Below are 72,089 nucleotides of genomic sequence, written 5' to 3'. Positions count from 1 at the left end.
CCATACTGCCGACAGTAAAAAAAATAACGAGGTACATACCTTCCTTCGCTCCCCCGGTGCCTCCGGTAACCCACTCCTGTCTCTGCCGCGATCCTCTTCCTGGTTGCCAGTGGTCGGTGAGTCATACTGCACTCAGCCAATCAACGGCCACAGCGAAGTCCCAGTCGGCGATAGGCTGAGCGGCAGTGTGACGTTTATCGGCCCCGGCGACAGAATCTGGCGCACAACCCCACAAAACATGTCATTTTGCAATACTAAATAAGGGCCAGTATGGGGAATCACAGATATGATAGACATTCTACCTAGAAGACTAAATGTATTCTATGTAGATATAACTGGAATAGAACTGTACTGCCAGCAATATGAGCCGTCTACCAGGTTTTCTCGAAGATATAAATGATGATTCAAGGGTGTATAATGTATAGAATATATCAATCCTATGGTACATTGACATATATATATATATATATATATATATATATATATATATATATATAATAATTTCTTCCAAAAACAGCACCACCCCTGTACTCAGGTTGTGTGTGGTATTACAACATGGCTCCATCACTTCAATGGCATTGAGCTGCAATACCACACACAACCTGAGGACAGGTGTGGTGTAGTTTGTGGAAGAATTCAGCTATGTCTTGCTAACCCTAGATAACCCCTTTAGGAACAAAATGTGTAATGTTTCTCCTTGAGAATAGCGGCATAAAGTGTAGAAATGTAAAGGCTATTCCCAATCCACTAGGAAGAAAAGATATGCAGAACATCTCTCATACCCCTTGTTCCAAAAAATCAGTGTTTAACACCAACTAGAAGTCTTGGACACTGACTGGGAATGTATGGTGAGCCAGAGATCTCTCCAGAAGGAGAGAATACCTAATTGCAAACAGCTGTTTTTGTTTTTTGCCCCTAATTAGTTTAAGAGTAGGATCACACGTAACAGGGGTGCCCCGCGATCAGACATCTTATCCCCTATCCAAAGCATAAGATGTCTTTAGGCGGAATACCCCTTTAACTGCTATAAGGATTTATTTAAAAAATCAACCAGTACAGAACTTCTGAACCTATATACAACAAGAACACTTGAAGACTCGGCCAGGCCAAATGCGGATGTGTATAGAGGGATCGGGAGACAAGCATTCGGCAGACACCTATTGAAGCTGTATGGCCACCTTTACATTAAATACACCATTCTGTTTACCAACTTCCAACATCGGCCATCTTGAAAAGCACATTTTCTCCTAACCTTTCGCTAGGATATGCAATTATTGTAGAGATTAAATACGATATAACTCATGTCACATAGTTATGAAAGTGCTGCAGATTACTATAATAATCTCTTCAAATGACTCAGTATTTGTGGGTTAAAAGAGGATAGCAGATGTTACCAGGAGGACGGCTCAGGCACCCGACGTCATGCAATAAATTCAGGCCGTGCACTTTGATAGAACGCTTTAAATAGCTGTAATTTGGGGTATTTTATGGCATCATTTGTTCTAGAAATTATAGGCAATTATAGCCCCAATCTATGCTGCACGCTGAAGAATTCCCCCGGTCACTTCCCTTTAATCTTACAGTGTCATATTTTCACTTATGTTGCTGCCAATGTCATAGAAATGGGAGATAATTCACGTCCCTGCGGTTACATGTGATTAATAGACTATGGATGTTTTCCCTGATCTCACTTCAGGATGGCCCCTGGGGAGGTCAGTAGAGGATAGTGACGTTACTTGGAGGCCGTTTCTGTGACATCATATGTTATAACAAGGGAAACAAACAGGGACAACCTCACCGAAACCCTGAAAACTGACCTACAGGGGTTTGCCCTATGGGTGTCAAGAGAGACTTCACCCTCATCTACACGACTCTTTGGCCTTTGGCTTTTCTATTCTTTCTTTACAGGGGTTTTCCCCCTATCAATTTTTCTGATATGTCCTTAGGATTGTCTATACATGTTCAGTCCATGGTTTCCTGAACACAGAGAAAAAAGGACTAAAGATTTGGCTTCAGTGCCGTCCCTCACCATTATAGCTTATGGGAGTTTTGGAAAGAGCTGAGTATACTAAACCAGCTGTTTCTATAAGGTTTCTTTCACACTGCCAATAGTATATGGCAGTGTGATGGCCGTCGGGGGAGCCCATGGGAATGGCCCAGGGAAATGATTGCTTGTGCAGTCTTTTTCTTCCGCTAGTTTCGCCAGAAGGACCCCATATTAGTAAATGGGATCCATCGGGACCTCATTATTGCCCATTGTGCACGTGGGACATTAAAGGGGTCCTCCACTGCCCCAGCGTTCAGAAGATTTAGTTCCAAAAGCAGGGTGCGGGCTGCGAGGTCGTTATATCATGACCACGCCCCCCTGTGACATCATGCCACGCCCCCTCAATGCAAGTCTAAGACTTGCATTGATGGGGCGTGGCCGTCACCTCATGACCCCGCAGCCAGCTTTCGGAACTAAATGTTCCGAATGCTGGGGCAATGGAGTACCCATTTAAAGGCTGAAAAAACAAAGAGAAACAAAAAACAGCCAGTTAGGGATGGGCCACAACCGAAGTGTGAAACTAGCCTAACTCCCAAAGTTTATAATACCTATATATTTTAGCCATGTCTTTAGTTCTTTCCTGCAGGCGCCAATTTCAACATGGGGTGTGTGACTTGTAATTAATGAAGACTTTAGTGGGAGGGCACCTGCCATGCAAACATTTATGGCATACCCTATGCCATCCTTGGTATCCATGGAAAATCCCATGTTACATAATTTGATTGTGAGCCCCATTGAGCAGAGGTGTAGCAATGTAGCAGAACCTTAAAGGGGTTCTCCGGTGCTTACACATCTTATCCCCTATTTTTTTCTTCACTATATACTGGGCTTAGTATTGAACATGTCTCATAGCACATTTTCCTGGTCATTGGTTTCCCACATGATCCCTTCCTATGTGTTTTGCCATGGAAATCCCAAATTATGTCCAATGCCATGGCAATTTAGATTGTTGTTGACTTATCCTAACCACTAAAATGTGCCAATACTAGCATCACATTGTGATCAGAAAATGTTTGTAAATTTATAGATTCTTGTGTCTTTACTTTTAATATGTCTCTCCTCTTTTTTGAGTTAAATGTGACTTCCAACCATCGTTAGAAAATGAATATGGCTCCGAAGGAACAAAAGGTGTTAGACCTCTGGTATAGGCCATTTAGAGAACTTTTCGCCTATTTTTTTGGTCAAAATGTGTTGAACAGTATTATAGTTTGCAGGTGATGGTAACTTAGACGAAATATATGATGAGTTCATGACCTTGCTGACAATCTCTTAGGTCTCTGTCATGAATTTCCACAAAGCCTTGGTATATTAAAAGCAGGAATGAAAACAACCCAAGGAAAATAATCATTGCAAATGAGTACAACATTTGTTTCTGTATGAGACACATCCTCTGATCAGATATCACTCCAGCCTCCTGTCTGGGGTCCATGTTATACTAGGAGCTATGACGTCCATTCATGTAGGTTCGGCTAAAAAAAGTTTCACGGTGACCTGAATTTCTAGCTTTATTTTTGAAGTACCAAAAAAAAAAAATTGTTTTAATGTAAGGAGAAGAGTTTATATAGAGCTGACAAAGTGTATTTATACACATCAGTCCCCGTCCCCAAAGGGACATAATCTCGCTCTACTATCTCAGACAAACAAACATACATATACATTATAGGGTCAGTGTCATAGAAATATTATTAACCTAACCCATGTTTTTGGAATAAAGGAGGAAACACATTCAGTCTTCATATGTCAACACGATAAAATCCAAAGCCAGAAGTGCAAATGCCATTTGTACAAACAGTCCTGCCTGTCTGCGGACTGTTATTAATAGGGTTGTCTGGCTCTCTTTATACTTTCATGAGAGTCCCTGACAAGAAGATGTTCACAGATCTCCTGGGATCCCCAGCGATCAGCTGTAATCTATGAAGAAATCAAGTTTGAATTTTCCCTGCAGCGCCATCACAGGAGAAATGAAGTATTACACAGTTCTCATTGAAATCATTAAAGGGGTAATCCGCCTCTAGACATCTTATCCCCTATCCAAAGGATGGGGGATAAGATGTCTGATCGCCGGGGTCCAGCCGCTGGGGAACCCCGCGATCTCAGCCGGGGCACCCCAGACATCCAGTGCACGGAGCAAACTTCGCTCCGTGCTGGATGACTGGAGATGCGGAGGCTTGTGACGTCACGGCCACACCCCGCTCGTGACATCACGGCCATGCCCCCTCAATGCAAGTCTATGGAAGGGGCGTGTCGCCGTCACGCCCCTTCCATAGACTTGCATTGAGGGGGCATGGCCGTGATGTCACGAGCGGGGTGCGGCCGTGACGTCACAAGCCTCCGTTGCTGCACCCGACTCTCTAAATCAACGACGGGTGCAGCAGGGAGATCAAACATCTTATCCCCTATCCTTTGGATAGGGGATAAGATGTCTAGGAGTGGAGTACCCTTTAATTCTCTGTATAAGGCCTGGAAGTGTTGGGTCCTCCAGAGCTAAAAACGATCTTTACAGCTTAGCTGAAGTTAAGTGATGGAGGTCCTGCATATTGGGTAGACCTACAATACTGACTAGACCCTGTAACATTTTACATCAATGGGAACTGTACGGCAGTAATCCGGCGTGGCCTCTACACAATGTATGGAACTGGGATTTCCGGATCCATACACTACGTTTACTTTCGGACTGCACCGAATTAACAACAAGGGCTGAGTTGGCCAGATCCATTTTCACGCTGTGAATTGTGTCTCCGAGCGGAAGATGTCAAAATGACATGTCGATGTATCCATGCTTGTACAGGCATGGGCCCCATTCATTTCAATGGCCCGAATGTAGTCGGCTAGTGACTACATTTAGGTCATTTACCCAACGTATCTGAGTTTTGCCTCGTGATGATAGATGCTGCAGGCCACGTATCTCAGTCTGAGCCAAAACTTTTACACGCTCGGCAAATGACCCGAACGTAGTCGCTAGCTGACTATGCTCAAGCCATTAAAATGAATGTGGCCGTGCATATCCGAGCATGGACACGTTGGCATGTCATTTTGACAGATTCCCCACGTCTCCACAAATGTGACACGAACAAGGCCTTATTAATGAGGTCAATAACATGCCACACTTAATGCCCCTTGCTTGTATAGTCAGTATAATTTATTCTGGTTTATGATTACATTAGCCATATATAACATGTATAGGAATTTTTGTGGGGGTAATAGACATCATATTATCATTGGCTTCATGCATGTTTAGAATGCTGCCAGTTGATGCTGATCCAGTCTTAACAGGGCAGATTTAGGAATGCGTAGTGTTCTGGACTCATAAAGCCGGTAGCATAGTGTTTCCCTAATGACCTGCAGCCATCTGGTAACCGTACCTCTGCTGTATGTTAATCCAAACATATTTCAGCTATTCACTGAACTGCAGGATTTGGGTTACAATGAGCCCTTTCTCTGCATAGTTCACATTGTATGTAATGTACACCGCTCACTGTACTGCTCCACTAGCATTTTCATGGTGCCATCTCTTGTAAAGAAAACAACCAAAGGAGTGCTCCGTAAGAGGAGATGTTCTCAAAGCCATTGGGGAGAAGCAACAGAAGAACATTATTTATGGGGGTATAAAAGACTCAAGATTAAAGAGGAAGAGAGGAAGTTCTGTGAGTGTGTGATCTCTGGAAACATAGGATTACAATACATATTCAGTGTCCATTCCATATACATTATTTTACGGATCATTAAATGCACAGAAGGAACCACAAGGGTTTTTTCTTTGTTCTCAATTTACATGCCAAGCTCTTGGTAATCTCTCCAAGACTGGGTTGCCTCCAGTAAAGATAATACATTACCTTAACATTAGTTAAAAAAAAAATATATATAAAAAATTAAAAAAATAAAAATAAAAAATAAAATAAATAAATAAATAAATATATATATATATATATATATACATACTGTGGTCCCTCAAGTTACAATATTAATTGGTTCTGGGACGACCATTGTATGTTGAAACCATATATACTGTGGTCCCTCAAGTTACAATATTAATTGGTTCTGGGACGACCATTGTATGTTGAAACCATTGTATGTTGAGACCATAACTCTATGGAAACCTGGTAATTGGTTCTGAAGCCTCCAAAATGTCATCCAAAAAATAGGAAAAAGTGAGAATTAAAGAAAAATAAGTAGATAACTAAAGCAAATTCTTACATATAAAAGTAAGAAAGATCTGCTGGGAGCTGTAAATCACTGTCTATGTCAGTGTTTTCCAAGCAAGGAGCCTCCAGCTATTGCAAAACTACAACTCCCAGCATGCCCGGACAGCCAAAGGCTGTCCGGGCATGCTGGGAGTTGTAGTTTTGCAACAGCTGGGGGCACCCTGCTTGGGAAACACTGGTCTATGTAGAGGACGGGAGCTTCTTCAGGGTCCTCTACAGTACAGGCAATGTCCTAAAAAATTAATAGAGTCACCCTTAGCTGGTGCATACGCTTCAGTAATACAGGTGTTTTAACAGTAAATTGCCCATTCTGATTGGTCAGTTCTTCCGGCCATTGACAAGTTTCACAGATCTGGACTGTCCGTACATTGAATGTTGAGTCTGGTTTCAACTTACAATGGTCCAGAAAAGACCACTGTATGTTGAAACTATTGTATGTTGATGCCGTTGTAAGTTGAGGGATATATATATATAATTCCAGAAACAGGGCAGCACTTGAAAAAGTTGCTGGGGGGTGCAGGCTGTAGTTGGACTCGGTCACAGTCCCAAAGATATCCACATGAAGAAAATAGCAGCACTCCAGGTTCATGTAAAAAAAAAGTGTAAGACTTTATTCACCACACATCAGAGCGACGTTTCGTCCGTCTCACACGGCCATTGTCAGGCAGTAAGTGTTACAAAGTGTTAGGTATAAATAGTGTGTACAATTCAGTCATAATTAATTACATGGTTATATAAAATTCATAAATATACAGTGTACAAGTGATTAAGATTACACTCTGAAGGTTCATACAGACTCAAATGCACATTCTTATGGAACCTACGACATGTAAATCTAAAAAATTATTGTGCGAAACATAGTACATACAGACTGTACAATTATCAATTTTCCAGGAATCAGGTGTATGTGCTAAAAAGTAATACCTTAAAGGAGTAGTCCAGTGGTGAACCCAGTGAGGAACAACTTATCCCTATCCTAAGGATAGGGGATAAGTTTGAGATCGCGGGGGGTCTGACCGCTGGGGCCCCCTGCGATCTCCTGTACGGAGCCCCGACAGCCCGCGGGAAGGGGGCGTGTCGACCTCCGCACGAAGCGGCGGCCGACACGCCCCCTCAATACAACTCTATGGCAGAGCCGAAGCGCTGCCTTCGGCAATCTCCGGCTCTGCCATAGAGATTTATTGAGGGGGTGTGTCGGCCGCCGCTTCGTGCGAAGGTCGACACCCGCTATCTGTCCGGAGAGGCTGGCCCCCGTACAGAGAGATCGCAGGGGGCCCCAGCGGTCAGACCCCGCGGTCTCAAACTTATCCCCTATCCTTAGGATAGGGGATACGTTTTTCACCACTGGACTACCCCTTTAATGAGCTCAGGTGGGGGATGCCGCCACACACGCTGTCACACATTGCCACGTGGAATGCCACTCAGCGCTGCCAAATCCATAACGTATATATCACTTCCGGCGCTTCAGAGGAAGTGACATCAGATGTAAACATAGCATCGTGTTGGAGATTCCTTGTGCATGCGCATTCCACAGCAATTCATCCACGGGCGCCATCTTTAGGAAGGGCAAAGCCCTCCTGTCATCAGGTGTCTGTACATACTTATAATTAACATACCACAGTGTTAGTTGTGTTACTTCTGTCAATGCAATGTGAACGGTGGGGACATGTCCGCCCACTGTGGGATGTGCTCACAACACACTTCTGCGGAAACCCTGGTGTGGCCATCACAGGTGTAATCAGAATACAATCATTAGTGTCCACAGCTACAGTGTGTGCCATTGGTCTAGAAACCTGTCAATCTATGTGACATCATATCGTCATGGCAACTTGTGTATACAATAAAGATATAGGGAGAGATTTATCAAAACCTGTGCAGAGGAAGAGTGGTGCAGTTGCCCATAGCAACCAATCAGATTGCTTCTTTCATTTTCCACAGGCCTCTAAAGAGGCCTGTGGAAAATGAAAGAAGCAATCTGATTGGTTGCTATGGGCAACTGCACCACTCTTCCTCTGCACAGGTTTTGATAAATCTCCCCCATAGTGAATATATGGTGTTTACTGTGATTTAAAACCAAATAAACATAATGTGGGCTTAGGTACCTTCATCCTCAGTCTCTATGTTGCTCTGATCGCGATGCAACATGTCATAGTGCCGATTGTTCTATGCATGCTTGCGTTTGTAAACAAACCTACTGCACACGCGTCATCAGCGTGTCAGTATGGTTACCCACCGTGCTCCAATCGCGTGCCAGTCACATACAGCACATCACATAAGTCGCGCTATCTACGTCATGCCCATATCCAAATTAGGTGTCTCGGGCTCCATGCGCCTGCGCCAACCCGCAGCGCACGCGCGCCACCCTGAACCAGGATGACGCGAGTGCATCGGCGAATAATGAATAATTACTGATTAGGATGCTGAGAGGAATAATGAAAAAAAGGAAAAAGAAAAATGAAAAAGATGAGAAAAAAAAACACAAAAAAGAAGAAAAAAATAGAGAAAAAAATTATGAAAAGAAAAGAAGAAAAGAAAAAAGGAAAAAATAAATAAAAAATAAATAAATAAAAAGTTAAAAAATCACAGCCGTTTCGTCTATATATATATATATATATATATATATATATATATATATATATTCCATCTATATATTTTGGGAATAAAGAAAACCAGCTTTTATTGATCCAAGATCTACTTGTGCGGTGATTTCTGGACTCTTTTATTACTATTCCTGGCTGCCTGGGTAGTCACATGCACGGAGGTCGGTCCCCTGTGCGGTCTCGCCATACAGTGTATATATATATCCATTTTAACTCCCTTCTCTTCAGGTGACCGACTCGGTCCCCACCCTTTTTCAGGGGGGGACAACATGATGATCACTAAAATGTTTTGCATCCGGGAGACCTTGTTTTTTCTTTCCAATGTTATAGCGATGATGGTTTATGTGGGTCTTGAAATCCCATGTTGTCTCCCCCACATACACATATATATCTATATATATATGTAAATAGCAAAAGATAGCCGCAGCGCTCCAAAAATTGCGAAAAAAGGTGGCTTTATTCCATATGCAAAAACAAGAGCAACATTTCGGCTGCCTCTGCAGCCTTTTTCAAGCAGCTATCTTTTGCTATTTATCTGGATTTGGGCCTGTGACCTGGGCTACTAGTTGCCTGCACCCAGCTATTTTTTTTTCCTGATTCCCTTGGCTGTGCTGCTCTTCCATTAATATATATATATATATATATATATATATATATATATATATATAATTAATATTTTTATTATTATTTTTTTTATTAGATCAGAAAACATAATTGACTTCTATAAGAGAATGTTGTGGGCATGCTCTGTGCCCCTGGCACAAATCACCATAAAACGAGGGGGAGGAGTAAATATGTCCTCATCACCTGTTGTAAGTGGTGGAAACTTATATTATCTGCCTCCTGTATTATTATGTTTTATCTTAAAGGGGTACTGTTCCCTTAGACATCTTATCCCCTATTCTAAGGATAGGGGATAACATGTCCGATTGCGGGGGACCCGCCGCTGAGGACCCCAGCAATCTCCCTGCTGCACCCGTCGTTCGTTTAGAGTGTTGGGTGCAGCGCCAGAGGCTCATGATGTCACGGCCACACCCATCTCGTGATGTCATGGCCACATCGTCACGCCCCCTCCCATAGATTTGCATTGAGGGTGTGTGGCCGTGACGTCACGAGCAGGGCGTGGCTGTGATGTCACGATCCTCTGCCCTATATTGCCAGTCATCCACCACGGAGCTCCATGCACAGGATGTCTGGAGTGCCGCAGCTGAGATCGCGGGGGTTCCCAGCGATCAGACATGCTTTGGATAGGGGATAAGATGTCTAGGGGCGGAGTACTTCTTTAATCCTGTTCTTAGATAATAATGTGATAACTGATGATCTTGCTCCCTAGTATACACAGAAGAGGCTTAAAAGCAATATGTTGTCAGAAAAAGATGTATTGTTTACATTGCATTTTAATGTTATACATGTTTTTTTTTTTTTTTTATCTATATAATTAACTATCCCTCAAATCTTGTCATTTTTATTTTCACCACTAAGCCAAAAACTTAGCTAAATCTTCTTGTTCAGCCTATGATGATAAGAAGAAGAGTGCCGGAAAGTGATTTCTACAGCATGACAGTGAAAGGTGACACCAGTAGATAAAAAAAGGAAATAGATGAAACTCACAGCTCAGCTGTCCCCTCCCTTTGGAATGACCTCTGCAAAGGTCACAGAGTATGCCCAGTAATGTTTCCCATGTATTCATTCATGTAAATACTGTAGGACATTTCATGTCTTTTGTTGCCTATGTGTATGTGTCTGCTGTAAAGCATTAGTCTGTATAAATGCTGTTAAAGGAGAAAAGCAGTGGAAAACTTTTAACTTCCCCTGTGCCCAGGCTGCAAAAAAAATAAAACTTTAAATCACCTCCCTATGTTCCCCCCAGTTGCGCTGATATCGGTGTCCTGTTCCTCCGGCGCTGCTTGGGTCCCTGCTTCTTAGACTCAGAACGTCACACTGCAGTCAGCGTATCGCCGGCCGGTGATGACCTAAGTGCACTGTCACGTAAGGAGCTCGGGCCCCGCCTTCTCCCTGCTGCCTTCTTCCGCTGCATTTCTCCTTTAAAACAGCGTAGGTAAGATGGCAGTCCCCATAATAATGTGCCTAAAAAATAAAATTACAATAAAAAAATAGATTAGAAATCAGAGCAGGTTTCAGTATATGGTTCTAATGAACAAAAAGTGTAGGCGATAACTTCCCCTAAAGGGGTACTTCATTGTAAACATCTTATCCCCTATCCAAATCATAGGGGATAACATGTTAGATTGCAGGGGTCCCGTCACTGGGGACCCTCGCAATCTCTGGGCCGGCAGTGGCACATCCAGAACAAGGAAGCTTGCAGCTTCCACGTTTGTGATGTCATGTAGTACATAGCCATCACGCCTTCTCCAATAGACATGAATGGAGGGGTCGTGGCGACCGGCATCGCCAGTCACCGGGCACGAAGCGGAGTTCGCTCCGGGCACCAAATGAAAGGGGTGCCGCAGCGGGGATCTAACATCTTATCCCCCTATCGTTTGGATGTTTACAGCGGGGTACCCCTTTAAAAGGGGATTTTTATCTCATAAAGTGACAACATATCACTAGCAGCATAAGTCATCTTGTTATGACTGACAGAAGACTGATTACCAATCATCCTTAGAATGAGTGCATACAGCTGTTCTGCAGTTACCTGTATAGTGGTTGAGTATGTGCCACTGTGCAGGAAAGACTGTTAAAGGTGGTAGTGCCAAATAAGTGCTGTATCCCCTTCATTCCCAGACCCCCACCGATCAACAAGTGATAATGTATATATATATATATATATATATATATATATATATATATATATATATATATAGATGGAAATGCCCTTAAAAATTACAATAACATCGTATTGTGAGGGCTCAGAAATCTACAAATCTACATGATTTGTTATTCAACATAGATGGTAAAAACAAAAATTTTAAAAGTATTTGTATGTTTAATATAAAAACTATAGTTTTTTTTTGTCCAGCACTTTTTTTTTTTGCACGGATTAGGTCTTCGTTTCTTGTTTTTGCTAATAGGTTTCGCATAGGACATACAGTATAAAGAAGAAAAAAATAACACGTTACAAATGTTTGAATAATAGTACCTTAAATTAAAGCTTTTATTGGACATCATAAAAAATACACCAATAATTAAATATGTGTGAAACAGATTGCCTGGGACCATATGATTGGTCATCTGGGACCAAACAGTTAGACAACCCCCTTAAAGGGGTACTCCGGCGGTTAGACACTACGGCGTGATCTTGCATGCAGCACCCCAGTGGCGGGACCCTGCGATCAGGCATCTTATCCCATATCCTGTGGATAGGGGATAAGATGTCTAAGCGCTGGAGTACCTCTTTAAAGGGGGTACTAATGGTCGCCAAGCCCCCTCCCATAGACATGCATTTAGGGGCCGTGACATCACAATCCTCCAGCCCCTGCATTGCCAGTCATCAGGCACTGAGCAAAGCTCTCTCCATGCACCAGATGACAGGGGGTGCTGCAGGAGAGATCAGACATCGGCATCAGATGTCTAGTGGCAGAGTACCCCTTTAATCAATCTGTTAAAAGAGGGAAAAATGGACACAAGAGCAATGTGTAATACGATTCAAACATTCAGTGATAACTCTCAGTGCACTACCTACGCGTTTCGTCTAGTAGGTATGACTTCATCAGGGGACGATCAGCAGTGTGCATGGGAGGCCAGCAATAAGCATGGCCCCCTAACAATGCAGAAGCACATGGGAACAGGATCCCGATGGAGCTTACAGATTCAGTAATGGTCTGGCTCCTTCTGGATAGCGATTAAATTGTATCTCAATGCTGGTTCTGGAGATGTATACCCGGCTGGAGCAGACTATATAATCGAGGTCTAACACATAAAGGTGTCAATTGGCTCATATCACTTCTTTGTGATCTTATCTTTGACAACTCACTTATTGTTTTTACACACTGCTGATCCTCCCCTGATGACATCATACCTACGGTATGGCAGAAACACGTTCTGTGTAAGAGTCCGGTGTGAGATATTACTGACTTTTGATATTGAATGAGAAATTGCTCTTGTGTCTGTTCTTTCCCCTTTTAATAGTGTTGAGCACGAATATTCGTACTGCGAATTTTTATTGCGAATATTGGCACTTCGCGATTTTGCAAATATTTAAAATATAGTGCTATATATTCGTAATGATGAATATTCATTTTTTTTGTTTCTTTTTATCACATGCAAATTTTTATACAAATTTTCCATGCAATTTTTTTTTACATGTGAATTTTCCATGCGAATATGCGAATTTCCCGAACATTCACAAAATATCACAAATTCGAATATGGCCCCTGCTGCTCGTCACTACCTTTTAACAGATGATCAGCAAGGGTTCATAGTGTTGGCCCCCCATCGATCAGATATTGATGGCCTATCCCAGTGTTTCCCAACAATTGTGCCTCCATTTGTTGCAAAACTACAACATCTAGCATGCCCAGACAGACGTAGGCTGTCCCGGCATGTTGGGAATTGTAGTTTTGCAACAGCTAGAGGCATACTGGTTAGGAAACATTGACCAATCCTCAGTATAGACTATCAATCACAATGTCCCAGAAAACCTTTTTTTTTTTTTTTTTTTTTTACTCAACAGCACAGCTGCAGGACAAAAGCGGTATTACACTCATCACCATTAGCATTTCCTCAATCCTAGATACAGCCCCGTAAATACATTTTTTGTTGAATGAACATTAAAGAAGTTATCAGTATTTAAAGAAGTTATCAGTATTTAAAAACTCATCCTCTAGGGATATCCGCAGTACAGGTCTCTGGGGTCCAACCGGTAAAGACCCCCCCCCCCCCCCCCCCACTCCCCCTGTACTGTGCCCTGCTCTCCTCATGAATGGAGGCGTTTCGACCAAAGCACGAAGCAGTGCCCAACAGGCCTCCTCCATGCATCTCTAATGGAGAGCCAGAGATACAGCATAGGGGTATCTCTGGCCCTGCCATTGAGATGTATAGAGGGGACATGTTGGTTGCAGCTTCATGCCGTGGTCGACACACGTCATCCATGCAAAGAGCCCGGGTGCCGGGCAGGAGATCGCAGTGGGTCCCAGCCATCGGACCCCCGTGATCTGACACTTATCCTGCAGATAGGGGATACATTTTTAGATATTGGGCTATTTTTTTATTCTGCCGGCCACTATCACACAAAACCCGCGTGTCCTCACTTATCCTTTTCCCAGGATAATTATGGTTTGGGCTTTAAGAATTGGGTGTTAATGCCCTGTAATTACCAGCGACTAATGGTTTATTTGGATCAACGCATTTTATTTACTCTTAACCTTCCAGCCGTCTCACAAAAGGAAATTGCCTTTGCCCTGATAAAGAGCCCCTCTGTTATAAAGCAAGCCTTGTAGTGCGGTTACTCGTAAATCTCATTCAACAAACAGAATGTTTCCTGAACGACACAAAAATTCAGCTTATCCACATGATAAGAATACCGTTCGTGTTGTGCCGGCGTTTGAATGGAGGTGCTAATTGGTGAGGGATTACCACCTATATTATAAAACCCGAAGGCGTTCATTAAAGCGCCCGGTCGGAGCACCTAGGTTGTTGCCATAATTATAAGATAGTTTCACCTAAAGTAGGAAATTGCCGATTTACAGAATATCACATAATAACATAATAACTGGCTAAGAGGCCTCGGGAACATTTTCTAGTAAACTGTGGTTTTTTTACGTTTTCCATTAAGTGGATCCGCCATCCCAGATTTACATCTGGTCTTTAAAAATAGTAAATACTGATTTACCTAAGGGGGAATTCTAATTTACTATTTCTGTCCTTCTTCCACAGCTACAGACACAAAAATACTGTTGGTATATTTGAGTTTTATTTATTTTTCTAAAAAATAATTATTTAAAAAAAAAAAAAAAATATATATATATATATATATATATATATATATATATAAATATATATAAAAAAAAAATATATATATATAAATGTATGTATATATGTATATATATATATATATATATATATATATATATATATATATATATATCTATAAAGCATCCACAAAGCTGTACACTTAAAGGGGTACTCCAGTGGAATTTATTTATTTTTTTAAATCAACTGGTGCCAGAAAATTCTACAGATTTGTAAATGACATCTATTTACGGTAATACTAAATTGTGAATTTCTATTGTAAGCCCCAGTGGGGACAGGGACCATTTTAAAGGGGTACTCCGATGGAAAACAATCATTTTTTTTTTTTTTTTTATCAACTGGTGCCAGAAAGTTAAGCAGATTTGTAAATGACTTCTATTAAAAAATCTTACCCCTTCCAGTACTTATCAGCTGCTGTATGCTGCACAGGAAGTTCTTTTCTTTATGAATTTCTTTTCAGTCTGACCACAGTGCTCTCTGCTGACACCTCTGTCCATGTCAGGAACTGTCAAGAACAGGAGATGTTTTCTATGGGGATTTGCTCCTGCTCTGGACAGTCCCAGACATGGACAGAGGTGTCAGCAGAGAGCACTGTGGTCAGACTGAAAAGAAATTGGTCCCTGTCCCCACTGGAGGTTACAATAGAAATTCACAAATTAGTATGTTTCTGGAGTGTAGGAGAAAACCCACACAAACATATAGGGGGACATGTATCATTATTTGTGTATGGTAGAAGCAGTTTACCCCTTTTGCCGACTTCTAAATCATGCGCAGATGCGCTAAATTTATCAATCAAGCGCAATGAGTTTCATAAATTGCGGGCAAATATAGTAATCTAATCTCCTCATTAGAGATGAGCGAACTTACAGTAAATTCGATTCGTCACAAACTTCTCGGCTCGGCAGTTGATGACTTTTCCTGCATAAATTAGTTCAGCTTTCAGGTGCTCCCGTGGGCTGGAAAAGGTGGATACAGTCCTAGGAGACTCTTTCCTAGGACTGTATCCACCTTTTCCAGCCCACCGGAGCGCCGGAAAGCTGAACTAATTTATGCAGGAAAAGTCTGCAACCACTGAGCTGTGAAGTTCGTGACGAATCAAATTTACTGTAAGTTCGCTCATCTCTACTCCTCATACCTCCACTCTTTGAAAAATGAAATTGATGATTTAGAGCAGTGGTCCTCAACTTTCGGACCTCCAGATGTTGCAAAACTACAACTCCCAGTATGCCGGGGCATGCTGGGAGTTGTAGTTTTGCAACATCTGGAGGTCCGCAGGTTGAAGACCACTGATTTAGAGCATCTTGCTATGTGCAGTCCAAGATGGCTTATATTTGCGTTAAAAATATGGTCATTGTGCAAGATTTCAGCGGGTAAATGGAATGTACGCAGTTAAAGGGGTACTCCGCACCCCTAGACATCTTATCCCCTATCCAAAGGATAGGGGATAAGATTTCAGATCGCGGGGGTCCCGCTGCTGGATCTCGGCTGCAGCACCCCCCTGTACGGCTTCCACCTCACACCGGCAACGCTGGAGGCTTCGGATCCCGACCACAATGGCAGAAGAGCGTGACGGACCTCCCATAGACTTGCATTGAGGGGGCGGGGCGTGACGTCACACGGGGCGGAGTCGTGACGTCACGCTCTTCCGCCATTCTAGTTGAGATCTGAAGCCTTCAGCGTTGCCGGTGTGAGGTCGATACTAAGGTACACTGAAACACACACATCTGGAGGAAATGCTCCACCAGAATGTACGCAAAAAAAAGACGCAAAAAAAAAAACAGCTTGCGCAAAATTTTAAACACAAAACAGGGGTAAAACCTTTGATACATGTCCCCCATAGAGAACATACAAACTCATTGCAGATGTTGTCCTTTCTGGGATTTGAACCTAGGACTACAGCACTGCAAGGTTATAGTGCCAACCACTCAGCCACCATGCTGGCTGCTGCCTTTATGTTTAAAGGGGTACTCTGCCCCTAGACATCTTATCCTTAACCAAAGGATAGGGGATAAGATGTCAGATCGCCGGGGTCCCGCTGCTGGGGACCCCCGGCATCTACCATGCGGCACCCACCTTTAGCGGCTTCCGGAATCGCTGGAGGTCCTCAGGCTTAGTCCATCTCGACTAAGGGTACGGAAGATCGTGATGTCACGACTCCGCCCCCGTGTGACGTCACACTCCGCCCCTCAATGCAAGTCTATGGGAGGGGGCGTGACAGTGACGTCGCGATCTTCCGTACCCGTGGTCGAGATGGACTCCAGCGGTTCCGGAAGCCACTAAAGGTGGGTGCCGCATGGTAGATCCCGGGGGTCCCCAGCAGCGGGACCCCGGCGATCTGACATCTTATCTCCTATCCTTTTGGATAGGGGATAAGATGTCTAGGGGCGGAGTACCCCTTTAAAATTTAAAAAAAAGTGTAGTTGTCGGGGCAGCAGTTTGCTCTTCAGAAGTGCAACTGTTGTAAACCTAGAATGCTGTTTAGGAGATATAGAGGCGCCATTCATGGACACAAAGTGGTAGGATAGGTCTGTGGACAAAACAATGGGGGAAATATATCAATGTGTGTTCAGCTACACATGATTTGAAAACTAACAGGCTCGAGTTAGGTGTACGTGCGCCTAATTTATCAAAAGTCCGCAAGGGTGTGATAAATTTGGCGCACGTGCGTGGAGTTTTTGCTTCTGTGATGTTGTGCAGAGGTTTTGAAGTGAATAGATTGCTGGTATAGGTTTGCCACATTTGAAACCCTCTAGGAACATAGCGGGAGATTTATCAAAACCTGTGTAGAGTTAATATGGGGCAGTTGCCCATGGCAACCAATTAGATTACTTCTTTCATTTTTAAAGGGACCTGTGAAAGATAAAAGAAGCGATCTGATTGGGTGTTATGGGCAACTGCCCCACTTTTCCTCTACACAGGTTTTGATAAATCTCCCCCATAATTCCTACAAAAGTTGCACATGGTCATTTCACAACCGCTGCAAAGTCAAAGGGCAAAATTATTCAAGTAAGCAACTTTGGCAAAATCATTTCAGGACGAAAAGTTTCACAAAAAGCTGCAAAACCATCGATTCACCAAATTTGTGCCTTTTTTTTTTACACACCAAAAGACGAGTAAATTGCTTGATAAATTCCCCCCAATAGGTTTTCCTTCCACCTCACCTTTATGTTTCCAGATAATATCGCTATAGAGTGATTCATAGAATGTAAACAGAATAATACAATGCACTACCCCCTATAATAGTGTCATACAGTGCCTACATAGTTATGGCAGGATACATATGGGGAGGCCCCTGGGCAAAACAATGGGTGGGGGTCTCCTTCTACCTTGTCATAAAGCTTCAAAATAATAATGTCATACATTGTGCCAGGGGGCGCCCCAAAGCATAGATACGGCACAGGTTCCGGATCCCCAGGCTCATGAGTGCTGCTTTAGCTGTATGTGCACGTGCGCATATGTGGCCAGACACACTGTGGCCATGCTTTACTGCAGAGGAGATTACTCCGACTCAATATTTTTTTTTTTTTTTTTTTTTTCATCCTGGCATCTTTGGGGGCTTGTTACTTACCTGGATACCTACCTACATAGCTACCTACCTGACTACCAGCCTTGCTACATAGCAACCTACCTAGATACCTGGCTACCTACCTACATAACAACCTCAACCTACCTGGCTACCAACCTACCTACATAACTCGCTATCTAACTAACTGGCTACCTTGCTACCTTCATAGCTACCTACCTGACTACTACATACCTACCTACTTATGTATCTAGCTTTATACCTACCTATGTACTTACCTACCTATCTACATAGATACTTATGTAGCTAACTGGCTACCTACCTGCACAACTAACTACTTATCTATCTAGATACTTGGCTACCTACCTTCTTAGCTAGCTAGCAAGCTAACTATATAGTTACCTACCTAGATACCTACCTATCTATCTGGCTTTCTATTTACCCAAATAGCTAACTAAGTAGCTAGCAACAGAAGAATGCAGCAGCACACTGCCAGCACAAGGATATAGGTGCAACATGAATATGCAGTTAAAACATGGAGAGCTATACAGCTATGGTGTAATAGATGCAAATGTGAAACTATGAAATAGTGAGGCACTTAGCTCGCAAATTTGTCTCCGCCGGAGGTCAAATAGCTTGGACCGTCCCACCGCGATAAGGTGGCCTCCTGGGACGGACCCTACACTGTGAATATGCCTCTGTGTGAACAGTTCAGTAAGCATGGCAGGATCTGGAACATCCAAGACACCTTATATACACACCTGATAGAGGTGGGTGGGGTGCAAGGCCAACATGGAGGTAGCCACTCCCCCGTATGTGCAATACAGACAAAGAATAAGTCAGCCAGCACTTTAGTTGATACCAAACTATTGTATGGACTAACTAAGTAGCTACCTACCTACACAGGTACCTAACTAGCTATCTATCTACCTACCTACCTACCTGCTTATTTACCTACCTACTTATGAACCTGGATATCTAGCTACTTACCTGGCTACCTGCATACCTACTTATCAACCAAGCTACTTGGCCACCTACTTAACTAGCTACATACCTACTTACCTTGAAAGCTACCTACCTGTCCACCTACCTACCAACATGTTGACCTACTTATGTGGGAATCTATTTACCTACCTAAAGATGTATTTACTTACCTGCCTATGGGAGATGGGACTAACTAATAAAGGAACCAACTGGTGTGGAACATACCTACCTGCCTACTGTGGAGGAGATATACCTATTTAATGGGGGACCTTCAGTTTGGGGGCCTATAGATGGGCCCAATTACCCAACAGTCCTCTGCTGTTTTGGTGGCATGTGTAAAATGATCAATGTGTTTAGGATTACTCATAGTCATCACTGATTCTCATTTTATTCAGCACATTTTTTCCCGAGAACAAGTTCCGGCATCTTTGAAGATCAAAGAACAGAACGCAGCAGAGGCCATATGTTAAACTTGCTCAAACTTTATTAGAATAACATAATAGTGAATAATGTTGAGTGGGAGAAGAACAATTACTGTAATTTAATTGACCAGCCCATAACCCTGGTAATAAAACTTCACTAAACTTTATTACTAGGGAGCTGTCTTATTCTTATTCTCCATAAAGAGTTTGTAAGGAGTTCTAACTATAGGAACCAATTCGATGTTATTCTTTAGGATATAATGAAAACATCTAATGTTCTGATCGGAATGAATAGTTGACAGTTTCCCTTGTTAGGCTGGGTCCACACTACGTTTTGTCCCATACGGGAGCGCATACGGCAGGAGGGAGCTAAAACCTCGCGCTCCCGTATGTGACCGTATGCGCTCCCGTATGTCATTCACTTCAATGAGCTGACCGGAGTGAAACGTTCGGTCCGGTCGGCTCATTTTTGCGCCGTATGCGCTTTTACAACCGGACCTAAAACCGTGGTCAACCACGGTTTTAGGTCCGGTTGTAAAAGCGCATACGGCGCAAAAATGAGCCGACCGGACCGAACGTTTCACTCCGGTCAGCTCATTGAAGTGAATGACATACGGGAGCGCATACGGTCACATACGGGAGTGCGAGCTTTTAGCTCCCTCCTGCCGTATGCGCTCCCGTATGGGACAAAACGTAGTGTGGACCCAGCCTAAGTCAATGATTCTCCATATCGCTCACTGTCTGTATGCATTTGTCACATTGATCTCTGTATTGATGACAAGTGAACATTGTAGTATTTGTTTTATGGTCTATTAATGTAATGCAATGTATACTACTAAATGCCCATATCTAGCTGGTGGCAGTGATAGTTTTAAAAACCGCACTGCAACCGCATACGTTTTTTAACATGGACGTCAATGGGAAACGCACATGTATACAGTACCATACGGGTATCCGTATACAGTTTTTACTTTGCACATATGCATTTGCATCCTAAAATCCCCACCAAACACCCCTCCCATTACAAATGGACATTTTCCAATAACGTTTTTTTTTTTTTTTTTATAAAAACGGATGGAACCGTATGCACTTTTAAAAACAGTATACGGTTTAAAAATGCATACGGTTTACTTTTTCCCATACAGTTCCATCTGGTCTTTTTGCCATACGGCTGGGTTCACATCATGTTTTTGCCATACTGTTTTCAATCCGTTTTTCTAAAGAAAACCGTATGGCAAAAAAACGGATGGAACAGTATGGAAAAAAGTAAACCGTATGCGTTTTTAAACAGTATACTGTTTTTAAAAGTGCATACAGTTCCGTCAGTTTTTATAGAAAAAAAAACATACGTTTTTAACAATTTTGTCCATTTTTAATGGGAGGGGTCTTGAGTGGGGAATTTAGGATTCAAATGCGCATGTGCAAAGTAAAAACGTATACGTTTTTCCCGTATGGAACCGTATACATGTGCGTTTCCCATTGACGTCCATGTTAAAAAAAAACGTATGCAGTTGCAGTACGGTTTTTAAACCGGAGTCAAACCGTGGTTGACCACGATTTTGTCTCAGGTTTAAAAACCGTACTGCAACCGTATATGTTTTTTTTTAACATGGACGTCAATGGGAAACGCACATGTATATGGTTCCATACGGGAAAAACGTATACGTTTGTACTTTGCACGTGCGCATTTGAATCCTAAAGTCCCCACCCAAGACCCCTCCCATTAAAAATGGACAACATTTTCAAAAACGTATGTTTTTTTTCTATAAAAACTGACGGAACTGTATGCACTTTTAAAAACAGTATACAGTTTAAAAATGCATATGGTTTACTTTTTTCCATACTGTTCCATCTGTTTTTTTGCCATACGGTTTTCTTTAGAAAAAAGGCTGGGTTCACATCACGTTTTTGCCATACTGTTTTCAATCCGTTTTTCTAAAGAAAACCGTATAGCAAAAAGGGATGGAACTGTATGGGAAAAAGTAAACCATATGGATTTTTAAACTGTATACTGTTTTTAAAAGTGTATATGTCCGAGCATGCTGGGAGTTGTAGTTTTGCAACATCTGGAGATCTGCAGGTTTATAGACCACTGGTATAGGACCTACCCAGGTCATGTGGTATATCATAATGGTTGTATAGATGTTTAGGACCTTCCAGGGTCATGTGTTAATGTCATGTGATGTACCCAGAGTCAACTAGGCCAAAGCCAAAGAACCAGCAGCCACTTAAACCGTGAGTTATAAAGCTCAACCTTCAAATCCTGTATGACTACTATTCTACTCAAATCTTATAATTAGTAGCACAGTGGCCTGCTTAAAGCTCATTACTACCAGTCCCAGCAAAGCCTGTGAGGAACCTGCATCCCGGTTACCTCGAAAGACACTGTATACTTGTAAAGACTGTTGCATAAAAGTTCAAGTAAAAGTTTCCAGTTATCTCATAAATCTGCTGTGGACATTCCGTTCATTATCCCTGCCGTTTGTGGGCAGGTTGGCGGCTGGACCTTCAATACTAAGCAAACCCCACCCTGGCGTCACGACATTTAAGAGTTAATACCACCAGACCCTTCATTTACCATTGCAACACCCCAGACACCACAGTATCATCAGGTCACATCACAAATGTTTTTTATGTATAAGTATATAATAAAGTAATGCCATGTATACATTTATATACTAAAGAGGTATACTTTAAATTGTCCACATAAAACATCACTAAGAGTGACTGGTTGTATTTCAATGAGAAGATCTAGGCGGTCCAGGTGCCAGGTCAGCCATTAGCATATATACTGTAGATATCTGTATACATATTGGCCCTCATTTACTATTCTAAACCCGACCTCTTTTGTCGGGTTTTTTTGGCGCATCTTTGTCTGCGCCATGTCGCAGACATCGTGCGCCAGTCTGCAACACTATGCGACATTTTTTCCCGACGGACCCGATGTGGATTCTCCCAAATCCGAAAAAGGGGCGTAACCCGACATTTCTGAGCTTTCCCACGTATTTATTAAGGTTTCCAACCCGAATTTGTTGAATTGTTGTGGATTTTTTCCCGACAGCTCAGAGGAGTTGGAAACCAAAACCAACAAAACCCACGTGCGACAAACAGGATGCGACATAATAATAAATACCAGGGGAAAAAAGCCGTCGGGTAAGAAAGCAACATAGACTTACAACCCGATTTTCTTAGTAAATGAGGGCCAATATCTATTAGTGTTATTATTATTGATGCATTACTATGATCTCTGTTATTTCTATTATGCTATTTCTTCTGCTAGGATAACAACATACATGACATTGTTCTTGGTATTGTTTTAAGCGACATTTTACCGTCAGGTAACAGACCGCAGCAGCACTTGGATTCAGTCCTAATAACATCTGCGGATGAGGGACTTTACTGCCCCCTTCTGGAAGACAATAGATGTGCATTCTGAACGCAACAAAATGTATAATGGCAAATAAATAACGGAAACATGGGGGGGGGGGAGGCAATACACATTTTTATTAATTTATCACATTTGTGATGACCTGCATGGACTGATTGGGAGGAGTTTTTTTTTTTCTCTTTCTACTTCATTTTCTGCATTGCTGATTTTTATAGAACATTTACTGTTTAACCCCTTAAGGACCAGGCCCATTTTGGCTTTAAGGACCAAGGACGCAGCCAATTTCATTTTTGCATTTTTGTTTTTTCCTCCTCGCCTTCCAAAAATCATAACTCTTTTATATTTCCATCCACAGACCCATATGAGGGCTTGTTTTTGTGCGTCACCAATTTAACTTTGTAATGACATCACTTATTTTACCATAAAATGTACGGTGCAACCCAAAAAATATTATTTATGTGGGAAAATTGAAAAGAAAACTGCAATTTAGCAAATTTTGGAAGGTTTTGTTTTTATGCTGTACACTTCATGGTAAAAATGACATGTTTTCTTTATTCTTTGGGTCAGTACGATTAAAATGATTCCCATGTTATATGCTTTTCTATAATTGTATCGCTTGAAAAAATCTCAAACTATATTAAAAAAATTTGTATGTTTGAAATTGCCCTATTTTGACCACCTATAACGTTCTAATTTTTCCGTATACGGGGCGGTATGAGGGCTAATTTTTTGCACGGTGATCAGTAGTTTTTATCAGTACCACTTTTGCTTAGGTTTTACTTTTTAATAGTTTTTTTATAATTTTTTTTTTTTTTTTTATAAAATGTGACAAAAAAGCAGCAATTTTAGATTTTTATTTTTTTTTACATTTGCGCCGATCACCGTACGGAATAATTAACAATATATTTTGTTTAAGGGCTTAGGGGTCCCGTCCCGCCATTTACTATTTCGGCTCCTTTGTTCTGTGGTCGCTATGCACTGGTGATATGAATCTATTTTTTTCTTTGCACATTGTGTATTTCATTTCATTTGGTGTTAAGATTATTTGATTTGGTGAAAAGATTAATGTTGCATGTGTATCATTTTATCAGTTAGCACCACTACCTGAGCCATTATATCTTATCACAGAGGGACGGGACTTTGGTGAGAAGGGGGTTCATGGCCCCTCTCCCATGTTGTAGAGGTTGCTCGATTGAGAGCTTTTTAAGTGATTTTAGCCCTTTTTGTCTTTTTTTTGCAATTTTTATGTGATACCTAATAAAATTTGTTATATATATGAATATTGTTCTTTCCAGTCTGACCACAGTGCTCTCTGTTGACACATCTGTCCATGTCAGGAACTGTCCAGAGCAGGATAGGTTTGCTATGGGGATTTGATCCTGCTCTGGACAGTTCCTGACACTGACAGAGGTGGCAGCAGGGAGCACTGTGGTCAGACTGGAAAGAACTACACAACTTCCTCTGTAATATACAACAGCTGATAAGTACTGGAAGGATTAAGATTTTTACATAGAAGAAATTTATAAATATGTTTGACTTTCTGCCACCAGTTGATTAGATTTTTTTTCCCCAAGGTAGTACCCCTTTAAACATGCCACACAGTATACCCATGATAGACCACCAATTTTAGATTGATGAGGGTATGACCCCCAGCACCCCTTACCGATCAGCGGTTTAAAGGCTCATGAAAATGCCACAGACACTGTAATCTTTACTATAGCTTGTCCTTGTATTGCCATACTATTTCAGCAGTGATGCAAAGTACCGTAGTACAGCGTTGCTCTGTCCACTCAAATGGGACAAAGCTGGTATGAATAATACTGCAAGGCCAAGAGCAAGTAAATGTTTAGAAGGCTGTAGCACCTGCACTAGTACTGTGGACCCTTCAAATAGACCTGCACCAATCAAATATGGCCTATAGTGTGTCATGGATGTTTACAGACTGGACAACCCCTTTAAAGTTCTGACTCGAGACCGATATCAGAGATTTTCTGTCCACAGTAATTTGGTATAGCACGGCTTATGTATTTTGCACAGTTTTCAGTGTCTATCAGCTGGCCAGAATTTACTATGAAGGATAGGCCTTTTAAGAAATTCTATCAAATTATAATGTGTGACTTTACAATTTGCCTTTTAATGCACAAAACTGTGCAAATGGCGTGCACGCTAGACTTTACAAGGAGACAGTTATTGAGGAAAGACTAGCAAAGGTGACGGGATTATTTGCCTTTTTTTTGATGGAAAGTGACCATGCGAAGAAGATTTTGGAAACTGGAGATGGTGTTGAAGCCCCAGGATGTAGTTTGGAAAGGATAACAGCAGCAATGTCTCCAACAAGTGAGAACATGTGACCAAACTCACATAATGAAGCTGCTGATGAATCCTACTCTTAAAAGGGTACTTCCCTCCTAGACATATTATCCCTATCCAAAGGATGGGGACCCCCACGATCTCGGCTGTGGCACCCCAGACATCCGATGCACAGAGAGAACTTGCCAGATGTCTGTTGATGTGGGGAAGAGGCTCGTGACGTCATGGCCATGCCTCCTCAATGCAATTCTATGGGGGGGGGGGGGGAATGACGGCCATCACGCCCCCTCCCATAGACTTGCATTGAGGGGGCGTGGCTTTAACATCACAGGCGGGCCGTGACGTCACTAGCCTCCGACACTGCAACTGACGCTCTAAACGAACACGGGATGCAGCAGGGAGATTGCAGGGGTCCCATGCGGCGGGACTCCCGCAATCCTATGGATAGGGGATAAGAAGTCTAGGGGCAGAGTCCCCCTTTAACCCCTTTTTAGGCTGTGTTCACACGGGGCGGTTAATTAGCGGTCACGCCACTAATTACCCCACAGTTTTCCAAAATTGCAGTAAACAGTCAAAAGCTGTAGATAATAAGTCTGGTACCAAAAGATACAACAGTGAAAACCTGTCTACTTTGTCCACTAAACACACCCTCTGGCTCACACTGTGCAAATAGCATGTGTTCTGGCCGAAAGTCGCATAATAAATGCAGCAAACAGAGATTTTCGATCTAGGTTGGCCATTTGCGGGTTGCTCACCTTATTATTGCCCCCTATTATGTTTGAACAGGTAAGACTAATCTAAGTTTGCACAGTGTTATTTGTTGCCCCTGTATGTTATATTTGTGTTTGTAGGACCCTTGAATTTGCCATCTTTCTCTGTATTTTTTATCTTTGCTTGAAACTGAACATATTGCACAGGGCCATGTGCAGCTGCCAACATAAAATGTATTATTGTATGAAAAAAGTAAAGAGTCAGCAGGGTTACAGAATATGCCCATAGGAAACTCTGAAGCCCTCGAAAGATGTGAGCTGGCAATGGAAAATATCATTTTCAGAAAATGAAATTTTGAACATGTTCAGTGTGTAGAAAAGAAGTAGCTGACGAAGCAAATGTGGTGAGCAGAGGCCATGTGTCAGCAAAACACCTTACCAGGATCTGCGCTCACACAACACAGCTACACAGAGGTAAAAAGCAGATTGTTCCTAAAACAAAATACAATGGCTTTTCAGAGACCTGTCCTTGTCTGGTGGTGTCTAGAGATGTGGATGCTTCAAGTTCCACAGTAAAGTCATCTAGCACATTACAGACTGTTATGTATAACTGTTTTCCTTGCCAATCACAATATGCCTATGCACAAAGCTTCCGCAGCCATGTTAGAAACAGCAGGTGTTAGATGAAGATCTCTGTGAGGGACACTAAGCAATGAAAAGCACAGATAGGAGTTGGAACTCACATATGTAATAATTATAGTAAAGCAGCAGAGAACATTCGGCATCTGTTCTATCAGTGCAAAATCTGTTTCAATTGAAAATTAAGTGTGACAGCTTTTTTTTGTTTCACACTAATTGTGAAGAAGCCGCATAGAGGGTTTTGTGTCACTTGGAAAAGAGCCATTGCTTCAATCATTTTTGGACATTCTTTTTAAAATGCATAAAAAATCTGTTAGTGCAGAGTGCTTTAATTTAACCTGTTTTTTACCACTGGGTACTTTCCATTTTCCCATAGCAGTACACTTTGGCATACGTTTTAAATTAACTTTGCCTTAAAACAAACTCAGAAGTACATATATAAAGTCCTATGTGACCTAACAGTGTTTGACATGGCTTTTAGGTACAGGATTGGACAGAACTAGTTTGGTCAGAACCAGAAATTTTTGCTATAGTTTTGCAAAGTTCGCTCAACTCTAATAACAACAGATTCACTGCAGTACTATTCTAGATGTGGTGTTGTGCCTGAATAAAAAAAAGTATCCTTCCAGGAATTTACCTTTTATTGGAGCGGCACCTAGACATGAAAGATTTCAGCATTATATGTAGACATCGAAGACAATGCTGCGGCATTGCAACTGAACAGATTTATTTTATACACATGGACCGACCCTAAGGTATGGTCCTAAACCCCTTCCCAATGTAGGGACCATCCCTTCCCCCATAACTACTTAGCCCGATCTCATCGGCTTTTTTAAAGGGGCTATCTGGCTAAAGACATCTTATCCCCTATCCAAATGACAGGGAATAAGATGTCTGATCGCGGGGGGCCCACCTCTGGGACCCCCCGCGATCTCCGTGCAGCACCCGCATTCAATGCGGGGCTGCATCTCCAGTCTCGGAGAACTCTTTCTTTCCGGTACTGGAGACGTAACGTAATGCCACACCCCCTCGTGACGTCACGCCACGCCCCCTCCATTCATGTCTATGGGAGGGGGCGTGATGACATGTGATAGACATGAATGGAGGGGGTGTGGCGTGACATCACAAGGGAGCGTGGTATTACATCACGTTTACAGTCCCGATGTGAGCTGCAGAACTCCTCCCAATGAAATTTTATGCCGGTCTCTCCCCTCAGCTGTTTGGAGATTTCCGAACAAACAGCGAGGGAAGGGGGAAGGCAGAGATGGGCAGGACACAGGACAGGAGGAGGATTTTCACAGCCCCACTCCTGGATGGAGATTTTGACAGCTGTGATAATCTACGTCCAGGAGCGGGGCTGTGAGAATCTCTACTTGTGGTTGTGTCACTGATCCATTGTTCAAATCTATGTCCAGAGGGCTGTGCACCTCCCCTGGCAGGTGAGGGATTCTCACAGTGCCGCTCCCACAGCCCCCTGGACATAGATTTTAACAGCTGTCGAAATCTCCGTCCATGAGCAGGGCTGTGAAAATCTACGTCCTCCTCCTGAGGGAGGGGTGAGGAGGGAGCTGTGTAGGGGGCGAAGGAAGTGTGGAACTGCACCCTGCCCATCTCTGCCTTCCCCCTGAGCTGAGGGGAGGGGCCAACATAAAATTTCATGGAGCGCAGTTCTGCACCCCACACCAAAAAGAAAGAACTTTCCGAGACTGGAGACGCAGCCCTGCATAGAATGGATAGGGGATAAGATGTCTTTGGCCGCATAACCCCTTTAAAGGGGAACTCCGGTGGAAATTTTTTTTTTATATCAACTGGTGCCATAAAGTTAAACAGATTTGTAAATGACTTCTATTAAAAAATCTTAACCTTTCTAGTATTTATCAGCTTCTGTATACTACAGATATAGTTCAGACAAATTTGTGAAGTTCTTTCCAGTCTGGCCACAGTGCTCTCTGCTGACACCTCTGTCTGCAGGAACTGTCCAGAGCAAGAAAGGTTTTATCTGGGGATTTGCTTCTACTCTGGACAGTTCCTGACACGAACTGAGGTGTCAGCAGAGAGCACTGTTGTCAGACTGGAAAGAACTTCACAAATTTGTCTGAACTATATCTGTAGTATACAGCAGCTGATAAGTACTAGAAAGGTTAAGATTTTTTAATAGAAGTCATTTACAAATCTGGTTAACTTCATGGCACCAGTTGATTTGAAAACAATTGTTTTCCGATTGTTTCCTCCCGAGTTCCCCTTTAATCCCTGTATTCATCTACAGTCTTTATTCTTTGATCCTTTGGGGACTAATACAAAGGTAATACAAAAACACAATGGGGGGAGGTGCACGACTTTTCACTCCATTAATTCACGTGTTGAAAACCGTGTACCAGCACCAACTTTATTACATGGCGCAGGACCTGTGCTAAATCTGGTGCTGATCAAATTTCTCTGCGACTTTGTTTGCGTCTTTTAACCCGTGCGACAAAATGTGCAACTTTTTAATAATGCTGCCCACAGTCTAAGCCGACTGGTGTAGAAGTGCACCAAAATATGCGACAGACTGAAAAGTTGCAAATCATAAATTCCTGACTAGTGTTGCTCACGAATATTCGCAATGCGAATATTCGTAGCGAATATAGCATATTCGCGAATTTGCGAATATTTAGAATATCGCGAATAATATTCGCGATTACGAATATTCGTTTTTTTCCCAAACTTGTTTAAACACAGATCACATTATAGTGATCTCCACCGACGGATAATTGCATTGCTGGTATGATTAGAGACCATGGGGGTAGAATCTAAGGCAATTAGTTAGTGCATGCGAATATTCGCGAATATTTTCCACGCCCTTCTTATGCCTCTGAGCCAATGATAGTTCTGCAACCACAGTTGTCAGAGGTTAGCAACCTCCCTAGCAACCAATGGAAACTTGCTGGCATGACCAGTATATAAGATCACTCCCAGCAGTATTTGCTTGCAGATTCACATGGTGGTTTTGAGAGTGGAGTGCTTCTGTCATTTTTACAGCGTCCTTTGAGCTTTGTGCTTCATAGTACTACGTTAGACCCAACTGCTTTTTTCAAAGCAAAAGCCCCAACTGCTTTTTTCAAAGCACATATCTTTGTTTTTTTGTCTAGGTTAGTGTAGATTAGTGTTAGATTTCTGTGTAGTTAGTTTACGTGTAATTTTCTTTAAGGTAGATTAATTTAGTGTGTGTTTAGTTTGTGTGTTTTGTGTTAAAAAAAAAAAAGAAGAAAAAAATTAGGTTTAGTTTCGTTTAGTCATATATTAGTTTGTGTAAGTAGAGTTATTGTTTAGTTTATATTAGTTTAGTATTTGTTTTCATCGTCCGTGTCAGCGTCTGTCTGTTAGCTTAAAAAAAAAAAAAGTTTAGTTTTAGCTGTTAGTTTAGTTTTAGTTCCAGTTTAGTAGTTGTTGTCTGTGTCCTTGTCTTTGTGAAAAAAAAAGTTAGTTGTAGTTTACATATAAATTAGTATTTGTTGTCATCGTCCGTGTCTGCGTCAGTTAGTGTAAAAAAAAAAAAAAAAAAACTTTAGTTTTAGCTGTTAGTTTAGTTTTAGTTCCAGTTTAGTAGTTGTTGTCTGTGTCCTTGTCTTTGTCTTTGTGAAAAAAAAATAAAATAAAAAAAGTTGTAGTTTACATATAGTTTAGTATTTGTTGTCATCGTCCGTGTCTGCGTCAGTTAGTGTAAAAAAAAATAAAAAAAAATAAAAAGTTTTAGCTGTAGTAGTTTAGTTCTTCTAGTTTAGTAGCTGTCTGTGTCCTTGTCTACGTCTTTGTCCTTGTGAAAAAAAAAATTATTGTAGTTGAGTAGTCTTTGTCTGCGTGCTTGTCTTTGTTTTAAAAATAAAAAAACATCTCACATTCCCCCCCCAATAAAGTTTCACCCCTCCCCATCAGCAAGTATGAGCAATATACGTGGCCGTGGCAGCAGGGGTAGGGGAGTTACTCCCAGTGCTGGGTCGCTGCCAGCACGGGGTAGCTCTCGCGCCCCTACAAGTGGATCAGGTGGAAGGGGAGTCCGCCTGATCCGTGATTTTTTTTCCGCGGGCAGCCGCCCGATATTAGCGGCTCAGGCTCCGATAGTGGTGGAGTTTATGGGGCACAGCAGTGCCACGGAGTCCTCAGTCCCAACTCCAAGCAGCCCCCACAGCAGCACCACCAGTACACCGGTGTTGCCTTTAGGACCTGCCCCCAGCCCCCAAGAGTGAAGCCTCTTACTGTTTGACAGCGACAGTGAGAGGGATATCTTGGGGAAGGCCCTGCATCAGGCAGACATCCAGTTCTGTCCTCATGCTCAGGACCTTTTGGAAGGGATGATGGAGGAGGAGGAAGGGGTACCTGCTGTCAGTACCCCAGAGACATCCCTTCCAAGTGGTGCGGGTGTTTTTGGGCAAGAAACACCCGCATCTAATCAGACCCAGGCGTCAGTGAGGGGACAGTGGAGCCAGGTTAGCGGCTCCATGTCAGCTGTTTCCCTCAGCCCACCACAGTTTAGCCCTGGGTCTGACATATCTGGGGGCGAAGAGGAGGGTGACCCAACATGGGTGCCACCTCCCTTGTCAGTTCACAGCAGCAGTGACGAGGAAGGTAGGCACCCTGGGGAAACGGTGCGCCAGGTCACCAGGGAGACCAGCGTCAGGGTCTCCCCTGGTGATGGAAGCAGGAGGTGCCAGCAGCAGCAGCAGCCAGCTCCACCTGTGCGCACCGAGCCCGAGCAGGTGCAAGTCAGCATCACCCCATCTGATAGGAGGGGGGTGCTGAAGTCACCTGTCTGGGCTTACTTCACCCTGGCAGCAGACAATCCTACCATAGCCATCTGTCAGCTTTGTCGTGCCAGGGTGAGGAGAGGGAAGTGTTTGGCTCGGCTGGGTACCACAGCTCTGACCCAGCATCTCCGAGTCAACCACTGGCGGGAGTATGAGCGTATGAGGGGTGGTGGTAGCAGCGCCACCACCAGTGTGCAGGGTACAGCAGCCCCTGCCACACCCTCACCTGATCCCATTAGTTCATGCTCCCCCGCTCCCCCTGGTAGAGGTACTGGTACCGGCAGCCAGACCTCTTCCTCCAATGCACCCTCCTCTTCAGTGTCCTGCACTGCCGTCCGGCGCCAGCCGTCTGTCACAGACGCATTTGACCGCACCACTCCCTTCCCCCCTGGAGACCGACGTGTGCGTTCCCTCAATGGGCTCCTGGCAAGGGTTATCGACCAACATCTGCTGCCCTTCAACATCGTGGACAGCAACCCCTTCAGGCAGATATTGGAGCAGGCCCAACCCAGATGGCGTGTCCCCAGCCGCCATTTTTTTGCCAGGACTGGTGTTCCTGCCCTACACCAGCACATTGTGGAGAATGTATCCCTGTCGCTGGATCACGCTGTCAGCGACAGGGTGCATCTCACAATGGATGGCTGGACCAGTGGCATGGGCAGGGGCGATACATCAGCTTCACGGCCCATTGGGTTTCCCTCCGAGGCGCCGGGGAGGGATCGGCGGCATCAGATTTTGTGGTGCCGCCCCGGGGTGTCCAGGGGAGAACTGCTGGTCTCCCTCAAGCCACTGTCTCCACAGCTGCTGAGCCTCCCAGCAAGCGTCCCCATAGCTACTTAAGTGTGGGGCACGTGCGCTGTCAGGCCGTGCTCCAGCTTGTTAGCTTAGGGGACCGGAGACACACTGGACATGAAGTGCTGACCGCACTTCAGGCTCAGGTCCAGAAGTGGCTGACACCCCGAAGGCTCCAGGCAGGTATGGTTGTCTGTGACAACGGCAGCAACCTACTCTCCGCCCTCCATGCTGGCAGTCTGACTCACGTGCCCTGTCTGGCACATGTCCTCAACCTTGTGGTGCAGAAGTTCCTGCACACCTATCCCGGGTTGAGTGACATTGTGCTAAGGGTACGTAGGATTGCCAGCCACTTCAGGCGCTCCCCAACCGCTGCCGCGTCCCTGTCCAAGTTGCAGCAGGACAACAGCCTGCCCCTCACAGGCTGATTGTGGACAGTGTGACGCGGTGGAACTCCACCCTCCACATGCTGGAGAGGTTGTGGGAGCAGCGAAGGGCAGTGAGAGAATACCTGCTGGAGCAAGGCACTTCCGGGCCAACACAAACCCTCCCGTACATCACCAATGTGGAGTGGGGGGCAGATACAGCAGGTCTGCCATGTGTTGGCCCCTTTCGAGCAGGCGACCAAGATGGTCAGCAGGGAGCATGTCGGCCTCAATGACGTGCTCCCCATAGTGTTCCTGCTGGACAGGGCACTAGATCGCCTGCTCGATGCTGGGGAGAGTGCCTTGGTGGAGCAGGAGGAGGCAACACTGCTCCACCAAGACCAGGCCCAGGACGAGGAGGAGGAGGTTACTGCTGATGTCCTGGAGTCAGGGCCTGGTCAGGAGGGAGAGCCGGTATTGGGGCCACCGATAGTCCGGGGGTGGGGCATCTCAGAGCGTGAGCAGCAGCGCCTGCAGCATGAGGAGCAAGAGGTCATGGACCCGGGCAGCCATGAGGAGTCACAGCGGGCTGTGCTCTTCCCCATGGCTGCCCACATGCTGCGATGCCTCAGGAGGGACCCCTGGATCAAGACTATCAAGGAGAGGGATGATTTTTGGATGGCCACCCTTTTAGATCCGCGGTGCAAGGGGAAACTGGAGCAGTTCCTCCCAGCCAGCCGGAGGCAGCACCGGTTGGAGGAACTGCAGGCCCGCATGGTCAGCCGGTTGGAGCAGGCAACTCCCCGGCCTCCAGTTGTCCCCGCCCATCTCACCCAGCAGGTGGCTGCACCAAGCAGCAGCAGCCGAGCAGGGGACCTAATGGGTGAGATGAGGATGTTCTTCCATTCTGAGCGACCCAGTAGCAGCAGCAGCAGCAGTCACCACCAGCGGCTGGCCCGCATGGTGGCAGACTACATGGGGTCCGTTGCTGCTTCTGACAGTATGAGCACCGACGACCCCATGGAGTACTGGGTTGCCAGATTGGACACCTGCCGCGAGCTCGCTCAGCATGCGCTGGAGTTATTGTCTTGCCCCCCCTCCAGCGTACTATCTGAGCGGACATTCAGTGCGGCAGGTGGGGTGGTCACGGACAAGAGGACCCATCTGTCCACAGACTCCGTGGACAGACTCACATTCATCAAGATGAATGAGTCCTGGATCGGCGGCGACTTTGTGGCACCTGCCGTCGGTTCAGGGCGCTGAAGGGTCCCTTGTCATTCATTCCCTCTCCTTGGCTCTCCCTCCATTAAATCCGTTGTTTTTTAACTTTTTAATTATTTATTTATTTATTTATATATATATATATATATATATATATATATATATATATATATATATATATTTATTTCTTTTATAATCATGGTAGAATGGCTTAATATAGTAATTTGATGATGAATTTATTCACTTTTTAATCATGGTTTAATTTATATATTATTTATAATCATGAAATTATGTAAATAAATCTGTACATTTGAGTTTAATTATTTATTTAGCTATTTAGTTATTTATTTATGTATAAATCTGTCCTTAGGGTCCTCTCTGGCAGAGTGACCCCAGGGCCCCCTGTTATGTTTCTCAGGTTTTAAATTTGTCTTTTAATACCTTAACTTGTGTGCAAAAGTAGTGTTCTACTTTTAAAATGCTGTTTAATTTATAAGTCAAGTGTTCTTTAAGTCTATCAAGGTCAGGTGACTCAGGCAGACCAATTAGACCATTGTTGTTAACTCCTCCCTACGAAAAGCCCACATGGAAATTTTTATTCAGCAGTTATAAACAACAACAAAAAATAATTAAAAAGGAGACCACACGTTTTTTCTAAAGAATAACTTTTTAATAAATCATAAAATCAACTATAACAACAACCCAAAAAAAATAAAATCTAAGATAACTTAATGATTATCTCCTATCATTTTCTTCTTGTTTTCACGCTCCATGCGCCTATATGTCTCCATATGGTTTCGCATCTTCTCCTGATGTTTTGTCAGGTCTCTCATTTTTTTTTAAGTTGTTTTGCAAGAGATATGAAATAAATTTTTTAATTACTTCTAATGAAGAGTCAAAAGGATTTTTGTATAGTATATGTAAAAGCACTTACAATACATAACATAACAAAATATTAAACTAAGTAATAACTTAGTTATCAAGTATAAATGCTTTATAAATAACATTAACAACTTTTTTTCTTTAAATAGATGAGCGAATCTAATTGTCCTAATCATTTTTTTTTATAATTTACAAAAAAAGATATTTTCAGTGGTGAATAAAGTCCCCTGAAATCCACACCATTATGTAAGAAAAATGTAAATAAAATCATAAACCTTTCAGGACCTCACCATAGATACTGGTGCATGACTGAGGTAGTATAATAAAATATATAACATATATATATATATATATATATATATATATATATACATATATACATATATATATATATATATATATATATATATATATATATATAATATGAGGAATTTTTTTTTCATTAAAAGTGATTACTTTGTCGATTTTAGAATACACATTACTACTGCAATGCATTTTCAATTATCAGGAAAGCTATTTTTCTTTAGTCCGGACTGAATCGTACAATCCCGTTAATGCACTTTCAAACAGTAGGCCTTTGCTACCAACATCTCACTCTATTTTGACCTTATCATGGCGTCAGACGCCACTCCGCTGGAGCTCTGGTCTTGCCGACTGGAACAACTAACCAAAACGGAGTGGGACAGTGGAGACGGTGTTTTCCAATCCATCATACGGCCCGTCGCAGAACGGTGCACACCGTCCTCCCCTGTTAGAGCTGACCCTATGCACATAATTTTTAACAGAATATACATTCAATTGCACTAACTTCAACTTATCCTGACGTCAGACGCCACTCCGCTGGAGCTCTGGTCTTGCCGACTGGAGCAACAAACCAAAATGGAGTGGGACAGTGGAGACAGTGTTTTTCAATCCATCATATGGCCCGTTGCAAAACGGTGCCCACCGTCCTCCCCTGTTAGAGCTGACCATATGCAGGACCCCCACAACTTACCTACTTCTATCTAACATTATTTAGACTTCTGTTTTGTGTCTGTGAGTGAGAAGTTTAAAGGCCGATAGCAACATACTTTCAACCATAATAGACAATTCCATTGCAGTAATTGTGTGTATTCAAATTTTTTTTTTAAATGACATTCAAATTTTTTTAGAGTTTCCTCATATTGTTATATAAATTATATATTTTATTACAATACTAAAGTCATGCACCAGTAACACTGGTGATGTTTTTGATATTTCTTGATTTTTATTATGCATTCCAAGAAAGTGTTATAATATGCACTTTGGACTTTAAATTATTTTCCTTTTAAACTCATAGTGGGCAGTTAGTGTTAAAGAGCATAAGTATTTCCAGGCTGTGTCATTAAGCCACTATATGCTGTCCTTATGCTGCTGGAACATTAGTTTAAAATGTAATTGCTCATCTATTTAAAAAGTTATTTATTGCATAGAAAAAAAGTTATTTTAACTTTTTAATTTTGAGGCCATATGGTGTAGTCAGGCTACAGCAACCTCAGGCCTGTGTCATTCTGCTTTTCCAATGTACTACCCATGCTGCTGCAACTTTAAGCCTTTGTCATTTTGCCACTATATGGTCTCCTACTGCTGATGGCAAAAGGCTGAGTGATTATGTACCTATATAGTACTCATACTGCTGCTGTCACCCTTTGCCCCAGTGATTTGCAACTTTCTATTACTACTGCTGCTGCTGATGGCACCTCTTGGCAGAGTGATTTTCCACTATCTATTACTACTGCTGCTGCTGATGGCACCTCTTGCAAGAGTGATTTTCCACTATCTATTACTATTACTACTGCTGCTGCTGATAGCACCTCTTGCCTGAGTGCTCTGCCATTTTTTTTTTATTACTATTACCACTGCTGCTGATGGCACCTCTTGGCAGAGTGATTTGCCATTTTTTTATTACTATTACCACTGCTGCTGATGGCACCTCTTGCCAGAGTGATTTTCCACTATCTATTACAATTACTACTGCTGCTTCTAATGATGGAACTTCTTGCAAGAGGGATTTGACACTATATACTACTATTAACACTGCTGCTGCTGCTCATGGCACCTGTTGCCCGAGTGATTTGACACTATATTGGCCCTCATTTACTATTCTAAACCCGACCTCTTTTGTCGGGTTTTTTTGGCGCATCTTTGTCTGCGCCATGTCGCAGACATCGTGCGCCAGTCTGCGACACTATGCGACATTTTTTCCCGACGGACCCGATGTGGATTCTCCCAAACCCGAAAAAGGGGCGTAACCCGACATTTCTGACCTTTCCCACGTATTTATTAAGGTTTCCAACCCGAATTTGTTGAATTGTTGTGGATTTTTTCCCGACAGCTCAGAGGAGTTGGAAACCAAAACCTACAAAACCCACATGCGACAAACAGGATGCGACATAATAATAAATACCAGGGGAAAAAAGCAGTCGGGTAAGAAAGCAACATAGACTTACAACCCGATTTTCTTAGTAAATGAGGGCCATTGTCTACTATTACTACTCATGCTGCTGCTCATGGCACCTCTTGCACAAGTGATTTGTCACTATATAGTACTATACTACTATTACCACTACTGCTGCTGTCACCTCTTCCCCGAGTTTTTTTTACACTATCTAGTACTATAACCACTACTGCTGCTGCTTGTAACCCTTGCCTGAGTGATTATGACATTATAGATTACTATTACTACTGCTTCTACCAGCATGATGATTTTTTTGCCTCTATATTGTCTGATCATGCTACTGTCACATAAAACCTGAGTCATTCTACCACTATATTGTGTGATCATGCTGCTGTCACATAAAACCTGAGTCATTCTACCACTATATTGTGTGATCATGCTGCTGTCACATAAAACCTGAGTCATTCTACCACTATATTGTGTGATCATGCTGCTGTCACATAAAACCTGAGTCATTCTACCACTATATTGTGTGATCATGCTACTGTCACATAAAACCTGAGTCATTCTACCACTATATTGTGTGATCATGCTACTGTCACATAAAACCTGAGTCATTCTACCACTATATTGTCTGATCATGCTACTGTCACATAAAACCTGAGTCATTCTACCACTATATTGTCTGATCATGCTACTGTCACATAAAACCTGAGTCATTCTACCACTATATTGTCTGATCATGCTACTGTCACATAAAACCTGAGTCATTCTACCACTATATTGTCTGATCATGCTACTGTCACATAAAACCTGAGTCATTCTACCACTATATTGTCTGATCATGCTGCTGTCACATAAAACCTGAGTCATTCTACCACTATATTGTCTGATCATGCTGCTGTCACATAAAACCTGAGTCATTCTACCACTATATTGTGTGATCATGCTGCTGTCACATAAAACCTGAGTCATTCTACCACTATATTGTGTGATCATGCTGCTGTCACATGAAACCTGAGTCATTCTACCACTATATTGTGTGATCATGCTACTGTCACATAAAACCTGAGTCATTCTACCACTATATTGTGTGATCATGCTGTTGTCACATGAAACCTGAGTCATTCTACCACTATATTGTGTGATCATGCTGCTGTCACATAAAACCTGAGTCATTCTACCACTATATTGTGTGATCATGCTACTGTCACATAAAACCTGAGTCATTCTACCACTATATTGTCTGATCATGCTACTGTCACATAAAACCTGAGTCATTCTACCACTATATTGTGTGATCATGCTGCTGTCACATAAAACCTGAGTCATTCTACCACTATATTGTCTGATCATGCTGCTGTCACATAAAACCTGAGTCATTCTACCACTATATTGTGTGATCATGCTGCTGTCACATAAAACCTGAGTCATTCTACCACTATATTGTCTGATCATGCTACTGTCACATAAAACCTGATACATTCTACCACTATATTGTCTGATCATGCTGCTGTCACATAAAACCTGAGTCATTCTACCACTATATTGTGTGATCATGCTGCTGTCACATAAAACCTGAGTCATTCTACCACTATATTGTGTGATCATGCTACTGTCACATAAAACCTGAGTCATTCTACCACTATATTGTCTGATCATGCTACTGTCACATAAAACCTGAGTCATTCTACCACTATATTGTCTGATCATGCTACTGTCACATAAAACCTGAGTCATTCTACCACTATATTGTGTGATCATGCTACTGTCACATAAAACCTGAGTCATTCTACCACTATATTGTCTGATCATGCTACTGTCACATAAAACCTGAGTCATTCTACCACTATATTGTGTGATCATGCTACTGTCACATAAAACCTGAGACATTCTGCCACTATATTGTCTGATCATGCTCCTGTCACTTAAGAACCCAGTCAATTTGCCACAATATTGACTACTCATGCTGCGATCACGTCTGGTGCTGTCATGTCTACTCATTGTCATGATTCGGCTGGCTGGAGGTGGATCCTCTGTGCCAGAGAGGGATTGGCGTGGACCGTGTTGGTGGACCAGTTCTAAGTTGCTACTGGTATTCACCAGAGCCCGCCGCAAAGCGGGATGGCCTTGCAGCGGCGGTAGCAACCAGGTCGTATCCACCAGCAACGGCTCAACCTCTCTGACTGCTGAAGATAGGCGCGGTACAAGGGAGTAGACAAGAGCAAGGTCGGACGTAGCAGAAGGTCAGGGCAGGCAGCAAGGATCGTAGTCAGGGGCAACGGCAGGAGGTCTGGAACACAGGCTAGGAACACACAAGGAAACGCTTTCACTGGCACAATGGCAACAAGATCCGGCGAGGGAGTGCAGGGGAAGTGAGGTATAAATAGGGAGTGCACAGGTGAGAATACTGATTAGGCCTGCTGCACCAATCAGTGGCGCAGCGGCCCTTAAAATGGCAGAGACCCGGCGCGCGCGCGCCCTAAGGAGCGGGGCCGCGCGCGCCGGGACAACACAGACGGGGAACGGGTCAGGTACGGGAGCCGAGATGCGCATCGCGAGCGGGCGCGTCCCGCATCGCGAATCGCATCCCGGCTGGGAGTAATATCGCAGCGCACCCGGTCAGCAGGTCTGACCGGGGCGCTGCAAATGAGAGAACGCTGCGAGCGCTCCGGGGAGGAGCGGGGACCCGGAGCGCTCGGCGTAACAGTACCCCCCCCCCTTGGGTCTCCCCCTCTTTTTGGAGCCTGAGAACCTGAGGATAAGACTTTTGTCCAGGATGTTGTCCTCAGGTTCCCAGGATCTCTCTTCTGGGCCACAGCCCTCCCAATCCACCCAAAAAATTTTTTTTCCTCTGACCGTCTTGGAGGCCAGAATCTCCTTCACGGAGAAGATGTCAGAAGAACCGGAAACAGGAGTGGGAGAAACAAGTTTGGGAGAGAAGCGGTTAATGATGAGTGGTTTAAGGAGAGAGACATGGAAGGCATTGGGAATACGAAGAGAAGGAGGAAGAAGGAGTTTGTAAGAGACAGGGTTAATCTGGCACAAGACTTTGAAAGGACCAAGATAGCGGGGTCCCAGTTTGTAACTGGGGACACGAAAGCGGACATATTTAGCGGAGAGCCATACCTTGTCTCCGGGAGCAAAAATGGGGGGAGTTCTTCTTTTCTTATCGGCAAATCTTTTCATCCGGGATGAAGCCTGTAAAAGAGAATTTTGGGTCTCTTTCCATATGGTGGAAAGATCACGAGTCACTTCATCCACAGCGGGGAGGGGGGGAAGAGGGTGACGGCCGTACACCACGAAAAATGGAGACTTAGCAGAAGATTCGGAGACTCTGAAGTTGTATGAGAATTCGGCCCATGGTAGAAGATCTGAACAGTCATCCTGGCGGGAGGAAACAAAATGCTGTAAATAGTCACCCAGGACCTGATTAATTCTTTCTACTTGCCCATTGGATTGGGGATGATAAGAAGAAGAGAAGTTTAATTTAATCTTGAGCTGTTTACAGAGGGCCCTCCAGAATTTAGACACGAATTGGACGCCTCTATCCGAGACGATATGCATGGGCAATCCATGAAGGCGAAAAATGTGTACAAAAAATTGCTTTGCCAACTGAGGCGCTGAAGGAAGACCAGGAAGAGGAATAAAATGTGCCATCTTGGAAAATCGATCAACGACCACCCAAACAACTGTGTTGCCACGGGATGAGGGCAAGTCTGTAATAAAGTCCATACCAATCTGTGACCAAGGCTGTTCGGGAACGGGCAGAGGATGAAGGAGGCCAGCAGGCTTCTGGCGAGGAGTCTTATCCCGGGCACAGACAGTACAGGCCCGCACAAAATCAACAACATCCGTCTCCAGAGTCGGCCACCAATAAAAACGAGAGATGAGTTGCAAGGATTTTTTGATGCCCGCATGGCCTGCGAGATGGGAGGAGTGTCCCCATTTGAGAATCCCGAGACGCTGGCATGGAGAAACGAAGGTCTTCCCTGGAGGAGTTTGCCTGATGGAGGCTGGAGAAGTGGAGATCAGACAGTCCGGAGGAATGATGTGTTGCGGAGAGACCTCTACTTCAGAGGCATCAGAAGAACGAGAGAGGGCATCGGCCCTAATGTTCTTGTCAGCAGGGCGAAAATGAATTTCAAAGTTACAACGGGCAAAGAACAACGACCACCTGGCCTGGCGTGGGTTCAGTCGTTGGGCAGACTGGAGATAGGAGACATTCTTGTGATCAGTGTATATGATAACTGGAAATTTTGATCCCTCCAGCAGATGCCTCCATTCCTCAAGCGCCAATTTAATGGCCAAAAGTTCTCGATCCCCGATGGAGTAATTTCTCTCCGCTGGAGAGAAAGTCCTAGAGAAAAACCCACAAGTAACAGCATGCCCGGAAGAATTTTTTTGTAGAAGGACAGCTCCAGCTCCCACTGAGGAGGCATCTACCTCCAATAGGAAGGGTTTAGATGGGTCAGGTCTGGAGAGCACGGGAGCAGAAGAAAAGGCAGACTTGAGATGTTTAAATGCGTCTTCCGCTTGTGGAGACCAGGACTTGGGATTGGCATTTTTTTTTGGTTAAAGCCACGATAGGAGCCACAATAGTGGAAAAGTGTGGAATAAATTGTCTGTAATAATTGGCAAACCCCAAAAAACGTTGGATAGTACGGAGTCCGGAGGGGCGTGGCCAATCTAAGACGGCAGAGAGTTTATCTGGGTCCATTTGTAGTCCCTGGCCAGAGACCAAGTATCCTAGGAAAGGAAGAGATTGACATTCAAAGAGACATTTCTCCATCTTGGCATAAAGTTGATTGTCCCGAAGTCTCTGAAGAACCATGCGGACATGCTGGCGGTGTTCTTCTAAGTTGGCAGAAAAAATCAGAATATCGTCCAGATAAACCACAACACAGGAATATAAGAGATCACGAAAAATTTCATTAACAAAGTCTTGGAAGACGGCAGGGGCGTTGCACAGGCCAAAGGGCATGACCAGATACTCAAAGTGTCCATCTCTGGTGTTAAATGCAGTCTTCCATTCGTCCCCCTCCCTGATGCGGATGAGATTATAAGCCCCCCTTAAGTCCAGTTTGGTAAAGATGTGGGCACCTTGTAGGCGATCAAAGAGTTCCGAGATAAGAGGTAAGGGGTAGCGTTTTTTTACCGTAATTTTATTAAGTCCGCGGTAGTCAATGCAAGGGCGTAGGGAGCCATCTTTTTTGGACACAAAAAAAAAATCCAGCTCCGGCAGGAGAGGAGGATTTGCGGATAAAGCCCTTTTTTAAATTTTCCTGTATGTACTCTGACATGGCAAGAGTCTCTGGAGCAGACAGAGGATAGATTCTGCCCCGGGGTGGAGTAGTACCCGGGAGGAGGTCAATAGGACAGTCATAAGGCCTGTGAGGGGGTAAAGTCTCAGCTTGCTTTTTGCAGAACACGTCAGCATAGTCCATATAAGCCTTAGGAAGACCGGTTATAGGGGGAACCACAGGGTCACGGCAGGGAGTACTGGGAACCGGTTTAAGACAGTCCTTGAGACAAGAAGTACCCCAATTCTTGATTTCTCCTGTGGACCAATCAAGGGTTGGGGAATGGCGTTGAAGCCACGGTAATCCAAGAAGAATTTCGGAAGTGCAGTTGGAGAGGACCAAAAACTCAATTTTTTCGTGATGAGGTCCGATGCACATTAGGAGAGGTTCCGTGCGGTAACGCACGGTACAGTCCAATCTTTCATTGTTAACAGAATTGATGTAGAGGGGTCTGGCGAGACTGGTCACCGGGATGTTGAACCTGTTGATGAGAGAGGCCAAAATAAAATTTCCTGCAGATCCGGAATCCAGGAAGGCCATAGCAGAGAAGGAGAAGGTAGAGGAAGATATCCGCACAGGCACAGTAAGGCGTGGAGAAGCCGAGTTGACATCAAAAACTGTCTCACCTTTGTGCGGAATCAGCGGACGTCTTTCCAGGCGGGAAGGACGGATAGGACAATCCTTCAAGAAGTGTTCGGTACTGGCACAGTACAGGCACAGATTCTCCATGCGGCGTCGTGTCCTCTCTAGAGGTGTCAAGCGAGACCGGTCAACTTGCATAGCCTCCACGGCGGGAGGCACAGGAACGGATTGCAGAGGACCAGAGGAGAAAGGAGCCGGGGAGAGAAACCGCCTCGTGCGAACAAAGTCCATATCCTGGCGGAGCTCCTGACGCCTTTCGGAAAAACGCATGTCAATGCGGGTGGCCAGATGAATAAGTTCATGCAGGTTAGCAGGAATTTCTCGTGCGGCCAGCACATCTTTAATGTTGCTGGATAGGCCTTTTTTAAAGGTCGCGCAGAGGGCCTCATTATTCCAGGATAATTCGGAGGCAAGAGTACGGAATTGGATGGCGTACTCGCCAACAGAAGAATTACCCTGGACCAGGTTCAGCAGGGCAGTCTCAGCAGAAGAGGCTCAAGCAGGTTCCTCAAAGACACTTGAATCTCCGTGAAGAAGGAGTGTACAGAGGCAGTGACAGGGTCATTGCGGTCCCAGAGCGGTGTGGCCCATGACAGAGCTTTCCCAGACAGAAGGCTGACTACGAAAGCCACCTTAGACCTTTCAGTAGGAAACTGGTCCGACATCATCTCCAAGTGCAGGGAACATTGTGAAAGAAAGCCACGGCAAAACTTAGAGTCCCCATCAAATTTATCCGGCAAGGATAATCGTAGGCCGGAAGCGGCCACTCGCTGCGGAGGAGGTGCAGGAGCTGGCGAAGGAGATTGTTGCTGCAGTTGTAGTAATAGCTGCTGTAGCATCACGGTCAGTTGAGACAGCTGGTGGCCTTGTTGCGCTATCTGTTGCGACTGCTGGGTGACCACCGTGGTGAGGTCGGCGACAACTGGCAGTGGGACTTCAGCGGGATCCATGGCCGGATCTACTGTCACGATTCGGCTGGCTGGAGGTGGATCCTCTGTGCCAGAGAGGGATTGGCGTGGACCGTGTTGGTGGACCGGTTCTAAGTTGCTACTGGTATTCACCAGAGCCCGCCGCAAAGCGGGATGGTCTTGCAGCGGCGGTAGCAACCAGGTCGTATCCACCAGCAACGGCTCAACCTCTCTGACTGCTGAAGATAGGCGCGGTACAAGGGAGTAGACATGTGCAATTCGGTTCGGCACGAATGTCTAAATTAACGAATTTTACCGTTTTCGTGCATTTGGACCGAACCGAATGCACGAAAACATATTTTGAACATTCCCGAATAGCCACGATAATACGATTAGCAAAGTAACGAATACATTCGTTATTTCCCAACCATAATGCTGTAAATAACGAATGCATTCGTTATCTGTAAACGAACGTGAAGAATTCGTTCTGATAACAAATATAATAAAAAGGATATAGATAGTTTGATTTTTCGGATACATTCGGTATTCGGGTACATTCGGTAAATCTTTTTATTCTTTTTTTGGACTTTAGCGATCCTAAAAAATTATGGAGATACCTTTTTTATAAAAATTTCGTAGGGTATCATAAAAAAATCATAATAAAAAAGATACAGTGGTGATGGAAAAAATTGTATCTAATGAAATGTATGATTTTTATTATGAAATGTTTATTCATTTTTAAACAGGGATCAATTTATGTGAGCGGGTAAAGCACTAAAAATGTAGCCGACAATAATGAAAATGTAGTGTGTGCGTGTTTTTCACTTTTTTTAAAAACATTTTTTAGGTAGTACTACTACTCCCAGCATGGAACACACTCTTCCATGATGGGAGTAGTAGTTACCTGTACTAATTGACAGATTGCAGGGGTCCCTTGCGATCCTCTTGTATAATGTATAGATGCGCCGGCTGCTCTTCTATGGTCCCCTGCACTCACGTATATGTACACATATTCATATTTCCCGCAGAGCTGTGATTGGCCAGATGGTTCCAGCCAATCACAGCTCTCTGTGAGAAATAGGAATATGTGTATATATACGGCCGTGCAGGGGACCATAGGAGAGCGGCCGCCGCATTCATACATTATACTGGAGGATCGCAGCGGGTGTCAGGAGTGATACCCGAAGTGATCTTCCCTTTACTACAAGTACTAATACTCCCAACATGGAGTACACTCTGCTCCATGCTGGGAACTGTAGTACCTGTATTAATAGACAGATCGCAGCGGGTATCAGAAGTTACACTCGCTGCCATATGTCTATTAATGCAGGTACTACAGCTCCCAGCATGGAGCAGAGTGTACTCCATGTTGGGAGTATTAGTACCTGCAGTAAGGGACAGATCCCAGGGATGTCACTCCTCCTGACACCCGCTGCGATCGTCCTTATGTGAATGTCGGGATCAGCTGTTCTCAGGGCTACAGAGCCGGGAGAACAGCTGACGCTGAGCCGTAGGTATACATCGTATATCTACTGCCCAGCAAGAACTTACAGTGAGCCTGCAATGTGTATACAGTATACACATTGCTGGCTCACTTAACCCCTTGCTGAGCTGTGCGCTATGCGCAAGCCCAGCAAGGGAAGAGTTAACTTACACTGCTGGACAGTGTAGGTTAACCCTTTGGGCGGTACACACTATATACAGCTATCTATAGATAGCTGTATACAGTGTATACAGAAGGCGAAGTCCAGCTTACTTCCCTCGAGTCCCGGGCGGGGTTCGTGTAGATCCGCCCCCTAGTGATGACGTCATTAGGGGGCGGAGCTACAGAAGGGAACAAGGCTAATTAATCTGAAGCTCTGTTCACATTGTACGTTTTGTATAATGTGAACAGACCCTTCTGGCAGTGTCCACCCAGACAGGGAGACTCCAGCTGTTGCTAAACAACAACTCCCAGCATGCCCAGACAGCCAAAGGCTGTCTGGGCATGCTGGGAGTTATAGTTTTGCACCAATTGGTGGCTCCCTGTTTGGGTAGACATTGCATCATGGGTGCTCTCCCCAGCGGACTGCGCCAAAAATGTCATAACCAATTTTTTGTGTTTTTTTCTTCTCGTTTCAGATCCGTGTATGCAGAGGATTACTGCGGATTCGATGGATTACGGCGGATTATTTATTTTTTCCTTTAATAAAATGGTTAACGAGGGCTGTGGGGGAGTGTTTTTTTAAATAAAATAATTTTTCCAATGTGTTGTGTTTTTTTTTTTTATTGAATTTTCAAGGGTGGTAGTGGACGCTGTCTTATTGACGGAATCCATTACTAGGCCAGGGCTTAGTGCTAGCCCCAAAAACAGCCAGCGCTAACCCCCAATTATTACCCCGGTACCCACCGCCACAGGGGTGTCGGGAAGAGCCGGTACCAACAGGCCCGGAGCGTCAAAATGGCGCTCCTGGGCCTATGCGGTAACAGGCTGGCGTTATTTAGGCTGGGGAAGGCCAGTAACAATGGTCCTCGCCCACCCTGGTAACGTCAGGCTGTTGCTGTTTGGTTGGTATCTGGCTGAGAATGAAAATACGGGGAATCCTATGCGTTTTTTTTAATTATTTTTTTATTTAAATAAAAAAAAAAAAAACGCATAGGGTTCCCCGTATTTTCATTCTCAGCACAATACCAACCAAACAGCAACAGCCTGACGTTACCAGGGTGGGTGAGGACCATTGTTACTGGCCCTCCCCAGCCTAAATAATGCCAGCCTGTTACCGCCTAGGTCCAGGAGCGCCACTTTTGACGCTCCGGGCCTGTTGGTACCGGCTCTTCCCGGCACCCCTGTGGCGGTGGGTACCGGGGTAATAATTGGGGGTTAGCGCTAGCTGTTTTTGGGGCTAGCACTAAGCCCTGGCCTAGTAATGGATTCCGTCAATAAGACAGCTTCCGCTACTAACCCTGAAAATTCAATAAAATAAAAAAATAACACAACACATTGGAAAAATTATTTTATTTAAAAAAACACTCCCCCACAGCCCTCGTTAACCATTTTATTAAAGGGAAAAAAAATAATCCGCCATAATCCATCGAATCCGCAGTAATCCTCTGCATACACGGATCTGAAACGAGAAGAAAAAAAAACACAAAAAATTGGTTATGACATTTTTGGCGCTGTCCGCTGGGGAGAGCACCCATGATGCAATGTCTACCCAAACAGGGAGCCACCAATTGGTGCAAAACTACAACTCCCAGCATGCCCAGACAGCCTTTGGCTGTCTGGGCATGCTGGGAGTTGTAGTTTAGCAACAGCTGGAGTCTCCCTGTCTGGGTAGACACTGCCAGAAGGGTCTGTTCACATTATACAAAACGTACAATGTGAACAGAGCTTCAGATAAACTAGCCTTGTTCCCTTCTGTAGCTCCGCCCCCTAATGACATCATCACTAGGGGGGCGGAGCTACACGAACCCGGCCCGGGACTCGAGGGAAGTAAGCTGGACTTCGTCTTCTGTATACACTGTATACAGCTATCTATAGATAGCTGTATATAGTGTATACCGCCCAAAGGGTTAACCTACACTGTCCAGCAGTGTAAGTTAACTCTTCCCTTGCTGGGCTTGCGCATAGCGCACAGCTCAGCAAGGGGTTAAGTGAGCCAGCAATGTGTATACTGTATATACACATTGCAGGCTCATTGTAAGTTCTTGCTGGGCAGTAGATATACGATGTATACCTACGGCTCAGCGTCAGCTGTTCTCCCGGCTCTGTAGCCCTGAGAACAGCTGATCCCGACATTCACATAAGGACGATCGCAGCGGGTGTCAGGAGGAGTGACATCCGCTGGGATCTGTCCCTTACTGCAGGTACTAATACTCCCAACATGGAGCACACTCTGCTCCATGCTGGGAGCTGTAGTACCTGCATTAATAGACATATCGCAGCGAGTGTAACTTCTGACACCCGCTGCGATCTGTCTATTAATACAGGTACTACAGCTCCCAGCATGGAGCAGAGTGTACTCCATGTTGGGAGTGGTAGTACTTGTAGTAAAGCGAAGATCACTACAGGTATTACTCCTGACAGCCGCTGCGATCCTCCAGTATAATGTATGAATGCGGCGGCCGCTCTCCTATGGTCCCCTGCACGGCCGTATATATACACATATTCCTATTTCTCAGCCGGCGCATCTATACATTATACAAGAGGATCGCAAGGGACCCCTGCAATCTGTCAATTAGTACAGGTAACTACTACTCCCATCATGGGAGAGTGTGTTCCATGCTGGGAGTAGTAGTACTACCTAAAAAATGTTTTTAAAAAAAGTGAAAAACACGCACACACTACATTTTCATTATTGTCGGCTACATTTTTAGTGCTTTACCCGCTCACATAAATTGATCCCTGTTTAAAAATGAATAAACATTTCATAATAAAAAAGATACATTTCGTTAGATACAATTTTTTTCATCACCACTGTATCTTTTTTATTATGATTTTTTTATGATACCCTGCGAAATTTTAATAAAAAATGTATCTCCATTATTTATTAGGATCGCTAAAGTCCAAAAAAAGACTAAAGATTTACCGAATGTACCCGAATACCGAATGTATCCGAAACTACAGGAATACCCGAATACCGAATGTATCCGAAAAATCTAAACCGAAAATATTGCCGAACCGAAATTTTTTTCCAAAACGAAAAAACGAAACGAAATTAAACGAAAATTTTTCTAGTGCACAAGTCTACAAGGGAGTAGACAAGAGCAAGGTCGGACGTAGCAGAAGGTCGGGGCAGGCAGCAAGGATCGTAGTCAGGGGCAACGGCAGGAGGTCTGGAACACAGGCTAGGAACACACAAGGAAACGCTTTCACTGGCACAATGGCAACAAGATCCGGCGAGGGAGTGCAGGGGAAGTGAGGTATAAATAGGGAGTGCACAGGTGAGAATACTGATTAGGCCTGCTGCGCCAATCAGTGGCGCAGCGGCCCTTTAAATGGCAGAGACCCGGCGCGCGCGCGCCCTAAGGAGCGGGGCCGCGCACGCCGGGACAACACAGACGGGGAACGGGTCAGGTACGGGAGCCGAGATGCGCATCGCGAGCGGGCGCGTCCCGCATCGCGAATCGCATCCCGGCTGGGAGTAATATCGCAGCGCACCCGGTCAGCAGGTCTGACCGGGGCGCTGCGAATGAGAGAACGCTGCGAGCGCTCCGGGGAGGAGCGGGGACCCGGAGCGCTCGGCGTAACACTCATGCTGCAGACCCATTAGACCATTGCTGTTAACTCATCCCAACGAAAAGCCAACATGGAAATTTATAGTCACCTGTTCTAAACAAGGGAAGAAAATAAATAAAAAGGAGACCACACGTTTTTTTTTTTTTTTTATGATTAACTTTTAAAGAAAAAGAAGAAATAAATATAACAACCAAAAAAAAAAAACTATGTTAACTTATTAATCAACTCCTCCAATCCCGTTATTTTCCGCGCCATCCTCATCATGTCCTTTCTCATTTTTTCATGGTCTTTTTTTATTTTTTTTATTTCCTTTTTTAATTGTTGCGCAACTGATAAAAAAAAAAGCATAGAATTAATTGTAATGAAGAGTAACATGTATGTTTGTATAGCATATGTGTCACGATGCCGGCTGGCAGGTAGTGGATCCTCTGTGCCAGAGAGGGATTGGCGTGGACCGTGCTAGAGGATCGGTTCTAAGTCACTACTGGTTTTCACCAGAGCCCGCCGCAAAGCGGGATGGTCTTGCTGCGGCGGTAGTGACCAGGTCGTATCCCCTAGCAACGGCTCAACCTCTCTGGCTGCTGAAGATAGGCGCGGTACAAGGGAGTAGACAGAAGCAAGGTCGGACGTAGCAGAAGGTCGGGGCAGGCAGCAAGGATCGTAGTCAGGGGCAACGGCAGAAGGTCTGGAATCACAGGCAAGGAACACACAAGGAACGCTTTCACTGGCACTAGGGCAACAAGATCCGGCGAGGGAGTGAAGGGGAAGTGAGGTGATATAGGGAAGTGCACAGGTGTAAACACTAATTGGAACCACTGCACCAATCAGCGGTGCAGTGGCCCTTTAAATCGCAAAGACCCGGCGCGCGCGCGCCCTAGGGAGCGGGGCCGCGCGCGCCGGGACAGAACTGACGGGGAGCGAGTAAGGTACGGGAGCCGGGGTGCGCATCGCGAGCGGGCGCTACCCGCATCGCGAATCGCATCCCGGCCGGAGGTGGTAACGCAGCGCCCCGGGTCCGTGGAACCGACCGGGGCGCTGCAGTGAGGGAAGTGTAGCGAGCGCTCCGGGGAGGAGCGGGGACCCGGAGCGCTCGGCGTAACAATATGTAAAAGCACTTACAATACATAGCATAACAATATATTAAACAAATTTATAACTTTGTTATCAAGTATAAATGCTTTAGAAATAACATTAACAAATTATTTGTTTTTTAAATACATGAACAAATATATTTGTCCTAATAACTTTTTTATTTTAATTTACAAATAATATCTTATCACCAGTGAATAAATTCCATACCATTATGTAAGAAAAATAAAACTATAATCATAAACCTTCAGGACCTCACCATAGATACCGATGCATGACTGAGGTATTATAACAAAAATATAAAACACACACACAAATACATATATATATATATATATATATATATATATTTATTTACATGAATTTATTTATATTTATTTACATGAATTACTGGCTAATGTTACTTTATAAAATTACTGTATTGTTTTGTTTCACATTGAATGTTGCCCTCTTTATTCTGTACATCTTATGCATACAAAATTCTAAGGATGTGTGCATATACTTACTCTCCTGATTTGGAGTGTAGGCCACATCTTGACTGGAGAGTGGGGAGGAATTCCCCTCCTCTCCCTCCTGTGGTGCTGCTGGTGGTGGTGGTGGTGGTATGGCTTGGGCCATGTGGGAGGGCCCTGGCTGTTCCTCCTCCTGCTCCTGTGTCTCCTCCTCCAGGATGATCCCCTCCTCTTCCTCCTCCAGGATGATCCCCTCCTCCTCCTCCTCCTCCTCTGCCTCGGCCTGTCGCCTGGTCCGCTTTGGACGGACCGTGGCTAGAGTAGCTCCTATAATAACACAATGTTTATGAAGTTAAAAATCAGTTATTATAACCTATGCAGTTATAAAATACCAACCCTTCCCCTTTAACCCACCACACCACTTCACTTTAATTCTATGGTTTAACTTGATGGACGTATGTCTTTTTTCAGCCATACGATGAATACCTTGACTGGTGATATATGTGTAATGTCCCCGAACAGTGTCTGCAATACTGTCCTGCTGATGAGCCTTTGACCTTCGGCTGAACATGTGCCTTTGGGGTCCTAAGTTAATGTCTTTTATGCACTATCCTTGTATTGTATAGATAACATGTGGTTTAGAATATATTTTGTTATCATAGCACTTATATTGATTCCAGTATTAATTCTGTTTTTGCATAATACTCTGTTTAATATGCATATTCATATGTTTTGCACTTAAGGAGTTAATGCATGTGCGGTGTCCCACTACCGCATTCTATACGGTACCTATTTATTCATGGGTCCCCATAGCCAGAGTCCCTAGGACTTAGGGATCGCTGTTAGCCAGTCTACCCCTAGTCGCCTCTATTATAGTGTATAAATCTCTAATTTATGCATAGGTTAATGTAAATAGAATAACATGTGTAAATAAATGGTTAATTACTTGTTTACATTAGCGTTGCAGGACCTGCGGGTCATGTGACGAGGTGAACTCTATGGTATTTAGCTTAAGGACCTTTGGAGGCCCTTTGACGTAAGCAATCCCATCACACCATGTAATGGTGAATGGCAGACGTTTGGACCAATCAGATTCGCCCCGCCCCCTGCCCATATAAGGGAGCGGCGGACATCTTCTCTCTCTCTTGTTCCTGGTCAAGCAGGCAAGCAAGACCTGTACAGCAGTAATTGCAGTGAGTTAGGCCTGAGCCTTGCGGCAACGGCTGAACAATTATAATTATAGAGTATATCACCACCCAAACACTCTGCAGCTTCAAGGACCTAATAACTCCCCTAAATCCGGACAGATCCGCAAATCTCTTCCAAATTAATAGACTTTATGTCTACCTCAAGGTCAGCAACTACTGCCAGTCACTAAGCAACCTAAGGACTGTTTGTATGAGACTGTGACTGTGCCGTGGATATTGCAAGCACTTCAGTAAAAGTTATTCAAGTTCAAGTTCAAATCAAGTTCAAATCACCATGTGGACCTTCAGTTATTCTATGCACTTATCATTACTGGGAAGGGCGGCAATAGGCCGGAACACTGATTCAGCATACCAACCCTCAGCCTGGCGTCACGAACTATCGGGTTAACATTAACCCTTCACATACCGATACCATACCACCACTATCATACACCCCCCCAAGGGCTACCACACATGCATAAAGCATGAAACTTCTCTTGTTACCATGGGTTACTGGTAGGATCATGTGACATGTGGTGAGCCTATCAGGATTGCTGAGCATTAAGACAACCCCCTACACTGTATATTCTAGTTTAATCTAGGTCTACCCTTTGCCAAGGCAAGATCTAGTGTGGCTGCTGTGCAAGTCTCTAGTGGCTAGTGTGGAGAAAGTGGCCCGAATACTGCACCTGTGCAGAGGGCTATGCTATCGAACTCTTCTATACAGAATGAATCTCTAATATCCCAAATCGCAGAACTTGGTCACCACATATGTTACCACAATCTGGAGTCAGACTCACAAACAAATAGGGTTAACAACATCTGCCCTAAGATTAATTACTGTATTTATCGGGGTATACCACGCACCGGCCTATAACACGCACCCTCATTTTACCAAGGATATTTGGGTAAAAAAAGTTTTTTACACAAATATCCATGGTAAAATGAGGGTGTGTGTGTGCGCGTGTATACCCCGATATACCCCCAGGAAAGGCAGGAGGAGAGAGGCCGTCGCTGCCGGCTTCTCTCTCCCTGCCTTTCCTGGGGTCTAGAGCCCTGCTGCCGGCCCTTCCCTCCCCCGGGCTATCGCCGCCGGCAATGGGGCGCCGTCACCAATAGTCAGGGGGACAGAACAGGCAGTGGCGCCGATAGCCAGGGGGAGAGAAGGGCTGGCAGCAGGGCTCTAGACCCCAGGAAAGGCAGGGGGAGAGAAACCGGCAGCGATGGCCTCTCTCCCCCTGCCTTTCCTGGGGGTGTATCGGCGTATAACACGCACATAGACTTTAGGCTAAAAATTTTTGCCTAAAAGTGCGTGTTATACGCCGATAAATACAGTACATCTGCCCTTACATAACTGTCACCAATACCTTACCTGGGTGATACTGGTCCCGTATTTGTCGGACCCGATCCATGTGTCGCCTCTTTAGGTCCGACCATTTTTTTAAGACCGCCATGCGGTCATGTCTGCCGCCGTGTTTTCTCCTCAGCTCCCGCATTAGGGAGCGGACAATGTCCTTCTTCACGATCTGGGAGCGCGTCTGATCATACCCCTTTTCAAGGAAACGCTGCAACATGAAGAAACAAGTAAATTCTCACACTTTTGTTTAACCCCTTATGGACATATGACGTAAATGTCAGGCAGTGATTAACACGGCGATAACACAGTGATAACTCTCTGAGTAAAGTTTATGTAGTAAATGTGACATGCAGTCCTATGTAACACCACAGATAACAGTGATAACTCTCTGAGTACAGATAATGTATAGATGTGACCTGCAGTCCTATGTAACACCACCAATAACACAGTGATAACTCTCTGAGTACAGATAATGTATAGATGTGACCTGCAGTCCTATGTAACACCACAGATAACAGTGATAACTCTCTGAGTACAGATAATGTATAGATGTGACCTGCAGTCCTATGTAACACCACAGATAACAGTGATAACTCTCTGAGTACAGATAATGTATAGATGTGACCTGCAGTCCTATGTAACACTACCAATAACACAGTGATAACTCTCTGAGTACAGATAATGTATAGATGTGACCTGCAGTCCTATGTAACACCACAGATAACACAGTGATAACTCTCTGAGTACAGATAATGTAGTAGATGTGACCTGCAGTCCTATGTAACACCACCAATAACCCAGTGATAACTCTCTGAGTACAGATAATGTATAGATGTGACCTGCAGTCCTATGTAACACCACAGATAACACAGTGATAACTCTCTGAGTACAGATAATGTATAGATGTGACCTGCAGTCCTATGTAACACCACAGATAACAGTGATAACTCTCTGAGTACAGATAATGTAGTAGATGTGACCTGCAGTCCTATGTAACACCACAGATAATACAGTGATAACTCTCTGAGTACAGATAATGTATAGATGTGACCTGCAGTCCTATGTAACACCACAGATAATACAGTGATAACTCTCTGAGTACAGATAATGTAGTAGATGTGACCTGCAGTCCTATGTAACACCACAGATAATACAGTGATAACTCTCTGAGTACAGATAATGTATAGATGTGACCTGCAGTCCTATGTAACACCACAGATAATACAGTGATAACTCTCTGAGTACAGATAATGTATAGATGTGACCTGCAGTCCTATGTAACACCACCAATAACACAGTGATAACTCTCTGAGTACATATAATGTAGATGTGTCCTGCAGTCCTATGTAACACCGCAGATAACACAGTGATAACTCTCTGAGTACAGATAATGTATAGATGTGACCTGCAGTCCTATGTAACACCACAGATAACAGTGATAACTCTCTGAGTACAGATGATGTAGTTTGTGTGACCTGCAGTTCTATCTAACACCACAGATAACAGTGCTTTGGAGAGAAATTTTTTTGCTTGGGGGGGCCTTTTCGCATTTTGGAAGCCCTTATGGTGCCAGGAACGCAAAAAATAAAACCCACATGGCATACCATTTTGGAATCTAGACCCCTTGAGAAACGTTACAAGGGGTACAGTGAGCCTTAATACCGCACAGGGGTCTGACAGATCTTTGGAACAGTGGGCTGTGCAAATAAAAAAATTAAATTTTTCATTTTCACAGATCACTTTTACCTGTCAGACACCAGTGGGGTGTAAATTCTCACTGCACCCCTCATTACATTCCATGAGGGGTGTAGTCTCCAAAATGGGGTCACATGTGTGTTTTTTTTTTTTTTTTTGCTTTTGTCTGAACCGTTGTAACAATCAGCCACCCCTGTGCAAATCACCTCAAATGTACATGGTGCACTCTCCCTTCTGGGCCTTGTTGTGCGCCCCCAGAGCACTTTGCGTCCACATATGGGGTATCTCCGTACTCAGGAGAAATTGTGTTACAATTTTTGGGGGGCATTTTTCCCTTGTACCTCTTGTGAAAATGAAATGTAGAGGACAACACCAGCAAGTTAGTGTAAAATTTTGAATTTTTTACACTAACATGCTGGTGTACATCCCAACTTGACCTTTTCATAAGGGTTTAAAGAAGAAAAAGCCCCCCAATATTTTTTAGGCAAATTCTGCAGAGTACGGCGATACCCCATATGTGGCCCTAAACTTTTGCCTTGAAATACGACAGGGCTCCAAAGTGAGAGCGCCATGCACATTTGAGGCCTAAATAAGGGACTTGCATAGGGGTGGACATAGGGGTATTCTACGCCAGTGATTCCCAAACAGGGTGCCTCCAGCTGTTGCAAAACTCCCAGCATGCCTGGACAGTCAGTGGCTGTCTGGTAATACTGGGAGTTGTTGTTTTGCAACAGCTGGAGGCTCCGTTTAGGAAACAGTGGCGTACCAAACGTTTTTCATTTTTATTGGGGAGGGGGGCTGTGTAGGGGTATGTGCATATGTAGTGTTTTTTACTTTTTATTTTATGTTAGTGTAGTGTTGTGTTTTTAGGGTAAAGTCACACGGGCGAGGGATCAAATTAGTTTACCGCTGAGAGTTTGAGCTGCGGCAGAAAATTTGCGGCATATCAAACTTGCAGCTAGAAACACACTCTAAGCCCCCACCCATGTGAGTGTACCCTGTACATTCACATTGGGGGAGAGGGGGGGGGGGGGGGGGGGGGATGCAGGGAGTTGTATGCTGGGAGTTGTAGTTTTGCAACAGCTGGAGGCACACTGGTTGCAAAACACTGAGAGTTTGTTACCTAACTAAGTGTTTCACAACCAATGTGCCTCCAGCTGTTGCAAAACTACAACTCCCAGCATGTATGGTCTGTTAGTGCATGCTGGGAGTTATAGTTTTGCCACAGCTGGAGGCACATGGGTTGGGAAACACTAAGTTAGGAAACAGACAATGTTTCCTAACCAGTGTGCCTCCAGATGCTGCAAAACTACAACTGTCCAGGCAGATGCTGTCCAGGCATGATGAGAGTTGTATTTCGGCAACAACTGAAGTGCCAGTTGTTACCGAACTACAATGCCCAGCATTCCTGGACAGTGAGCAGGCTGAGAATTGTAGTTTTGCAGCATCTGGAGGGCCGCAGTTTAGAGACCCCTGTATAGTGGTCTGAAAACGGTGGCCCTGCAGATGTTGCAAAACTACAACTCCCAGCATGGCCAGACTGTCCAGGCAACAGACGTGTTTCCCAACCAGTGTGCCTCCAGCTGTACAGGCATGCTGGGAGTTGTAGTTTTGCAACAGCTGGAGACACACTGTTTGGGAAACACAGCTATATGATCTTATATCATGACTAGATTAAAAGTTATGATTCATAACTTTTAATCTAGTCTAAAATGCAGTTAAATATAATTAACTAACAGTGGTGAAAATACTTACACAAATCAGAACTCTCTCCTCACTTTCGCTGAAATTACTGCCCACCATCTTCGCATAGGTTATTCGCGATCCCACTGGCAAGCATCCAGGAAACGATCTCTGTTATCGCGTTATGTAATATTGCGCATGCGTGCGCGCGCGCGCGCGCGCGCGCGGCAATATTTTCGCAATCAGTTATTTTTCGCAATCATTTTCGCAATTGCCGAAAATTCGCAATATTCAAAAATCAACTCGGATAGAACGAATATTCGTAATTCACGAATATATGACGAATATTCGTCAATATATTCGCGAAATATCGCGAATTCGAATATGGCATATGCCGCTCAACACTATTCCTGACCACTGCATGATTTCAACTGAAATCACAACTTCCAATGTCACTTTGAAAAAAAAATGTTCAATTTGGTTTGTCGCAATTATTTGTCTCTATAAAGCACCTGCACCAAAATAGAGACAAACTACAGCCAAAATAATGGAGTAAAAGGTTTGATACATACGGTACCCCCAATATTAGTAGACAGGATGTTAATGCATGTTCATTTTTCTACTTTTAGTTTATTAACAATAAAAGCTACCTTTTAGGCTGTGTTTACGTGTTTCTGCTTTACCCCATTTTTGCCGCAATTTTTCTAAATTGTAGCAAATAAAATGGTGCTTTTACTGTGATTATGAAAATTGTCTTAAAATCAATGCACTGTTGCCTCAATTTTTTTACACCAGTAAAACGGATAATTTTTTATGGGATTTCAGAAAATCACGCCGAAACATAGTTAAAACGCAATGTCTGAGCAATTGGATTAAAGCAATTGGATTAAAGGGGTCATTAAAGGGGTACTCCGCTGCTAGACATATTATCCTTTATCCAAATGACCCCCGCAATCCCTGCCACAGCACCCCAGTTACCCATTGCATAGAGCAAACTCCATGCAGTGCCAGATAATTGGCGAACACAGCCACCACGCCCCCTCCATTTATGTCTATACTAGCCATCATAGACATGAATTGAGGGGGCTTAGGGTGACATCACGATCATGGAAGCACCAGGCTTCCGTGACCATAGCACATAGCACCAACCATGAGATCGTGGGGGGTCCCCATGGCCAGACCCCTCATGATCCCCCATCATTTGGATAGGGGATAACATGATAGTAATGTTTGTTGTAAAAATAGGTAATATCCAACTGTTTCCTGGCCCAAAAAGTGTAAAGGCAGGAAAACAGGTGCCAACCTTACCAGCTACTTACATTTTCTTAATTTCAACAAGTAACTGAGGAATTTAAGGGTTAAAACACCATTGGGCCACTGACCTAGTGGTGGGAATCAAAAAAGTAAGGGCCCCTACATAATACCTTACTGATTTAAGCCTGGCCCATAGGAGACTATCTATATCAATCATTACATTCCTATTTCTGTACAGTGCTAGGCAGACTTTGCAGAGACTCACTGACTCTGCAGACCATAGAAGTGATTACATCCGCAGGCTAACAGATGGTGTCATCTTGGTGTTGTTCTCCTTCCTTTTCTTTTCTATCTGCCTCAGATCATCCAGAAGACTGAAGTGTTTGGCAGATTCTGAGGAGATAGGTATTGACTGTAGTTTTGAAGGGCTACGTCAGATAGAGAAAAAACTAAAAGTAACTCCGATCAGAGAAGACATCCAGTAATCCCACCTCTGTACGTTCCCCTCCGGATCCCTCTGCCCGACTCCTTTGTCCTCCTCCTCCCGACTCCTTTCGTCTCCAAACTCCTTTTTTTTCCCACAGACCGCTCTGTCCTCCTCTGTCCAGGGGCCTTTCATTGCTACAAGAAGCCACAGTGGTTCCTAAAGTAGCAGAGTGTCTATGCTCCAGTTTACTGAACTTGGGATCGGGGGACCCACTTAGAGCAAGGCCCCCTCAAGCAGGACCACCTCTGGAGCTAAGTTTTCCCCACAGCAACCAATCACAGCTCAACTAACGAGCTCTGATAAAGTGAGAGCTGAGCTGTGATTGGTTGTTATGGGATAATCACTCTACTTTTACTCTCACATAGTTTGATAAATCTGTGTGAGATAGTAATTTTGGTACCAGTATGACATTTTGGATATAGTAAGGACCCTCAGTTTTCTTGAAGACAACTCCAACTACAATAAACACAAACTATTAAATAAACAATCTAAACAGGTGATAAAAATGGATACAGCTTTATTTAAATCACAGAAGTCAGGTGAAGTGCTAGGCCACAGGGACCTACGAATACTGTTACAGAATGACAGAAACATATAAATCAAAAAACTATGAAAATTGGGCTAAACATAAAAATTCTTCAACCCACAAAGAGTCATCCTTTAGAGTTGACGGTGTTGGAGCTGACGTCGTTGGAGCTGATGGTTCCGTTGCCAAAGGTGCAGAGCTGAAGTTGCCAGTGCCGGTGTTGGCAGTGCCGACGTTGCCAGTGCCGACGTTGCCAGAGCCGACGTTGCAAGAGCCGACGTTGCCAGTGCCGACGTTGCCAGAGCCGACGTTGCCAGAGCCAATGTTGCCAGACATCCAACAATTGGATGAAGCTGACGTTGTTGGAGCTGATGATGCCGGAGCTGACGGTGCCAGGGCTGACTGTGCCGATGCTGACGGTGCCGGAGCTGACGTGCTGGGGCTGATGGTGCCGATGCTGATGGTGCCGGAGCTGACGGTGCCGATGCTGAAGGTGCAGAGCCAAAGTTGTCATGGTTCATCTAAAACTGTAAAAAACAGGAGATATAATAACCCATGCATAATTTTCCAGGTAATAGATAAACAGCGGTAGAATAAATATTTAAACAGGAAGGGCAAGAGGGAAATGTTTTTTTTCAGAGCTGGAGGTGCCGACGCTGAAGGTGCAGAGCCAATGATGACAGAGCCCATGGGTGGGTACAGTGGGAATAATGGGACATTGTAACTTTTAAGATACTGATTGGAGTCATGGTTTATCTAAAGGCGCAAAAAATTCTCAATTTATAGCAGGACAATTTCATGGGCCAGTTTGTGGAGAACCCAACAAGAACTGATGCTCTCTAGGATATGGTCATCATATAGTGTGTAGTGTATAAATGAGTATATATTTATATAGTGTATAAATGAGTCATTAAAAAAAAAACATGGGGAAAAACCGTTCCAGGTAAAACCCCTCGAAAGACAAGGGGGCGCTCCCTCCGCCCGGAGAAGAAAAGGTTTAGTCTCCAGGGCAGCAAGATGTGAATTTATAGAACAGTCTACCCCAGGAACTGCTCACAGCAAAAACAATTGAGGGCTTCAAAACAGGCTTAGACACATTCTAAGAGCAGAAATTAATGTGTATGTCAAAATATTGGCTCACCCCCCCCCCCCCCTCTCCTTCATCCACCTGTACCCCTTACCTTCACCTCCTTGGTTGAACTTGATGTACATGTGTGGTGTCCCAGTACAGCTATATTGTGTCAAGGTATTGTAGGCCCTGTCAGATTGAGACCTCCAGTGTTCTGGGGGCTCCCCTGCAGGGACTCAACCATTTCTAATTTGTATTTACACTGTTATAACTTAATAATCTGTTATTAGGTATCTGTAGCTTTAAGTATGTTACCCAGCAACCTCATGCCTAGTCAGGGTATGTGAGAGTGGAGGACTGAGGGCTAGACTAAACTTTTGTGTAAGGTGTTATATTATGTTATTACTTGTATGTAACTTTATTGTAAATCCTAAAGGGGATACAGACAACTCTATGATCCCCAGCTGCCTTGCCAATGGGCTTTAGTTTAGCCTTCCCTTTATAAGGGGTGGCATTTCCTGTGTAGAGGAGTTCTGGAGTAGGAGTAGGAGTGTGGAGGAGTAGAGAAGTAAAGCAGTTCATTCAGTTCAGAGTACAGAGTGGAGTTCAGAGTGAAGAATCTGCAGAGGAGTGAGAGCAAAGATGAGAGAGAGAGATAAGAAAAGCATGAAGTAACCCCAACTAATAGCAAGCCTTTACTTCAGCCTTGATCAGAGAATTCCTAAAGGACAATTCACTATCTTCCGGCGAAAAGCCACAAATCTACCGACACTTCAGTAAGTGACTTTAATCTCAAGCCTAATATAGCGCAGACCTAAAACCCCTAGTCCGGACGTAAGAGCCAAGCATATATGCAATATCAAGTCCAGGCACTGCAAGCTGTGTGGTCCTCTAGAGACTGTCTGTTAAACCTTTGGGAGACTTTGGTTGAGTGCTGCGGAGATTGTACCACCTATCTTCAAGTTAGTAAAGCCTCCGTTAAACTGCAACCTAGTGTGGAGTCCATTCTTTCCTTGCTAGCCTGTGGGGAGACGGAGTTCCCCGGACCTGTAGTACCCCGGGAGATACCAAGACTACAGTGGCATCACGTGACATTAAGGGTTAATACCATCCGACCCTGGGTTCATAACCCCCCCAAGAACCAAGTAGCTAACCCCAGCGTAGTGGCGGTCGCGGGTTTCACTCGTGGTTACCACAATTCATCCACCTGTATCCCTTACCTTCACCTCCTTGGTTAAACTTGACGTACATGTCTTTTCAGTCGTCTATGTGATGTTTACTTCTCAACTCCAACCACAAATCTAAAGAGAGGTCCACGCCAGTGAGATATCCAATGTAAGCTCATCGTAAAATGTCATGTTTAGAATGTGCTGAGATGAGGCTCAACAGCCTATGAAGCTGAGTAATATATATATATATATATATATATATATATATATATATATATATATATATTTGTGCTCGGGGCTACAAATAGCGAGCCTACCTACTTAAATCTAACTCAACTATGGCTAGGCAGTCTGAACTGTGCCATATACTGCCACGTAAGGGTACACCTTGTAAAATAAGAGGGCATACCTTGGAAGAAGTAGAAGAAAAGAAGGGTGGGACAACGCGAGAGCCGCGGCACACTGAACACAGGGAGCCGCGGCTTTTAAGCGCAAGTACCGCCCCTCCCACAAACACAGGTTAAGTGACTCAGTCAATTAACCTTCGCACTTGTGCTCGGGGCTACAAATAGCGAGCCTACCTACTTAAAACTAACTCAACTATGGCTAGGCAGTCTGAACTGTGCCATATACTGTCGCGTAAGGGTACACCTTGTAAAATAAGAGGGCAAAACTCAAACCAAACAGGCAACTCAGAAATCAAAACAAGCTTTATTAGTAATTACAACACAAGCGATTCAAAAGCACACTGAATCTCCAATTTCGGGTTTGGAACATAACGTATGTACGCACTGGACTTCCAGCGACCTAACTTCCTGATAACATGAGCAGGAACACCATGACGAGAGGCAGACGCGGCTGCCCCTATGCGTAGAGAATGACCGGATATGACCGAAGCATCATGGCCTAAGGATTTAACTAAAACACGTAAATAACGAACAAAAACTGAGGAAGTAAGAGCAATGTTATTAAACAACAACAAAGGGCATTCTGGACTGTCATGAACACGAAGAGCAAGTAACGAGTTAAAGACCAAGACCGGACACCATTTGTGAGAGGTTTTAAAATATTTGACGTGCACCTTCTGACCGGGAAGTGATGTCTTAGTGTCGTGCAGAACGAGAGTGAAATGATCCGTGGCTCGCTGCAATTGTCCCAACTTGAGAAATGGAGCGGTACTAGTTCTACTCGTGAACTCGCCCGGCCTCAGAAAGCCATAGAAACCTAAGAAGAGGGCTGCTTTTAGCGTTAAACTATTACCTAGACCAAACGGGGAGTGATCCAGGGCATCTGCCAGCTCCCTAAACAGCGACCCCGAGATGGGCTGCCGGCCTGGAGGCTTTGGTACTCTACTTTTGGCAACCCCCTTAAGGGCAGCCTTAACTGCATGCGAAGTAAACAAAGATGCCCGATCCGGGAACTTCAAAGTAACAAAGTGTTGTATGCCTGCCAAATAAATCTTTATGGTGTTATATGCTAGCCGTAAGGAGGAGTGGCAAAACCCTATAAAGGCTAAAATAAAAGATACTGAAAGGACATCGTTATGCGGGTGAGACTGACAGAACTTAGTAAACAGATTAAAGGCCGTACGGTAAACTTTCTGAGTGTTACGGGAAAGTGAACTATTAATCAAGTCCTGACCTACAGACAAATAGGCATTTAGTTCAAAATCAAATCGTGGAACGCTGGAACCGTGCATCCTGATGGATCGGCCTCTGGCATTACCTGGAAGAAAAGTGCAAAATTGAGCCTAGACAGTGCATCAGCAGCCGTGTTCCTAACACCATCTATATGAGCACTAGAAAAGTGAAAATTATGTAACAATGATAACCATACCAGTTTATGCATCAAAGACATGACCTGTGGGGATGAGGATCTACCTTTAAGTAGAATATACACCGTAGCTTCATTATCAGAAACAAACAGTACTGACTTCCTAAACCATAGGTGACCCCACACACTGGCAGCTGCAACTATAGGGTACAATTCAAACAATGCTGAGGACCTGCTAAAACCCGGAGACCCGGAGAACCAATGATTCTCCCAAATGGCTGCAAAACCCACTGAGGAGGAAGCATCGGAAAAAACTAAAGGAGAGGCATTATCGATACCAGGGGTGAAAAAGGATACCCCATTCCAGTTAGTCAAAAACGTATGCCACATAGCAAAAATCGGCAATCGCTTGTCTATCAAATATGACTACGTCGCTTTGGCCAGGCACAGAATTCATAGCGTCTAACAACCTGGAAACAAAACTCCTACCCTGTGGAATTACACGCATGGCAAAGTTCAGCATGCCGAGAATGGATTGCAGCTGCACCTTGGTCACCCGGGGTGAATTGACAAGATCATGCATGGTCTGTCTAATACGTGAGAGCTTGTCGAGCGGTAATCGGGCTTCCATGACCTGTGTGTCTAGAACAATACCTAAGAAAGTCAGTGACTTGCAAGGGCCCTCAACTTTTTTATCTGGCACCGGAACCGCCAGTTGCTGGAACACTGCTAACGAGGTTGTCAAGTCCCTGGGGCACACGTTACCTGGCTCAATAAACAAAAAGTCGTCCAAGTAGTGGATGACATGGGAACAGTCAAACCTGTTTTCCAGGAGCCAGTGTAGGGATTGCGCAAATTTATCAAATAACCAAGGACTACTCCTGGAACCAAAAGTTAACTTAACAGCAAAATAATACTTGTCGCGCCATTTAATACCGTGCCACTTCCATAGCTGAGGCATAATGGGCAGGAGCTTAAAGGCATCGGAAATATCGATCTTGGACAGCCACGTGTTACCGCCCATGCTCAGGATGACCGCTATTGCCTCATCTATGGAAGCATATTTCAGGGAGAACTCTTCAGCGGGAATAAGAGAGTTTAAACTAGGTGTGTGTGCAGAGTAAGGGGCGGACAAATCATAAATTAAACAAAGTTTATTACTGAATTTCCCAGCCACCAACCCCAATGGGCTTATTCTCCAAACGTCAAAGGGGGGCTCATCAAACGGACCAATAACAAAACCCTTGTCTATTTCAGCTTGTATCAGGGTATCTACAGCCCTAGGGTCCCTTAGAGCAGAACGTAAATTGTCACACTCATACGTAGCAGAGGGTAAAGTAATTAAACCTGTGTGGAAACCTGACCGGAATCCATTAATCAAAAACTGAACAAAACACCTATCTGGATGATCAGCAAGAAAATGTTCTAAACACAACACGTCTATCACTGCTAGTCATGCTTTCGACTTCTGTGGACAACTGGCCTTAGGATGGGCCCTGAAACAGAATGCACAGACATGTAAAAGTCTACACTGATTATTAAATTATTGCAAATTTGAGATTTACCAAGATACTTGATGGGCCTACCTAACTTGTCAATCAAGCCCGGGTGTTTCTGATTCCTAGGCTGAAATGTGGGTGAAGACGTGCCGGGATTTACCTCGGACGGGGAATTAACAGTATTGCACCATTCAGTGGTATGGGCGATGGACTGACACCGAGAGCAAACGGGGGCTTTAAGACCTGCAAAATGATTGCAGAAAATCTCGGTGTCAACCAACGCCCAATTAACTGTATAGTTGTACTGCACTAGAGCTGCCACCGCCTTAGCTGAAAATGATTTATGATAATCATAAAACGTGAACCCACCATATTTATGAGCTAACTCTGTGACTTTGTACAGATACATGTCAAGCTCTTCACGTCTTTCTGGCTTGACTGAGCATAAAACGTCACGATAAATGGCGAACGCCATACTGAATTCAGCTAGTGTAAGCTTGCGACTTAACCTTACATCTTTTGCTTTCAGAATAACCGACACCTCACCGCAAGCAATAGTCTTGTTCTCGGAAACATCATGAGATGCAATAAGAAAGGAAGCGAGATTACCATCCTTACCATCAAGAATGTCCTTCTTCAGATTAGTCGGGATAAAATGAGCTGGCGCGACATTTGGCACGAGCATATTAAGTCCAACCGGTAATACTGAAGCCTGCGGGGTAGCAGAAACCTGAGGGGGAACGGAAGTGTGTGGAACGGCCGAAGTCGAACCCACCACTGGGGCCGGAGCGGGAGCCTCCGAACTCTTACACTCCAAGGTATCAACTCTAGAGCACAGCGAGTTAATTAACGTATGCAACTGCAAGATGGACGTATTGAGTGTCTGCATGGACACTTCTTCACTGCTAGGGCCTGCTTGATCACAGGGTCCCGAGTGCTCAGAGACCAATAAGCGATAAAGTTCCGCCTTGCGGGCAGTAGCCGGGAACGGGATGCCTTTGCGGACGAGTTCAGCCGTCAGTTTAGGAATGGTCCAGTTACGAAGAGATGGGACGCTACCCAGATCCGATGTTCTAGCGACATTGTCCAGAACAGAAGCTGCATCTTCAATGTCTGATGCGTGAGACATTTCTGAAAATTAGATATACAACAATCAAATCCTGACCCAAGGAACAAACCAAAAACGAAATACACCTGTCAGAGCAAGACTAACCCGGAAACCAAAACCACTGCCACCACAGAATCAGACTAGAAAGTGAAGAGTACCGAGTGGTGACTAAACACATGCTAACAGCGTGACACGTAAAGTTACTCGTGACTAACGAACCCCTTGGCCCAAAGACGTGATGAGCAGGGGATAAAGAGTACACCCAAGGACGTGATGGGTAACGAACTAAGACATGAATACCTGGGCTTCCTGAAGCCTAAAACAGACCGCACCTTGACAACTGGGTTATGACGGTCAATCTCGACACGAACAGGCGCTGGAACAACGTAGAAGCTGAAGCGAGGCGAGACCACCAGGATGAACACTGCGAGTCAAAGGAGAACCGTATGAAGAGAATGTTTACTATAACTAACCCAAAAAATGGACTGCACATACCTGTACCGAGGGTGATAAGCCAACACGAAGTTCACGACAGCAGACGTTTAAGCCACAAGAGCGTGCGTGGACAACTGCTGAATAAAACACACAGGCATATAACTTAACAACACACAGGCTAAGGCAGATCCACACGAGGACCCAAAGACGAGTTGAGTCGGTGGAAAGGACACGAACCGAGCCCCAAAGGGCGAGTTGGGGAAGAAAAACAACTTGCATGAACATAAAACTTTAAATTAACACCTATATACATATATGCAAAATACCAAATATACTCTTTTATCTCTTTTTACCTAAAAAACGACCGGGCCGAGGACAGCGAACTAGCGTAAAGATAAACTTGGAGCCTAGACAGCTACACAGCGTTACTGAGCTAGTAAGACGATAGTCTAATGCAGGAGGTAGATATCTTGCGAATAAACTGAAAATAGGAAAACCAACGTAAATACACCGCTTGACCGAAAATGGCAAATCGACCATGTGAGAACAGAATTATAGTACCAGACAAATAGCGGAGCATATAGTAGCAGTGTATCAGCAGCGTATGCAGAAGGAATGTGAGTTTGATTGAATATATATATATATATATATATATATATATATATATTTTATTTTTTTATTTATATATATATATATTATATATATATATTTTTTTTTTTTCAAAAACAACAACTAACGAACTAACAGACTCATGAGTTAAAACATGACTAATACGGACCAATGTATACGGCCGAAGTGTAGATACGAGGAGCAACAGTGTAAAATACATGGAATATGAAACAGATTAGGTATATGAGAAGCAACTGCGGAACAAACGTGTCAACCAGTGAAATACACAGCAGGGACATCTGTGACACATTAACGAAGCGTGACCAGTAGACAATGTGTACTGACACTAAGACTAACACCTATAACTACAAGACTATAATACGTACAGTATGCAAACAAGCACCCAGCATGCAGAGCTGAGCCGCAGGAGGTGTGTAACGAACTGGCTGCCGGCTGAGACTGGTGACCGAATAAGAAAGCCGGCATGCGTAAGGCAGCGGAACGGGACGGGAGAATACCGCGGAGCTCCGAAGGACATATGCTCCGAAAGGTAACTCCCGCTGTCACCTCCCCCAACCAGCACCAAACATCTGAAAAGAAACCCCCGACATGCAGAGCCGGGCAGCCGGAAGCGCACAACGTTGCTTAGCAGCCCGCTACAGCTGCTGAACAACAACACCAACATGCGAAAGGCAGGGCACGGGGGACAACCGCAGGGCTCATACAAGACACGAGCCCCCAGACTCCTGCAGTCACCCCCCCGGACCTGCTCCGCCGTCGCCCCCTACCTAGCGTCTTAACTAACCTGAAATGACGTGCACAGCAGAGCACAGGAACGAACACGAGGCTGGAGAGACTTCCCCCGGCGTCTGACGTCACGGACTCCAAACAACGCGAGAGCCGCGGCGCACTGAACACAGGGAGCCGCGGCTTTTAAGCGCAAGTACCGCCCCTCCCACAAACACAGGTTAAGTGACTCAGTCAATTAACCTTCGCACATATACAAAACCAAAAAGAAATTGCAGCAGTACTAAGCGCAGAATTCACACTGCCAAAATGTATTTTATAAAGATACATGTATAGCTCATAAATAGCTCAGCTATTATAGACAGCTTTGATTATATGTAGAGATGAGCGAACTTACAGTAAATTCGATTCGTTGCTGACTTTTCCTGCATAAATGAGTTCAGCTTTCCGGTGCTCCGGTGGGCTGGAAAAGGTGGATACAGTCCTATGAAAGAGTCTCCTAGGACTGTATCCACCTTTTCCAGCCCACCGGAGCACCGGAAAGCTGAACTCATTTATGCAAGAAAAGTCATCAACTGCCGAGCCGAGAAGTTTGTGACGAATCGAATTTACTGCAAGTTCGCCCATCTATAATTACATGTTATATGCAAATCTGTCTATAATAGCTGAGCTGTTATAAACATATGCCATTCAGGAGCATAAAAAAGCTAGGTGTGAAGAGCTTTTCCTTGTTTCTGAATGACATATCTTCTTATAGCTGTACTACTTAATGCAGTGCTGGGTAATTGCTGCGCCTAAAATGTTTCCCTACCAATTCTGCAGAAACGATAAACGTCTGGAAGGAATCGTCACAGCGGTCCGAGCCAGATGGAAAATAATATACAAGAGGATGACGCTGATGAGAGAAGATATTGCCTGTGAGTCCCACTAAGAAATGGCATTACCATTTGGGCACTATAGATAGGCGGGGTTCACACTTGTGAAAATTAAAATTGTTTAAAGTGCATCTGTCGTACGTTAGTTTCACAGCGCAAAAAATTAGCCCTCATACCGCCGCTTAAAGGAAAAAATTTAAAAGTTATTGGTCAGCAAAATATAGGGATTTTAAACGTACTAATTTGGTTAAAAAGTTTGCCATTTTTTTTAAAGCGATACAATAAAAGAAAAGTATAGAATCATTGGTATCATTTTAATTGTATTGACCCAAAGAATAAATAACACATGTCTATTTTACCATAAAGTGTACATCGTGAAAACAAAACCTTCCAAAATTTGCAAAATTGGAGTTTCCTTATCAATTTACCCACACAATTAGTAGTTTTTTTGGTTGGGCCATACATTTTATGGTAAAATGAGTGATGTCATTACAAAGGACAACTGGTCACGCAAAAAACAAGCCCTCATACTAGTCTGTGGATGAAAATATAAGTCTTGATTTTTAGAAGGCGAGGAGGAAAAAACGAAAACGTTAAAATAAAATTGTCTAAGTCCTTAAATGGGCACTGTCACAAAACTTTTTTTTTTTATATGTTGTAGTACTTATGTACTACAACATCTCTAATATAGTTTCATTATTTAAAAAAAAAAATTTCAAACAGTTTATTTTACATTTGAAAACCGGCCACTAGGGGTCACCCTCCTAGTGGCAGGCTGAAGCCTGCCGTGATGTCACCACTGAATTAGGACCGATGCCAGCTGGGCAATCGGTCCTAATTCAGTCAGCCTGCACTCGCTCCCTGCCTGTCAATCAGACAGGCGGGAGCGAGCGCTGAGAACAGAGGATGCGTGCATTGGCTCGCACACCAGCCCCGCCTCCCTGCATACACACGCCGCTGCTGCTAAGTCCTGCACTCCACTGAACTTCGGTATGTCTTTTTTGGGGTGGGGGGAGCAGGTTGCGTGGTGGGGTGGGGGGAGCGGGTTGCGCGGCGGGGTATGGGGGAGCTGATTTACAAAGATATTGTTTACAACACAGGGTGCCTCCAGTTGTTTCAACACTACAACTCCCAGCATGCCCTGACAGCCAATAGATGTCAGGGCAAGCTGGGAGTTGTAGTGGTGAAACAGCTGGAGGCACCCTGTATAGATGAGCTAAGGGCAGAAGTCAACCCCCCCAGCAGGCATCAGTGACGTCACGCCTGCTGGGGAAGTCTGTCTGTCTACCTGGTAAGTGAGCACACTACCAGGCAGGCAAAAAGGCATTTCTAGGATAGTAAAAAAAAATGTAAAGGCACAAAAGGGGGTTAGGGATAGATGGGCAATAGGCAGGGACATTAGGAAAAAAAAAGGATGGTGGGAGCTACTCTTTAAGGCCAAAAAGGGCTGAATCCGGGTCCTTAAAGGGGTACTCCGGTGGAATATTTTTTTTTTTTTTAATGAACTGGTGCCAGAAAGTTAAACATATTTGTAAATTAGTTCTATTAAAAAATCTTAATCCTTAGCAGCTGTTTGCTACAGAGGAAAATCTTTATTTATTATTATTTTTTTTTTTTTGTGTTGTCCACAGTGCTCTCTGCTGAAACCTGATGCCTGTATCAGGAACTGTCCAGAGCAGGAGAAAATCCCCATAGCAAACCTATGCTGCTCTGGACAGTTCCTGACACGGACAGAGGTGTCAGCAGAGAACACTGTGGACAACACAAAAAATGAATTCAAAAAGTAAGGAATTTCCTCTGTAGCTGCTAAAAAGTACAAAAAGGATTAAGATTTTTTAATAGAAGTCATTTACAAATCTAAATAGAAAAAAAGAAACTTTGTTCAGCTCACCACTCACTGTGGACATCAGTAGATAGAATTGCGGCTTTCATGCGGCTTTGCAGTGGAGCTTGGAGCTCGGACAGAGCGGGCCGTATCCCGGAAAATGTAGTACATCCAAAGCAGGTAGGGGGGTCCAGCTCACAAAAATAGATAAAACTTAACTTTTTCTTCACATGAGTAAAAAATATGGACAACAAACAAGGAAAACAAAAACCTAGAGGTGCATTAAAAACAAACGCCGGTAAGTTTGAAACGCGTCGGTGTTTGTTTTTAACCTCTTCAGGACACAGGGCGTATGGATACGCCCTGCATTCCAAGTCCTTACGGACCGAGGGCATATCCATACGCCCGTGGGAAATCCGGTCCCCACCGCTAGCCGGTTGGGGACCGGAGCCGGATGCCTGCTGAAATCATTCAGCAGGCACCCTGGCACATCGCCCAGGGGGGTCCTGAGACCCCCCCATGTCGGCCATCGGAGGAAATCGCATGTCAATTCATACATGCGATTTTCTCCAATTCCGGGCTGATTGGGTCTCTGGTGACCCGATCACCCGGAAAATAGGGCTGATCGGAGCTGTCAGCAACAGTCCCGATCAGCCTAAGGGATAGGAGTGAGGTCGCAAAGCTGCGATCTCCTTCTATCCCCTGCCATTACTCAGAACGGAGTTCTGACCAATGGCAGCGCAGGACAGGGGGTTGCCATGGCAACCCCCCGTTCTGCCCGCCCCTGGATGTCGAGGGGCTCTGGGAAGAAAATGGAGGACGGAGAAGATGCCTGGGGACCTGGGATCTTCGCTGGAGCCTGCTGGATCCTGATCAGGTAGGGAATCGACAGTGGGGGGGGAATTGAAAGTGAAAGTAAATCGATCTTTACTGTGGCAACCACTAGGGGGGCCAAACTGCAACTCCCAGCATGCCCAGACAGCCAAAGGCTGTCTGTGCATGCTGGGAGTTGTAGTTTTGCAACATCTGGAGGGTCACAGTTTGGAGAGCACTGTTACAGTGGTGCCCAAACAGTAGCCCTCCAGATGTTGCCAAACTACAACTCTCAGCATGCCTCGACTGCCCAGGCATGCTGGGAGTTGTAGTTCTGTAACATCTGTCCCTTCAGATTTAGCAATTTTCATGACATTTTTGAAAATCGCTGCTCTACTTTGAAGCCCTCTCATTTTTTCAAAAGGCAAAAGTATGTCCATTTTATGATGCCAACATAAAGTAGACATATTGGGGGAGATTTATCAAAGGATTTAGACTGGTTTTTCTTGTCTAAATTTGTCGCACAGAAAGTCCCAGTCTAAATCTGTGCGACTTTTCTGTGACTTTTGCTCTAGAGGATTTTTAGAAGATGATTCATTCTAGTCTATTTTAGACTGATATGCATTGAAAAATGCATTGGTGCTGAATTTATCAAAAGCGACTTTTCAGCGACAAGTCGCATAGGCTGAAAGTATGCCGAAATGTCAGACCATGTTGGAGCAGGTTTAAATATAGACTAAAGCATAGATCATGCAGTCTGTGCACAGAATTTATCAAGAGCTGTGCGCCATTTGATAAATTAGGTGCACAATAGACCAGACTAACCCTCTGTAGTTTGGTCTATATTGATGCGGGACATAGACAACTTTGATAAATATCCCCCATTGTGTTTGTGAAGAAAAATAAAATTTATTGGGAATATCCATTTTCCTTACAAGCAGAGAGCTTAAAAGTTAGAAAAATGCAAAATGTTCAAAATTTTCATGGAATTTTGGGATTTTTCACCAAAAAAGGATGCAATGAACGCCGAAAATTTATCACCAAAATGAAGTAGAATATGTCACGAAAAAACAATCTCAGAATCAGAATATTCGGTAAAAGTGTTTTCGCGTTATTAATTCGTAAAGTGACGGTGGTCAGAATTGCGAAAAAG

At 44.1% G+C, this 72,089-nt stretch overlaps 1 protein-coding gene across 1 annotated transcript; it reads right to left on the bottom strand.

Annotated features, from left to right (window-relative positions):
- Positions 1–49,448: 49,448 nt before the first annotated feature.
- Positions 49,449–56,867, bottom strand: LOC130283209 (zinc finger translocation-associated protein-like). The gene is made up of 4 exons (XM_056532415.1): positions 56,820–56,867; positions 53,385–53,577; positions 50,880–51,152; positions 49,449–49,613 (listed from the first exon to the last, which is right to left on the bottom strand). The coding sequence occupies exons 1-4, from the start codon at positions 56,865–56,867 to the stop codon at positions 49,489–49,491; spliced, it is 639 nt and encodes a 212-aa protein (XP_056388390.1). The 3' UTR covers positions 49,449–49,488.
- Positions 56,868–72,089: the final 15,222 nt, after the last annotated feature.

This window comes from Hyla sarda, chromosome 7 (assembly GCF_029499605.1).
Source record: "Hyla sarda isolate aHylSar1 chromosome 7, aHylSar1.hap1, whole genome shotgun sequence".
Classification (NCBI taxonomy): Eukaryota; Metazoa; Chordata; class Amphibia; order Anura; family Hylidae; genus Hyla; species Hyla sarda.
This window is presented reverse-complemented; position numbering and strand designations above follow the sequence as displayed.

Coding starts and splice junctions, on each gene's coding strand:
- LOC130283209 (XM_056532415.1), bottom strand. CDS start 56,867: ATGGTGGGCAGTAATTTCAGCGAAAGTGAGGAGAGAGTTCTGATTTGT. Junction 51,153..53,384: donor ACGGGACCAGTATCACCCAG/GTAAGGTATTGG, acceptor GTGTTATTATAG/GAGCTACTCTAGCCACGGTC. Junction 49,614..50,879: donor CTACACTCCAAATCAGGAGA/GTAAGTATATGC, acceptor TTTTTTTATCAG/TTGCGCAACAATTAAAAAAG.